The sequence below is a fragment of the Anolis carolinensis genome, chromosome 1, assembly GCF_035594765.1.
Source record: "Anolis carolinensis isolate JA03-04 chromosome 1, rAnoCar3.1.pri, whole genome shotgun sequence".
Taxonomy (NCBI): Eukaryota; Metazoa; Chordata; class Lepidosauria; order Squamata; family Dactyloidae; genus Anolis; species Anolis carolinensis.
This window is the reverse complement of record NC_085841.1, coordinates 92,792,623-92,864,711: the sequence shown is the minus strand read 5'-3', so window position 1 is coordinate 92,864,711 and position 72,089 is coordinate 92,792,623. Positions and strand designations below refer to the sequence as shown.

Genomic DNA, 72,089 nt, shown 5'->3' with positions numbered 1-72,089 from the left:
TATAATTTTATGTGGCAGGTTGAGATGTGAATACATTAAGAGGGTTCAGAGCAAATATGCAGACAAATACATTGCCCACCACAGCCAACCCTCATGGTAGCTTTGCATTTCCTGGAGACATTCTAGTTTTCAGTGTGAAATTTCTAAGCCAGGTGCCAACCAGGAAAAGGAAGTTCATCTTTTTCAGTGCTTCTGTTTTGTTTTGCTACAGACAGATGGAAGGGCAATAACATTTTTCAAAGGTCAACTCAAAAGTATTTGAAATTTTAGCTTAATAACCAGATGACATCTGCTGCCAACATCATAGTGATCAATAGCAAACATACCTGCTGTTCTCTATTACATGACACATTTCTGCAATACTCCCCAATTTCCGGTGGGGGGGGGGATGACTTGGTTATGGTTTCCTTTAAATATGGACCAAAACAATCCCGTTTTCCATAGATTAAAGTTCTCTAAAAGTTTTTAATTTATTTTATCTATATCCCTCTCTTTTTTCAGTCTGAGAATATGACTACACAGACAAAAAAATCATATTCACCTTGTAGCTGCCTTGATCCTGATACATGAAACTAATTTACTGCTCTGCAATTTCCAGAAAAATCTGGTCTGTTGCAGTGTTTTGCTATATGTGTACATTCCAGATCTAGGTCACTTCAGGGGAAAGGAGAAGGTATTGCTGGATGACAATCATCACTATTTTGTTCCCTCAGTCTCCTCCAGTTAGCAGTGCCAAGCCTTAACTCCCATTCCTACCATCCACAGCCACTTAAAGCGCAATTCAGATCCCCACCTCAATCTTTCTGTTTTGGGGAAGGGGACAACAATGCAGTGCTGATCTCAGTTTGGCAATATTAATTCAATACAGAGTATTATGCAGGTATTGCAGACAGAGTGAATATGAGGTAAATTAGAAGCTAATTAATCTGAATTGCAGTTGGATTATTTTGGTGGTATAGACATGCTCAATAACATCTTCCAAGTCAAAGGCAATTTGAGTGATCTTGTCTGTAAAGAGTGCGCATTCTTCACAGTGGGTATTCTGTTCTAGTAGGGCAGAGAGTAGTGGTTTGAGCATTGGACTATGACTCTGGAGAACAGGATTCCTTCCCTACTCAGTCATGAAAATCCAATGTGTGGCTTAAGTCATACACTCTTAGGTTCAGAAAAGCCCATGACAGGTTCATCTTAGGGTTTCCATAAGTCAGAAATGACTTGAAGGTATGCAATAACAATGTCACTTGAGACAGCTCAGCAACACTGTGCAAAGACAACCATAGCAGAGAAGCCACAACCTAGCCTTTCCATGGAGCCCATTTTCAGTCAGGCCCATTCCACATTTTTACACCACTGATACTTTTGTTGGGACTCGTTGCCATGTCCCTCTTTCTTTCTGGCCCAAAAACATGTAGGATATCTATCCAATCAGACACTAGGAGCAAGGAGATCATTCAACAGGTTTATTTGGCTGGGCAAAGCAACAAAAGAAAATTGCCACACCAAAACGAAGATGCAGCTTAACTTTATAGTCAAAACTTTGAGTATACTTTGAGCATGCACACACAAACTATTTCATTCACACTTCTCTTTCTCCTTTTTTCTCTTCTTGCACCTCCCAAATCAGTGTTGTCTTGGCAGTCATATTTCTTATTGTGCCTACATGTTACTCAGCAGCCCGATTTCCCCCTCCTCATTTTGCATTCTCCCTTGAACTTTTCCCTTGCCTGAGCTCTCTGCTTTCGGCTGCTAAATTTCCACATCCACTTATTCTCTCTCTTCAGCCCTCCTTCATCCCAGCTGGTATTTTTTCATTGCTACCTTAGCCCTAGTTCCCTTGAGTCCCAATCTTGTTTATTAAATGATTAGCAGTTTCCTACTGACTAGTGGATTTGCTTGGGTCCACCTCATGAAATGCTCGAGGGTAATCATGTCTGTTAAGCTAGGCAAGTCTTCATTCCAGGGATCCATTAGGCCATTTCAGAGATCTAAATGGGTTCCTGAGTCAACTGAACACAAATGACCTCCTCTATACACAATTGAAAATAAACCAGTTCAGTAAACAATATGTCTGGCAAGTCTACTACACACTACATACTGGAAATGATTTTGATGTTTCACTGCAGTCTAAACATTACATGCAAAGACCAATGTGTTTTCTTAAATATTCTGACCTCAGTAAAATGGGTATAATGGTTTTGACAAAATTCTCAGTTTATAGTTCTAGTTCTTTCTTCAGTATGTTTCCCATTTTTAACTCCAATACTTTAATATCCAAGGCACACATTGGGTTATTCTATGTCTCACTTTGCTAGGCCAACAAGTCATCACAAGAATACAAATGATGGCAAAGTGATATCATTTATATTTTGTAATATATACTTGAAACAGTATGTCAACATTCATTGAACACGTTGTAATTCCCAAGTTGTGGGGATTGGATTGTTTTTCATTAATGCCAGATAAAGGTGTTGTTTTCACATGTATATATACATATGGAAAGAATCCGCACACTTGGGCAGGTTTTCATGTGAGTAGCCATTTTTTTTTTATTTTGCAAATAATTTTAAATATAAGGTTAGAACCTAAAAGTGTTAAATATATCATGATCTGCATTTAAAGGTTGAAAACACTTTCCCAAGATGAGAAACATTTCTACAAGGTAGAACCAAACAGTATGGTGAAGGAAATATAATAACAGAAACTAGACACCCTAACTTGCATGAACAAATTGTGTTCCACTAGATACAACCCAATAGATATAATTCACTGAGAGAGCCATCTTTTTTCTACCCAGCTAAAAAGAAAAGGTTCCGCAACTTTTGCATGACTTGTGGCTAGGAAAAATTCTTGCTCTGAGCCTGTACCTCAGCAGAAATTTAAAAGACATAAAACCCCAAGCAGCAACATTTTAGTCTAAAGGAGGAAAACCAAGGAAGAATAAGTTGACTTAAAGTAATTTCCATAACATAGAGCCAATTCTGAATATTTGCGGGATGAGAACCATTGGTAGATAAAATGGGAATTAGCTGAGAAGAGTCAAAAAAATCTTTCCTGGCAAACAAGAACAAGTCAAGAGCAGGGCTATATGAAAGTTTTTGAAATTCCATTGCTAATTCCAGGTTTTTCAGTCCCAAGCAACACATTTCTGTGGAAAATCTATTGCTTGGAATACACATGAGCCAGGTTACTTTGAGATTGTGTTCTAATTTTAGCAAAATGATTTGTATGCATTTTGTTTTTGCTTACTGATGAAATGTATCATAAATGGCATACACATTTTTGCTCTGCCTATGCATATCTACCCAGAAGTCAGCTGTATTGAACTTAGTGGATGAATCCAAATTAGACAAAATTTACAGTATCTAAGCCTAATAATACACAAGTTGTCCCAGATTTAAGTTTGCAATTCCCATGACAAATGCAAATTACCATAGTATCATTGGAAACCATTATTATTTTATTTATTTATTTGCGGTATTTATATACTGCCCTTCTCAATTCCCAAGGGAACTCAATGCCATTGATTAAAAACAGTATAAAACATCAAAATTGACCCTCCCCTGATTAAACATTAAACATTATTAAACACATCACATAAAGTAACATCATATATCACACAAAGACATAGCCGTCCTCAGTAAACAGTCCTAGGTCATTGCACTTTCAATTTTCAATTTTCACATTGCACTTTCAATGTTCACTGTAATTTTAAATATTCCTATGATGGGCCGAACGCCTGGTTCCACAACCAGGTCTTTAGCTGTCTCCTAAAGGCCAGGAAGGGGGGGGCAACCACCAAGAAGGCCCTGTCCCTCATCCCAACCAGATGCACCTGTGAGGCCGAGAGCAGGACCTCCCCGGAAGATCTTGATCTATGAACTACATATTATTATCAGGGTCTTGCGGCACCAACAACACTTTTTCCTTGGCAAGATAAAAAGCAAGTATTAATGCTTGTTATAATGTATTATCGAAGGCTTTCACGGTCGGAATAATTCGGGTGTTGTGTGGTTTCTGGGCTGTATGGCTGCGTTCTAGCTAGAACATGGCCATATAGCCTGGAAACCACACAATACCCCAATACTTGTTATGATTCCTATAACTTCTATATGGCACATGTTTTGCACTCTGTGGCACTCTGATTCCCTCACCCGTTTTTGTTTCCCCTCCTATATTGATGATGTCTACCTCATTAGTTCATTCCCCAAGCTACATTGGGCCAAATTTCCTGTTTGCCATTTGCGGAAGACTGCTTCATGTCACAGAAGCTGTTACACATAAGCACCAACACTTCTTAATTCTTCCTACCATAACCTTCTCAAACTTCAAAGTGCAACATATATATTTTTAAAAAACAACAACACAATAACCAAGCATCTGGAAAGGAAATGTAGAAAATTGTGTTTTTTCTAAATAAAACAATTTTCATAAGACTAGAAGTTTAATGACACTAGTTAGGCACCATTCAGCTTTGTGTTTATTTGGTCAGGACATGATGACCATCCTTACAAATCACACACTGAGATTTCCCAATAACTTTGAGAGAACAAATACAAACTGAAAGAAAGTGTGAAAGATTGGCAAGAAAGAGAACTTTTCTAAGAAGTAATGTTACTATTTTAAAAGTTAGTGTAGCAGTTTAAACACTGAGAAGTGTGTATATGTATTTGTAGTTGCTTAGCAAGACATACGGCACACCTATACTGAATGACCCTTTAATTCAGGGGACAGGGCGAAGCAGCTCCATAGCAGCTGCAAGAAACACAGAGCTGACACAGCGTTGAATCTCAAGTCACAGGTTGATCTAAATTTTGCCTACGAATCAGGAGCAAACCATGACTTTAAAACCATTTAACCAGTTGGACTGGTTCCAAGACAGACCTGGCTACAACTATTTACATGGCCATTCCATAGTTCCATAGCTCGAGCAGCCCAGGAACACAAATGACTATCTCTCTCTTATTCTTGTCATAGCAGTGATCAGTGGGTCTGGGGTGGATCTACACATTCTCTTTATTGCAGGCCCAATCCAGAGTAGCAAATGCCAGATCGACCCGGGGATTATTCCGACCCCCCCCCCCCTCCACACACACACACATCTCCCCAGCCATTTTGGAGGCAGGATAGTGTTCTGACAATCCAATGGCACTGAATCTAGCTTGGTGCTGCAAGATGGCTAAACTTATTCTTCTCCCATTCTCGTTGTAAGATTGATCAGCATGGTTAGGGTCTACTGCTTGTTTCTTAGAGTGTTTTTGCTGGAGCAATAAGGTGATCAGAAAAGGGAAGGGAGAAGAAGATGCAAGTCTTCCTTTTCAGCCTCCCCCCCCCCTTCATGCATTACTCTGGCACCCCAACCAACATCATTCCAAGTGATCAACAATGGACACTAGCCATGTCATGCTCACTGGTCACCCCTATGAAAAGAATGGAAGGGGGGCGGTAAGGATCCCTCTTTTTGACTTCATGGCAGTTAGGGGGCTGGGCCAGAAGAATGCCATAAAATTGCACTGGAAGACCTAGAGGTGCCCACAAACATTTCCAGGAAAGTGCTTTTAGAGTGCTGGTGGGTAAGTATTTTGTGGATATTGAGTCTGTGGACAAGGAGTTTGTACTGTATCTCTAACACATTTCCCCTTCCATGAACAGCTTCAAATATGATAACCATTTCTTACCTAGGAGTTGGTCCAGCCCCATGATCATTCTCTGCATCCCAACCATCCCTATAAAGTGTCTTTATTTTAGTTCTTGTGGACGGACTCAAGAAACATATTCCAAGTGTGATTGTAAGGACACTGCAATCTTGGTTGTTTTATTTGGGACTCCTTTTATAATTATGCTTAACATGGAACTTGTATTTTCTGTTTACACAGCCAAGACATACTGGGCTGACTTCTTCCTCAAGCTACATAGTACATACCACAACTCCAAAACCTCTGTCTTGGTCTTTCTATGAATAACCCAGAAACATTAGATCAATCAAACAAGTTCGCCACAAGCACTAATTCTCTTTGTTGTTATACGTTTCCTTCACCAGCTATTTAAAACTTTGGAATGATGCTGGCACCACCTACAGGTTGAAGTTAACAGCATTCTGAGATTTTACAACATTTCTTCCACAAACATTTTTAACAGTATAAAAGGAAGGAAGGGGGAAGGAAAGGGGGGGGGTGTTTTGAATGCAATTCCCTGCTTCTTGGCAGGGGGTTGGACTGGATGGCCCATGAGGTCTCTTCCAACTCTATTATTCTATGATTCTAGGGAAACCGGGTAAGGAAAGAAGAGGGGAGAGAAGAGGGAAAGAAAGGAAATGAGAAAGAAGATAGGGAAAAGAAGAGAAGGAAAGGAGAAAGAAGAGAATGAAGGGGAAAAGGGGAGAAGAAAAGGGGAGGAAAAGAGGAATGAAAACTGAATGAAAACTTTATTTCTATCCTGCCCTATCTCCCTAGGAGGGACTCAATCTATTAGCCCTCATCCAGTCCATTACTGTTGATAAGCATTGGTTCAGGACCAGGACAACATCCTTGGCTTTTGATGGAAAGGAGTAATAAAGTTAGGTGTCATCTGTGTATATGTGACACCAAACTCCCAAACTGCAGATGATTTCACCCAGTGGCTTCATGTAGATATTGAATAGCCTGGGGGACAGAATAGAGCCCTGTGGGACTCCAGGGGGTCGAACAGGAATCCCCCAGCACCACCTTCTGGGTACGATCCTCCAAGAATGAACTGAGCCACAGCAACACAGTGCCACCTAGTCCCATCCCAGAAAGATGATACAGAAGGATACCATGGTAGATGGTATCGAATACCGCTGAGAGGTCCAGGAGAACTAACAGGGACACATTCCTTAACTACTTCTCTTTGTAGATCATCTACCTAGGTGACCAATGCTGCCTCTGTTCCATAGCCAGGCTTGAAAACAGATTGAAATGGATCTAGATAATCAGTTTCTTCCAAGAAACACTGGAACTGAGAGGCCGCCCCTCTCTCTAGAACCTTGCCCAGAAAGGGGAGATTTGAAACTGGCCGATAGTAATTCAGTTGAGTGGGATCCATTGCCAGCTTTTTAAATAGAGGTTTAACTATGGCCTCCTTTATGTTAAGGATTGTAGATGATGTTAAATAGAAGCTCTTACGTCCTCCTGTGAACCAACGTCACCCTGCAGGGCAATAATGTGTCACTCAACTTTGTAGAACAATTAACAAGAACTTTACTGACTTCAAAATGATCAAACAGAGCAATAATATTTACAATAGACTCTCCAATTGCTTACAGAGAATAGTAAGAATAAATAGTCTTTTTAAAGTCCATAAAATTGCCTCAGTGCCTTAGAAATAAGAGGACCTCTGAGAGCCGGCAGCCATCTTCTCTCTCGGCTGTTTCCAGTCATCATACACACACTTGCTCTCTGAAGTAAAAACCTGCTCAAAATGGTTCCCCAGTAGCATGGCAGAGAAATTGACCAATCAGATTCCTAGCTGATCGCAGGCTCAGCCAATCAGCTTGTTACACATACTTTTCCAGTTAACCCATCCATAATGGTGTCTTTACAAACCTCCACGTTTTAGACTGGCTGGCATTTTGCAGGGTAGACTGCTGCCTTATTTTCTTTTATATTAGTTTATCTTCTTTTACTTTCTTTTTTGCCTTGTGCCAAGGAGGTGTTACCAGTACCTTCACCTACTCCACCAGTCCCCCTCTAGCCAGTAAGGGCAAGGGTCTAGGATACAAGTAATCACTCTCATATCTCCCAAGATCTCGTCCATGTCATCAGGATGTATAGACTGAAAGGAATCCATCAAAACAGGACAAGTAAAAGCCTGAGTTACATCCATGGAGACTGCATCAATACTGGCGTCAGAGTGGATCTAAGTGATTTTATTTGCAATGAACCTGGCAAATTCTTCACAATGAGCTGCCAATTGGTCAGGGATCCCGGTCTGAGAAACAGGATGTAAAAGTCCTCTGATCACTCAGATCAGCTCTTTGGGATGGTTCTTTGCAGATGCACTGTGGGTGGCAGCAAAGGATTTATGTACTGCCTTCATTGCCACAGATAAGGCTTTTAAAGTCGCTTTAGCCTGGGCTCGGTCTGATTTGCTGTGAGTTTTCTGCCAAGGCTGCTCTAGCCTCCATCATTGCCTACAGCTCTCTGGAATACTAGGGAACTGGTTTGGCTCTGCTTTGTGAGAGGAGAATTTGGAAGTGATTGTGTCAACTGCTCTGGCTATCTCCCAATTGCAGAGATCAGACAGAGCTTCAACAGAATCACCTACCAAGATGGCAGAGAAATCCCCAGGAAGGGAGGCTCAATGGAATGGCAGACCGCCGCAGCCACAGCTCCAGAAGTCAGGCAGACAGCAGCAGGCGGTAGCTGGAAAGAACAGGCGGTAGCCAGAAAATAGACTGCCAGGTGGGTCACTGGGCGAATCAAGCCACTGCCACAAAACCGAAGACTTACCCAATGGGCGAAACGGTGGCCAAGCAGCAAATATCTTAGAGCTTGCCCAGCAACCATAAAAAGCTCCTTTTTTGGTGACACTCTTAGCTACCCATATGAACTATTCCAGCCTCTGAGCTTTGTCCACCTTAGTGCCCCTCAGCACCTCACAGTTGCCGTCACAGCCGCCGAAATAAATGAGATTTCTTTCTCCAGAAAATGAAGCCAATGCCCCCCCCCCCTTCCTTCTGCTGCCAGGCCAGCCACCCTCTTCTCTCTCTCCTTGAGAAAAAGGTGAGCATAAGGTAATGGCATTTTGGCTCTTCCCATAAATTCCGTAACCATGTCATTTTAAAGCAGAGAATAGGGAGAATACCATCACATGACAGATTTGGCCATTTTGCCCATTTCTATGCGGATAATTTTCAAAAAAAGTAACTTGCCAACCAGCTTAGAAAGTATCTGAAAAGATAACCGCTTAAAACATTTTAAAAACGCCCAAAATATCTCTACCTTACATTTGAAGCCTACATCATGTAATGAACACAGTAGGTTCCTATTCCTTAACTGGGTGGCTCAGTAGAATTTAATGCATGTGATGAACTGGTAAGACATTAATGTCTTTCCTCCTTAATAAGGATCTGTAACTTCTTCATTCTCCATCACTAGTATTCTGCTAGAGGTCGCTGTAGATTCATAAAAGTCTGTGATTGAGAAGAAAAGTTAACATTTTTTGAACTGTAGCTATAATAATTGTTATGCAGGCTTTCCCTGAGACCTATGTCAAGGAGTCCTCAAGGCTAGAAAGGTTAAGAAACACTGCTTTGGAGTCAGCTCTCTGAAGAGGGCACCATAACCTTTTGATCCTTGATTAGCCCTCCAGAAAGCACACTGCATCTCTTGCTCAGAGGAGATGGGATTATATGTGGGAGCAACGTGACACTCCTTCTGCTTTGACACTGAGTCAGACACCTCCTCCGAGTTGTTGCTGTCCATGCACAGAAACAACTTTTGCACAGCCAACCGAAGATTAAAATGTGGGGGAGAAATCTCATGCATTTTGTTCTCAGCTAATGCCCTCTTACCTTATAGCCCTTTCCACAAGCAAACCTCTCAGAGACCTTTTCTTTGCATCTGGGAAACTTGAAGCAAGAAAACAATTTCAGGGTTTCTACTCCCATCTGGTTCCATATTCTTCCAGCCTCTTCTGTTTGTCATCTACATTATGCTTAATTTAGAAATATCAGAGCAAATAAACCTACCCTTCATTTTACAGCTTCACTGAGTCATTATTGTGTTGTTTGTTTCTTTTATGATATTGTGTTGCTTTCTTGCCTATGTATATATTCCCAATTCTTCCTGATATTCTACTTGTTAATATTAGAAATGTGAAGAGCTATTGTGCACTCAAAACATATTCATACAGGCCTTGGTGGGTCTAATTTCAAAAATTATCTTCAAGTGATTAATTCTGACATGGAGCAAGAGCATGCTGTTCTTCTCCTGACAGTCCACTAGATGGAGAAGGTGACATGGAAGAAAATACAGTCTTGCTATTAGAGAGCTCTGGCTTCGCCCACAATTGACTCCAGCCAGGATTGTGCAGATGGCATAGCCCACCTTTGACTCCAATGCTTTCATAAATGGAAAAATCCCAAAATTTCTAGGATTGCAGAGAGTGAAATAGTGAATCATTTTCATTCCTAGAACTTAAATTTACTGTGTTTGCAATTTGTAACTTTGCCTGCTCTTTTTCCTAGATGTCTACTCTCTATTTTTTTTTACATTCAGTTGAAGTTTTAAGTTACAACAATACTAGAAATCTGGGAACTGGTAAAAAAATTAGGGAGTAGAATTTTTATTGAGGGTCATGACAAAAGTGAAAATGGGTTATGACCAAAGAGGTTGCGTGCAGCCAATTTACTATATTTCAGGGCTAAAATAGGTTTCTACTATCATCAGCACACAAAAGCAAAATAGATGTGTGATGACGTGCAAGTACATGATTTCAAGTCCGCTGTTGACATAATAAACTATGGCATGTTCTTGGTGATATGGGGATACCAAGTCACCTGGTCTGTCTCCTGAGAAATCTGTATAAAGACCAAGTAGCCACAGTAAGAACAGATCACGGAACAACAGACTGGTTCAAGATTGGGAAAGGAGTGCGGCAGGGCTGCATACTTTCACCCTCCCTATTTAACTTGTACGCAGAACACATCATGCGACATGCGGGGCTTGAGGAATCCAAGGCCTGAGTTAAAATTGCTGGAAGAAACATCAATAACCTTAGGTATGCAGATGATACCACTCTGATGGCCGAAAGCAAGGAGGAGCTGAGGAGCCTTATCACCAAAGTGAAAGAAGAAAGTGCAAAAGCTGGGTTGCAGTTAAACGTCAAGAAAACCAAGATCATGGCAACTACACCTATTGATAACTGGCAAATAGAGGGAGAAAACGTGGAGGCAATAACAGACTTTATATTTCTAGGTCCGAAGATCACCGCAGATGCAGACTGCAGCCAGGAAATCAGAAGACATTTACTTCTTGGGAGGAGAGCAATGGCCAACCTTGACAAAATAGTGAAGAGCAGAGACATCACACTGGCAACGAAGGTCCGCATAGTCAAAGCAATGGTATTCCCCATAGTAACCTATGGATGCGAGAGCTGGACCATAAGGAAGGCTGAGCGAAGGAAGATAGACACTTTTGAACTCTGGTGCTGGAGGAAAATCCTGGAGATCCAACCAGTCCGTCCTCCAGGAAATAATGCCCGGCTGCTCACTGGAGGGAAGGATATTAGAGGCAAAGCTGAAGTATTTTGGCCACATCATGAGGATACAGGAAAGCTTGGAAAAGATCAGGATGCTGGGGAAAATGGAAGGAAAAAGGAAGAGAGGCCGACCAAGGGCAAGATGGATGGACGGTATCCTTGAAGGAACTGGGGGTGGTGACGGCCGACAGGGAGGTCTGGCATGGACTGGTCCATGAGGTCACGAAGAGTCAGAGACGACTAAACGACTGAGCAGCAGCAGTTGACTTATGGCAACCCATTGAATTTCAAAGGTTTTTCTTTGGCAAAGGATACTCAAAAGGTGGTTTACTCAATTATTAGGACTTCACACAGAGAACCTACAACTTGAATGATCACATAGCATTAAGTATATTGATTTGGATTTGTAATTTTATGACTGTTTTAATATAATTGTTTTTTTCTGTCTTATGATGTTGTTTATTATGTTTACTGTTTAACTTTGTTGCATGGTGTTTTTTGACAACTGAATCAGGCATTCAGACAACATGGCCAGTCCAGCGAAGTTGATGAAGGAGGCTCATTGCTTCAATGCTGGTGATCCTTGCTTATTCCAAAATGTTGACATTTGTCCACCTGTCTTTCCAAGAGATCTGCAGCATGCTGATGAAATCGAGGATGTCGAGAATGACGTTTGCCGATGGTCCATGTTTTACAGGCATATAACAGAGTTGGGAGGACAATAGTTTTATATCAAGCATCTAGGTATCTCTACGACTATTCCGATTATCAAAACACTCTGCTTCATTAGGAAAATGCTGCACCTGCAGAGCTCAGGCAGTGTTGTTTTTCAGTGTCAATGTTGACTTCTATGGAGAGGTGGCTGCCAAGGTAGCAGAAATGGTCAACATTTTCTAATATTAAACCATTAAGCTGATTTTCAGTCATTGCAGAGGGATTGGATGGTGCCTGCTGATAGAGAGGTCTTGAGAAGAGGAGCAACTTGTAAAGGAGACCTGAGGCTTAAGTGAATAAGTGAAACTGAAGGGCAGATTCTGCACGCTCTCAGAGGTTCCCTTCACTTTTGCTCTCAAGGGGGCTGCACAGGGATGATGAGTCAAGTGAAGATAGCTTTATTTGCTAATCAGCAAATGGCGAACAGTGGCTTGAAGCATAAAGGACTGTTGAGCCACCAAAGATGTGGTCGCAATCTTTTATCATTTACAGTGGATCAAGCAACACAGTTTAGTTTGCCTCTTTCATTGGTGTATTCTTCACTTATTGTATTCTAATTGGCTCACTATTCTATACATGCAAACAGCTTAAGAAACTTTATTGGAACTTCATGTCTCAAGTGCTGGCCTTGACTAGCTTGAGCAGTGGCCAAACACTGGTCTTATCTTCTAGTTTCCCATACAAAGAATTCAGGAGGGGGCTGCTTTTCTAAAACTGCAGCATGTGTTATTTTTCTCTTCGGGACTACAACTCCTACTATCCATTTTCAGACTACAACCCCTACAAAATGAGGGGCCCCTATAATAATAAAAGCAACCAAAACCAGTTAGTCTTACAGCATGTGTATACGTGCCTTATGGTGACCTCATAAATTTCATAGGGTTTGCTGAGGTAGTAGTCAAGAAGAGTTGTTTTGCCAGTTCCTTCCTCTGCAAGAGTCTACAGCAGGAATCTCTCCATGGACTCACCAGGGCCGATCCTGCATAGTTTCCAAGATCAGACAGGATCTGGTTGGTGCCTTTAGGGATTTTAGGCCTGGGTATACTACTATACAAAATCCCAGAATACTTGTAAAGTATCTACACAAACACAAAATGGTCTATGTACAAAGAAAATATAATGTCCAAATAGCATATAGTATTATTAAAGTTCCCCGTACAAAACTCAATTCGGTAGTACCAGACAAAATGAAAAGGAGCAACAGATCTAACACAAAAGTTATCTGATATTGGTTCCAATGTATATAGGCTTCAGGAATACATAATCAATGAAAATATCTTCCAAATCAAGTAAACAGATGGTTGGTCATGTTGCTGTATACAGAATGAAGAAAATAATGATGGAGCACCGCTCTCAAGAAAGTCTTCGCAAGTAAAGTCCAAATAAAGTCCCAAGTCTAAAGTATTTGTGCACCCTGTTTCGGGGGAAAAAATCCCCTTCTTTAGGAGTTGATATAATCAGCAACAACGAACTTATATCTACCGGTAAAACAAAACATAGAGTAACAAGTATTTTACCAGCAGTATTAACAGAAGTAAAGGTAACCCATATAACTGTTATATACTTACATAGTGCCTAATTGCTTACAAGAAATGACTCTGCTTGTGGTGATTTCAACTGCGAGTGATTCTGAAGGTTCATTCAAAGGTTTATAAAGAGTACTTGGTAACTTAAAGGAAACAGCTGAAATTAAGTGATTCATTAAGTTCCTGAGGGGAAAAGATTTTAAACTTAAAGATAGATCCAGTACATTTCCCTTTGGGATAATAGTTTTTCCAAGTCCATATAAGGTTTTTGAGGAATGCATTCCAGCGCACAAAATTTAAATGAGGGAGATGAATGTTTGTATTGTGTGAAGTGTGAATATAGAAGAGACTCTGTGGATAAATTTTTGATTCTGGATTTATGTTCAGAGATTCTGATTCTCAAGGGTCTGGTTGTCTTTCCGATGTACCAGAGATCACAATCATATGTCAAGAGGGAGATTACATTGCTGCTATTACAAGTAGAAAAATATTTAGTGTGGTGCTCACTTTGTTCCTATGATTATATATCTCCTTAGTTTTTCCAAGATTGAGGACAACACTTACAGTGACAACAGGGGTAAAGGCCTCTCAGGGTGCTCTTCGATGTACTAATGGGAGTGATTAAATCTGTATGGATTAAAAATTCTCTAATATTTTTGGTACGCCCGTTTCCAAAAATAGATAATTTATCACAACCTGAAATATTTTGAAGATGCCAGTGATTCTGAAGAAGATGGCAGGATCTGGTTGGTAATTTAGGGATTTTAGGCCTGGGGAAATTGAATGCGCAAAATCCAGTGTATAAATTGTGTTACTTTACATTGTAGCACTGGGGAAAAAAGTGCAAAAAGAATTAACATAGAAGAATGCCCTCCAATGACTCACTTCAGAATCATTATGAATGATGAATGGTCATGAGTTTTCTTGTTTTGTTTTTTTTGTCCAAATTGTCCAGTTCCACCTGTGTCCAGTTTATAATGCCAGCAGTATATCTTATCACAGGTGTGGCCCAGGTGTTTATGGCCTTGATGGTGTTGCCTCCATTGAGCTTGCTTTTGAGAATTTTTCTGACCAGCTTTTACATCTTCATGTTTGATGTTGTCCAGTTGCAGTATACCCAAATATTTATAGGCCTCTGGTTGGTGACACTTTATCGTTTTCTGGTAGAATGGGCATATGAACTTATGGTACATTTTTAAAGTCCCTACAGATAACGTTTGACGTTTAGTTGTTGTTGGATTGATCTGTCTGCCCATTCTATAATAGCCCCATCCTTGATGTGTTACCATTATTATACTGCACTTTACTGTCCATTTCAACTGTGAATTTACCTTTCTCCATTTTGGAACATTCTGCACTTTGCCGGGATCTATGAACTAGTCTCCTGTTTTTAACATTGTATGCTTCATGCTGATTTTAATGATTGTTTTTACTGATGTTGATGTTTTTATTGAGATAATTGTGTTATTGCTTTGTTATTGATATTTGATTGTTGTATTGAGCAAGGCCCCATGTAAGCCACCCGAGTCCCTTCGGGGAGATGGGGCGGGGTATAAAAATAAAGTTGTTATTATTATTATTATTATTATTAAGGTAGAATTACAGAATCATAGAGCTGGAAGAGACCTCACAGGCCATCCAGTCCAAACCCCTGCCAAGAAGCAGGAAATCACATTCAAAGCACCCCCGACAGATGTTCATCCAGCCTCTGTTTAAAAGCCTCCAAAGAAGGAGCCTCTACCACACTCCTGGGCAGAGAGGTCCAGTGAGGAACAGCTGTCCCTCTCCCTTAGAAACTTCTTCCTAATGTTCAGGTGGAATCTCCTTTCCTGTAGTTTGAAGCCCTTGTTCCGTGTCCTAGTCTCCAGAGCAGCAGAAAACAAGCTTGCTCCCTCTCAGCCTTCTCTTCTGCAGGCCCAGCTCTTTAAGCCACTCCTCATAGGGCTTGTTCTCCAGACCTTGATCTTTTGAGTTGCCCTCCTCTGGACACATTCCAGCTTGCCAACATCTCCTTCAATTGCGGTGCCTAGAATTGAACACAGTGTGATTCCAAGTGTGGTCTGACCACGCCAGAAAAGACATAGATGGTTTATTAGACCAAATGCGAGATATGCATTTTATAGAAATCCATCCAAGGAGATTAAACTGGTCTTCGGCATGATACACGCGTACAGGGCTGCAGATTTATAGTACAATCTCATGCCTAGTGGGGTTTCACGGGACTTAAAAAACGCACGTGAAGCCGCAGGCCCCATGCGTCTCAACGAGGACGTCAAAGGAACACTCAACTTCCCCTCCGCCAGTTCCGCCCCGCGTTGTCATGGCGACTGCCACTTCTCCTTCACACGCCCAACACACACAACAGTCCACCTCCCCGCGTCTCCCATTCTTATTAGGATAACCTTTCTCTGATTGGTTAAGCCGGCAGACTATTTCGCATTCCACGTCGGTGGAAATTTCCGTCTCCCTTCGCCGCTGGCCAATGAACACCCCCGGAACCACCGCCAATGAAAGCGGGGAGGGCGCGCTGTTGTGGCACGTGAGGGGCCGAGCACGTGGGGCCGTTATGTAAAGGGCGGGGCAAGGAGGGAGAGCTCGCGGGCTCTGCGCGTGTCCCGCTCGCTGCGCAGGCGCGGGCTCGCGAAGGAGGCGGGGGCAGCGATAGCACCACTACCACCGCCAATACTACTACTACTACGGCCTCGGTTCGTGCCAGTCAGGCACCATGAAGCAGCAGCCGGTTGCCTCCTCGGCGGCAGCGGCCAATGCAGGCGGCAACACCGCGGTCCCGGCCTTCCTGAGTAAGCTGTGGGCCTTGGTGGGCGACGCGCCGAGCAACCAGCTCATCACCTGGAGCCAGGTAAGGCACTGTTTTGCCTCCCTTATCCCCCCCCCCCCCAGCCCATAATAGTTCTTCCCTTCGGTCGCACAAAAGGCCTTGGGGGGAAAAAAGAAAGGGGCGGGGCCTGGCCTTTGGGGAAGGGGGCGGGGACAGGCTTCCGTCACGTGTTTTTATTTTCTAACGGGGACTGGGTTTTGCGGCTTCTGTTGGCAAAGGACGCGTAGGCCTTTGCTACCCCCGACACCAGTGACCTGACCACTACTCCCCTTATGAGACCGCCTCTTTTTAGAGGATCAGGTGAGGGAGGGAAGAAGCCATCTGTAGAAAGTGAATGCGAGACACTCCGGACGTGACTGGCATGGCCCTGGGTACACTTGGTGCGGAAATGAAGGACACGTGTTTGACGTATCCCCCAACATGTTTTCTTGCGCTCGGCCTCATCCATTGCAGGGACAAGGCAGTGGCTGTTCGCGTGTAGGGAAAATGTCATTTGCGAACACTCCTAGGGCCCTTCCACACAGCCCTATATCCCAGAATATCAAGGCAGAAAACCCCACATTATCTGAGTGTGGACTCAGATAACCCAGTTCAAAGCAGATATTGTGGGATTTTCTCCCTTGATATTCTGGGATTAAGGGCTGTGTGGAAGAGCCCCCAGATAATGCTAGGTTTTCAGCCTTGATATTCTGGGATGGAATGGCACCCAGAATATCTCTCCGCCCTCGGGAAATGAGTGTTGGGTCTACACGCAAAGTTAAAAATAGTATTAAAAGCACGTGTCACTTTAGCCCTGAGTATTTGATGCAGAAGCTCAGGGCCTTTCCACACAACCATATATCCCAGAATATCAAGGAAGAAAAATCCTACAATATCTGCTTTGAACTGGATTATTGGAGTCCACACTGCCATATATTCCAGTTCAAAGCTGAAAATGTGGCATTTTATTCAGCTGGGTGGAAGAGGCCTGATTCTGAGAAAGTGTGACTTGTCCACAGTTATCAGGGGCAAAATGGGGATTCAACTCGTGGACTCCAAAATTCCTAGTCCACTATGGACCCTTCCACACAGCCCTATATCCCAGAACATCTGCTTTGAACTGGATTATCTGTGTCCACAGATAGTGTGGGATTTTCTGCCTTGATATTCTGGGATACAGGGCTGTGTGGAAGGGCCCTAAGTCTTCAGTGATTGGGCTCCAGTCAAAGTTGAGTGCTTGCTGACCCTCAACCCATTTCTCTAAATTATTGGAAGAATTAAAGAGCTTCATTTTGGTTAGATCATAACAGCAATGGATTTGATCTCAATTATATGTAAGCAGGCAATAGAAATATGGATGAAGAAAGGAGAAAATTCAGCTGTGTAGAAGGGGCCTCAGACCATCATCTTGGGAGGTTGCTGAACATGTCCCTTCTGAAGTTTCTGGTTCATGCATTAGCAGGGTTTCATCCATGCTCTTTTGAGCAAACCAGGTCTTCTTAAAGGCACACCTCTAGTATTCGATGAGGATGAAACTGCCAAAGAGATTTCTCATCGCATGAATGCAGAGTATGACTCATTTCATTAGATATTATGAGTCTAGTTAAAATACTATATAACATTTTGCATATAAAAATGATATATAGTGCTAAATATTCATATTTTACAGTTCTATTTGAGTATAGTTTACATGTTGGGTGGAGTATTAGATGGAACAAAATGTGGCTGGGGGGGAGAGAGATTATAGGTATATGAATATTCAGTTTATTATTTTTGCTCCAGAAATGCACATGAATGTCATTTCCCCAAGTCCCCAAAATATTAACATGAAAGCATTTATAACTGTACCCATGAATCAAAACCATTATGTCAAGAAAGTGGCATAGTGCTGCTTTGGTTGCAGGAATATAAAATATATCCACATGAGCAAAATATTTGTTGCAAAAAGTATTCCGAAATCATTACATTATATTCTTTGTCCTTGCTTCTAATATAATATCAAATACTGTGTCTGTTATAATGGCATCTTGTTTGTCTTATGTCTTGTTCATATTAGAAGAGAAAACTTGGATGGTACATTTTCACACATAGTCTTTGCATGACTAAGCTAAATAGTGTCCAGATATTAGAGCCATTCATTTCTTGTTCTAGTGACACACTCCCTACCATGCCAACAGTCACACTTTATTTTTAGTATATTATGATCTGTTGGATATATTCATTTTACTTGTGCCTGCCTAATACTTTGTTTTGAATGTGTTAAAATAGGTTCTTTATGTACTTGAAAATATTAGAAAATAGATTTATATAGTAGTTCTGTCTCCATCAAGTTGGTATAGGATTGCTACTAAATCACTGTGCTAGCACAGCACAAGATACACTGATGAAATGTATATCAGTGCTGCATACTTTTATCTGTAGTTGGATCCAGTAGATGGAAGGATGTCACTGGCACAGGAAACTGGGTAAGAGTTGAGAAAGTGTTAATCACCGAGTTGGATTAGCTTATGTCCCATGTGTTGATATTCATTGCTCTTTTATGTCAAGTTAATAGTATGTCTATAAAAGGTGTTGTTGTAAAAGAAAATGCTCCCAGTGACTGGTCCCCCCTGCCGCTTTGTTTATAGGTAATGTGAAGCCTTTTTGATAGGATTGTTACATGCCTTCAAGACATTTCCCATTTATGGTGATCCTGAAACAAACCTATCGCAGGATTTTCTTGGCAAGATTTGTTCAGAGGCGGTTTGTGCCTTCTCTCTCATCCTGAGAGAATGACTTCCTGAAGGTTTCTGTGGATGAACAAAGCCCAGAAATGGTCTTCAGAATCATAACCCAACAATCAAATGACTTAAGCTATATAAAACTAGTTTTATCGTGGTGTAGCAATGAGCTGCATTAGATTATAGACTTTTGGATTGTATTGGCTAAGACTGAGGAATGGACCAAGAACTCTGCAGTTCAGGTTTTGGATAGTGGCTCATCTTATAAAACTGTTGTCATATAGATCAATTTAACAATTCTTACATGTTGTACCATTACTATTGTCCAATTCAGTATCAGCCAGGATTCTACATCTTGCAGAACAGCCATGGTCTCCAAAAAATAGTGACTGTCAGATATCAAAGGAAAGTGTGGCCTTAGAGATGTGATTGGACTGTAATTAAATCAGACCTCACCATTGGCTCAATTGGTTGGATGTGATGGAAATTGGTGTCAGCTAATATCTGGAAACCAGCATTTCTCAACCCCTGCCTCAGTGTCTTCCTTTCACAATCCTGTAACAATGGAATCTCAAGTGGTAGGATGTAATACTCCTAAAGGTACAACATCACTTCTAGCTCTAGGACTCCAGGACTGTCAGCTGGGAAGTGCCTTCTTGTACTGTGGCTTTTAGTGTTCTGTGCCCTTGCCAAAGCCTGGTATTCTTCTTTTCTCTATTTCTCATTGTTTCCCAAGTGCAGATTTCCAGCCTATTACGTTATTTTTAGATTCCTCTGCTAGTATTCCTACCTTTCCCATGATATCACAGTTTTCCTTTCTCTGACTTGTCGGTTTAATGTCTCTTGGTCGTCCATTTCTTCAAAGTTTATTTTTTAATCTTTTCTTGCTGTTTCTCATTCTTTTAGCTATACTTAGCCCACTGTTCAGATATCTTACTCCCAAGGTTCTTCATGGAACTGCTTCAAAGATAAACTCCATAGAGCTTCACAGTAGAATGAAAACTGCTGACAAAGTGAAATAAAATGAATCTATCACAAAGACATAATTTTGTCAGTAGAGCCCATGTGGGATTTTAATTTCAAACAAACTAGCCACTTTTTCTTGCCTCACAGAAACTGATAACATTATTTTACTAGCTGAAATAGCTTCTTTAGCTCAGTGAATCTGTATTTCCTATATTAGACAAATTAGTAAAATGAAAGTACCACATACATTAGAGTCTCACTTATTCAATCTTCGCTCATCAAACGTTCTGTATTATCCAACACAGTCTGCCTTTTAGTAAATGTTTTTAATACATTGCAATGTTTTGGTGCTAAATTCGTAAATACAATGATTACTACATAACATTACCGTGTATTGAACTGCTTTTTCTGTCGATTTGTTGTAAAACATGATGTTTTGGTACTTAATTTGTAAAATCGTAACGTAATTTAATGTTTAACAGGATTTTCCTTAATCCCTTCTTATTATCTAACATTTTCACTTATCCAATGTTCTGTTGGCCCATATATGTTGGATAAGCGAGACTCTACTGTATATTGAAGTACAAGTTAGCTTTACATATATATATGCCAAGGGCAGGATTTGGGGTCAAAGATCATTCTGTGGAGAGATGGAAATGCCAAAGCCACCTCAGATGACCAGCCGCTCATGATCGTCACCCTTTTCCCATCCAAGCATTTAAAAAGTGTCACCCTGATGGAGGGAGTAGAGAGAGCCAGTGCTTTTATGGCACATACTAAATTCATACCTTTCACCATTATTTTCAGAGAAGAGAATGGTTCCTTTTTTTACAAAAAGAGCTAAAGTTTAGTACACTGGTGGATAAGTCAACTCACGTATAGGTCTTAGCAAGCAGGTATGATGAAATTCTAATTAGTAAGTGCTCTAGAGCACCAACCAACTATTGCAGGTGTATGTACCTTCAAGTTGTCTGTCAATCTACAATGATCCCATGAATTTCATAGGGTTATCTTAGTCAGGGAATACTGAGAGATGCTTTTGCTAGTTACTTCTTGCCTATCCAAAAAATATATTAGTAGGATCTGAATTTCATTAGTTAGACAACTATTGCTCATCTCAGTGAGACAGTCTTCTGTCAATGGTTGTAGCCAGCATTGACTATGAATATAGTCAGGCACACATTTCTACTTTTATTACAGCTTATTTCATATGACATGAAATAATGCTTACCCTTGATTTTGTCCCCAGATAACTGGCTGCCAACGGAAGGAATGAAAAAAAACCCTCTTCCCTCTAAGATAATTAAATTAGCAACCCAATGAATGTTGTATTTATGCTCAGTAGGGACTTAGTGCTGCATTTTGAAGTCTAATCTTTACTGTGATGAGTCATGGGCCATGTAGTCCCGTTTCTGGCACTGTTGTGCCAGATGAGGAGGAGAACTTGGGTTTTTCGCCGTTTCAGTCAGAATTGGAACTTTCCCAGCCAGATTTGGAAACCTTGCACCTGCAAGAGATTTGTCTTCCAGAAGTCTGTCAAACAAGCCCTGAGCCTAAATCTCCTACGTTTTCTCGCCATGATTTTTGTAAACAACAGAGAGGAGTCGATCAGGCGTCTCGCAGGAGTGCTAGGATAGCTGCTAAGCATTCAGCTGATTAAGCCTGCTTCCCATGGGAAACTTTAGGGAGTCATGCATCTGGACTCAGAAAATAGCTTTCGTTTCTGGTTCTCCAGAGAACTGCTCTTGGGCGGGAAAACGGGACCCTATTTAGGTGTTTTACCCACAAAGGGATCTTGCGGAGTCAATTCGTCAGCAACCGGAGTAGCGTGTGTGGACAGCTACTCCGCTTCCAAGCCTCCGTTCCTGTCGCCAAGCCTTCGTTCCCAGCTTTGTTTACTCCACGAATCCTGCCTTGCTTTCTAAGACTCAGCCTCGTCTTGTTTCCCGGATTTTGCCAAGAAATTACCACGGATCTTGTTCTTGTTCCTTGTTTCCTTGTTGCCTTGAATCAAGCCTCGTTTTCCCAAGAATCAAGTTACTTCCTAGCCTCGCTCAAGTTTCACGGACTAAAAGACCTTGTCATCTCCCCTCACTTTGCCTGGCAAAGTGAGTGTTTCGGTTATTGGATTACAACTTTGGACCTTAATATTTCATATTGGACATTGTTTCTTTGGACTAATTTTGACCTTTCCTGAAAGGTCTATTTCTGGACTATTTCATACACTTGCTTTTATTAACTTTATATATTCCTTCAATAAAGATATTAGTTAGATTCTGGCCTCTGTGTATGGTTATTGGTGCTCTGCAGCCTGGGTCGTGACATTACTGTATTCTATCTCTTTGATTTATTCTGTCTCAGGAGGATGGGAAGTAGAAAGACAAAAAGGTCTTAGGGTGGTATGCCCCATTTTATTGATTTCTCATCTAGTGGACCCAGAGTGGTATGCTTTTGCTGAATATGATTAGAGACATCAAGCTGAAGAAATAAAGTATATGTCTGATGGGCCTTTTAGTGATTGAAAATCATCTTGTTTCTTTAGGAACATAAAATTCATTACACAGTATATACATTGTTGAAGTATTTTGTTTGGTTTATAAAAATAGTTTTGTCAGAAAATACAAATAGAGTAAGATTTTGATTCAGTCAGTCAAAATGAGTTGATTTGTTGTTCAAGTAGTGAAGTAGAATTAATTTATGAAGACATTCAGGAGATGTAAATTTTAAATTGAACTAATAAGATTGTTTTTCTTATAGTTCGTTTTCTTTAATGAACACATTTTTACAAAGCAGGTATATAGGTTAAACTAAAACATTAGATACATGTAAAATTCTTACTTTAATTTTGAAAAATAGGCAATTTCATCCAAGCTAACTTGAGTGATAGAAAATACTGGAAAGATAGAGATTTTGAGAGAAAATGCTTTGATTTGAACCAAGCAAACATTACCATATATACTTGACTCAAAAACCCTCATTTGACATATACTTGGGTCAATGGGGTACTTCTGTCTGCCACATCACCACAACTGCATATGTTTTATGTACACAGCCTGCAGAATAAAAATTAATTTCCTGTCTCCATCAACGCCTGTTAATATATTCATAAAATCGAATTAGATGTTGTATAATTAGCATTCATTATAACCTGCTTCATACAACATAAGAAATGTCTGCTCATTCAGCAAGTCGTAAGATTGCTAAGGCTTTTGTTAGCGGCTAGAATTAGTCTGCTTGCTTTGCCATACTTATTGTCTGTATACTTGTCTAGTCTTTGTCTCAAACTCTTCAGCAAGAACCAGTGTGGCGTAGTGGTTTGAACACTGGATTGACCATTCTGCCAGTATATGTGTTTTTGTGTTTGTGTGTGTGTGTGTTAAATACGATTGGGGTGAGTGCTAGAAATATTTTTTTCCCTTTTCGCTGGGATTATATGCCCCTAACCCTCCAAATGTGAAACTGGCTCTAGTCTTAAATTCTTAAGATCCACAAAAATTAACAATAAAGTTTAGTTCGGATGCATCAAGTTTACTATATCAGTGTCCAGTATCTCTGATGCCAGTTTAATCTTGTCATTTCAGATTTGTTATATGAAGGACTGTTCATTAAGATCGTGAAACTACTGTTGGATCCAGTTTATTTGAAATATTATCTCCATTTATGAGCCCATTAGAGTGTTAAGATCATCTGGAGAGGTCTGTCTTTCTGTCCTACAACCTTCCCAGATTCATTTGGTGGGAACTAGAAGGAGGGCCAGGGTTCTCTCCCTAGAGAGGCTAGCATGGCCCTGTTCTAGACTCTGTTCCCCTGAGCAAATCAGGCACTTTTTATCCTGTCAGTCTTTTACAGGGGTGGACTTCTTATGCTGTATGGTGCTGTTTTAAAGGTTTGTATAAAAGCTCATGAGAGTTCACCGTAGAAGTACCATAACTGGGAAATGACTTGAAGACACACAACAGCAACACATAGTCTTTGAATGAATCTTTAATATCTAATGTTTTAACTTTAGAAATAATTGCTCTTTAAATCTTATATTTGTACAGTACTTTTATCAATGCTTTTGTATAGTTTTATTTTATATTGTCTTTATTATATTGTTAGCCATGTGAAGTCCCATAATTGGGAGAAAGGCAGAATGTAAATGAATAATAATTGTCAAGGACAGAACGCCACAAGATTCAAAGTAACAGAGTTTATTAGATTACAGAACTCAAAAATGCCCGTAAAACACAAGGGCCAGGCAGTTTTTGCCTTTAGGAGCAAAAAGGGGCAAAAGTAAATGTTCAAAAGATAAACCGGATTAAACCGGAGTTTAATCCGGGTAAAAACAAACTGCTTGCTTCAGCCTGGGTATAAACGAAACGAAAGCCAAGGAACAAAAGATACAAAGAATGCAACTAATTGGCAGCAGATTCCTCTCTGCTGCCAACACTGTGCTTAGAGTAACTTGCGTCGCTCCCCACACACACACAGCAGACAGGATCTCCAACACGAGTAAATCAGCCAAGGATTGTAGCAGTTGAGTAGACCAGTTCCGTTCCGTAGATCAAAGCCAGAAGCAGACGTTTGTAGTTTTTCCAAGTCCAAGAAGGGGGGAAGACAAGCCGTGGTCAGTTCAGTCCGAGTTCTCAAAGCAGGAGATGGCGTCCGTCAAGAAGACGACGGAAGGTCAAGCTAATAAGAGTAAGCACAGGTTTGCACAAACAAATGCCCACACAATCCCTCCCGCCGTCTGACCCTGGATTCCAATCAACTTACGTCACAGCACAGGAAAGCACACAAGTCTTCAGGGAAGCGTCCCACACACACACGGATCCCAAGCGTTTGCCCAGATTACCTTGCCCAACGCAATTTGCAATTGCTCTCAAGCCCCATTTTATGCCAGTTACAAATCTTCATCACTGTCAGCTGTCCTCCTTAACCCGGGCGTTTCCTCATCACTTTCCTCGTCAGAGCTGGAACACCTCTGACTACGCCCAACAGCATCTCCAGCTGTGGATCCCGTCCCATCCCTCCAGCTAAACCATGGGTCTAATCCTGAAGGTCCCCATTCATCTTCTGTCCCATCATGGCCAGTGGCACCCACTTCCTCCCTTACCCGAGTCCAATCCATCTCATCCTCCTCTGAGCTAACCAGCCCCTCCTCCATTCTCTCCGTAAACCCTTCGAAAGACTCCTCGTCAGATGGTGCTGCAAATATGTCTCGCAGTCTTTTTCTCTCTCGCTCCTCGAGAGTATCTGACTCTCGAGGAGTCTTACGCCCACGTCTGTCAGTAACAGAGCCATGAGGCTCAATCATAACAATAATAGTAGTAATAGTAGTAGCAATAATAATAATAATAATAATAATAATAATAATAATAATAATAATAGTAAATGTTCTTCACTTTCAGAATGGGCAGAGTTTCCTTGTGTTGGATGAACAAAGATTTTCCAAAGAGATTCTTCCAAAGTATTTCAAGCACAACAACATGGCAAGCTTTGTGAGACAGCTAAATATGTGTGAGTTTTATGGCGGTATATAAAATTGCTTCCAGTATTATAATCTTAAGTTTCAAATATAGAACTTTAAGTGTAAATTAGTCCGTAAATGGACTTCCGTCTTTATGTCAGCAAAACGTTTTTCTGTCACTTAGATTTGATAATCTGGGTGCAACCAGTGTTGTATGACATGCAGCTGCAGTTCTTTGGCTAAAATAGTATGTGAAAAAGCAAACAGTAAACATTTTGCATACTTTCAGTAACCACCAAAAAAGAAGATTTGATTCCAAAAATGGTTCTTAAGGAGAGAGTAATTTCCTTATTTGTAGGCCTACATGGATATATGGTTTGATCTTTAGCCATGTCTGTCACCTAAGCATAAAATTAGCTTTATAAGGGACTTTAGAATAAAAGCATGTGTTTAATTGTTTTGTGGAGTAAAACCCATGTTTTTGGCTAAAATTATTTAGAATACAGAAATTTTGATCTGTTATAGCAGTGTCAGCACTGCGTACAGAGTTGATTTTATTCAGCTTTATTCAGCTTGAGCCTCTTTCCAGATAAAAGAAATTTGTTACTTTGTTGTAAACTTTGGAAATTTTCACTTTACTATTTGTGGCTTGTAGCCTTCACTATCCCAGTAGTTTTTGCATATTTTATTCTATTTTTTCTTCTTTCAGATGGCTTTCGTAAGGTAGTCCATATTGACTCGGGCATTGTTAAACTGGAAAAAGATGGTCCTATTGAGTTCCAGCATCCCTACTTCAAGCAAGGACAGGAGGATTTACTGGAGCACATTAAAAGAAAGGCAAGTGAGAGGTTTTGTAAAACCTTATAAAATTTGTGTCTCATAGCATTACGGTTTCTGAAGATTATATCAGTTTGTAGCCTGGCTATTTATTAATAGTTTATAGGAAGTAATAACATTTCCATTTCAAAACATCCATTTCTGATGTTAATTTTTATAGGTTTCTTCTTCAAGGCCTGAAGAAAATAAAATTCGTCAGGAAGACCTGTCTAAAATCATAAGTAGTGCACAAAAGGTTCAAATTAAACAAGAGACGATTGAATCTAGGCTCTCTGCTTTGAAGAGGTAAATATTGTGAGAATGCAGTGTAATATGATTTACAGAAGCAGAGGAGAGCATTGTAATAGGGAAAGCTAGCAACTTAGTATCTGAAATCAGTAGTTTTCCAAGCCTAAACCTTCCTGCTTTGTCCTAAAATAGTCTCTTCACTGGTTATTAATACCTCTTTCAACTACATTGACAAGTGTTTTATTGTGTTAACTATTCTAACTCATTACACTGACTAAATGTTTTGAAACAGAGAAAATGAATCTCTTTGGAGGGAAGTAGCAGAACTGAGAGCAAAACATCTGCAGCAACAACAAGTTATTCGAAAGGTAATTATGTAACTATTTCAGTTCATTTATAATTTTTTGAAAACCCTTCAGCATATAGTGTAAAATTGAGGGTGGGAAGCAGTTAAGTTTTATTATACAGACAGTCCCCAAGTTACGAACAAGATAGGTTCTGTAGGTTTGTTCTTAAGTCGTATTAGTATGTAATACTAATACAGATACATTATTTAAAGTTAACTCCAGGAATATATCTTCTATATAAATAAAAATGTAATGTCCGTCAGTGAGGGACCTCATATCTCCCCAACTACTCTATAGATTGCAATGAAATTTGGGCACAACATAGCATTCGAACTGCTGTGTGTTTTTAGCCTACTCTCACAAACCTGACACACCTGAGAAAGCTAAAATCGGACCCCTAAGCAATGACCAATCAGTCTCCTCCCTTATCTACCATCCTAACAGATGGCTCCTCCCCTTAGCGATGGCCAAGCACTTCCCTCCTCACTTAGCAACTGTCGTAACAGACGGCTCCGCCCCTTAACAACAGCCAAGCAGTCTCTACCCTTTAGTAGCCAGTGTGGGCGGGACCGCAAGGGAAGGCTAGGCCTACCTCCTTGCCACTCACGAGGAGCTATGTGAGGCTGAGGCTCTGAGGCCTAGCCATGAAAAGGGTGTCAGGAGGGAATTCAGAAACTGCTAGCAGCAAGGATGTTACCCATGGGACACACGGGTGTTTTACCATCCTGTGGGAGGCTTCTCTTTCTATATCTGTAGAAGGTCCAGGGTGGGAGAAATAACTTTTCTGCTACAGGCAAGTGTGAATGTTCCAATTGGCCAACTTGATTAGCATTACATTGCCTTGCTACTTCAAACCTTGGCTACTTCCTGCCTAGGGATTCCTTTGCTAGGAGGTGTTAGTTGGCCCTGATTGTTTTATCTCTGGTATTCCAGTTTTCTGAGTGGTGTTCTTTATTTACTGCAAGAATTGTTGTAATTGGCTAACTTGATTAGCATTGAATAGCCTTGTCGCTTCTGGTGTGAGAGAACTGGCCGTTAGCAAGGACGTTGCCCAGGGGACACCCACATGTTTTACCATCCTGTGGGAGGCTTCTCTTTATATATTTGTGGAAGGTCTGGGGTGGGAGAAATAACTCATACAGTAGGGTTCCGGTTAACCGAGACTGTGTATTATTCGAGGCACCGGTGGGGGTGCCCCTCCCTCTCCTTCTCTTGAGTTTGAGAGAAGGAGAGGCAGAAGGAGGGGGAAGCGCCCCGCGATCGCTGCTTACTAGCAACACTTGTGGGGTGCTTCCCTAAACCAGATTGCTGGGAGGGATAATATGGCCTCCCTATTATCTGAGCAGTTTGGTTATCTGAGATTAGGCCCGCCGGATAACCGTACTTCCCTATAATACTAAATATTGTAAAAAGATATTCAGAGTTCCCTTTGTCACCAGTGCTGGAGAGCTTTAACTATAGAGAGATTATTTCTATCATTTTATTACTGGCCTCAGGGAGTATTTCTGAGTAAAGGAATTTGGGAGTTAGTCCCATTGAACTCAGTGGGACTTGTTTCTAAATGTGAAAAAAGAATGCTGGCAGGTGCAGATCTGTATTTTAAAAAAACATATTTGGGGTAGTTGGTGGAGCTGTTCTCCACTTTTTATTGTTCTGGTTTATACATGTCCTGTAAGTGATTCTGCTGCTCTTATTTTGACTATTGGTGATAGACTGCACATAGCTATTATAGGATCATTTAAAGTAGAATCCCATTTTTCCAGCTCAAGCTGTATTGAATAATTTATTGTAGATATGCTATTGTATGCTGACACTAAAAGTCTGTGTTTCTCCAGCTGTTCTTCACAATCCTCTCAATACTGATGCTACAGGGAGGTGGGGCCTTCCATCTAATCAGAAAACAAGGCAGGAAAGATGGAGTCTAGGCAGAGTCATAAAAACATTTTTGACAATAGCTCTTTTTTGTTAGCTGCAGAGTACCTTGTATTTAGGATTGTAGTCTGAGACAACATTTCTGTTTTCTTTTCCAGATTGTACAGTTCATTGTTACTCTTGTTCAAAATAACCAGCTTGTGAGTCTGAAACGCAAACGGTAAATATGCTGAGAATTTTAAAAATATCATACAGTTTGCTGTAGAAGGAATATATTATTTTTAACTTGTTTCAAACATTTACATTATGTTTATTTTTATTTTCTGATTTAGTCCATTGCTTCTGAATACTAATGGAACTGCAAAGTCCAACCTGTTACAGCAGATAGTCAAAGAACCAACAGAAAACAAACACCATGTGAGTTAATTCTGAAACATACTTTCATAGGATAGAGAAGGATGTGAATGCTGTTAAGGAGAGAGAGAAAAAAATACATTTAAAATGGGGACATGGAGAAACAAGTGTTATAATGGCATTTGTGGTGTAGAGGAGGAGACAGTGGTCTATATTTTCTTGTCATTCCTATTTAAAGAAGCTTTTTTATCAGTGGGGACTTATCAGTGTGTCATTCATCATTCAACAGTTGATTAAGACTGTTAGGGTTGTGACTCAGCAACAGGATGTCAGCCAATGAGTGCAATTCAAAACAGAAGCTTTTTCATAATTTTCAGTTAGTTTGTACATATACTACTGACAGAATGTTTCCCTCCTATATTCTGAAATGGAACTACAGAATCACTCCGTATTTTGTTACAGTGACGCATTGTTGTGTAACAGAAAAACATAACTCATATTTCACTCCCCCAACCATGCAACACCTTACAGCTACATGTAGCCCGTTTTTATTTGATATATAGTGGGGTTATATGCATGAATGTCTTTGTGAGTGTTCATTTGAAAATGAGATTTCCCCTCTAATTGTTATCTGTTTGCAATGTCATTATATCTAATGTTTCTAACTCCAACTTTAACCAATTTTAACTTGAGCTTATTAAATTCAGTATCTTGAAATTTTGATATTTTTTTTCTAAGAGAAGACTAGCTGTTTTTCAAAAACCTTGATAAAATTATTCCTTTTACAGCTTATAAATGGTCAGGTACAGCACAATAGGACTGATGGTTTAAAGCAGAGAGAACAGATGTCTGATGATATTATTATTTATGATATCACTGATGATGATATTGGTGATGAAGAAAAGGCTCCAGATACTCCAGAAACCAGTGAAGACACTGCTTCAGATTCCAAGTAAGGTCCTTCTTTAAGTTAGGCACTAAATGTGCTTGCTTACTACATCCATGCCTCTTCTGTGTCGCATTGTCTGTTCATGACCAGACATTCTTCAAAAGTTTATTTCAAAGATATATAAATTATTTGCTAGTGTATTACATAATTTGAAATGAAAATTGACTCAAATCTTCTATCAGCTTTAAAAATAGCTCATTGAAAATATCTGTTCTTAATATCAGCAATCAGAAAGCATCAAAGAATAATCAGAAAGACTAGGATGTGGAACAGCAGCTTTAAATCACAGGAAAGGAGATTTCACCTGAGCATTAGGAAGAACTTCCTCACTGTGAGAGCTGTTCAGCAGTGAAACTCTCTGCCCCGGAGTGTGGTGGAGGCTCCTTCTTTGGAGGCTTTTAAGCAGAGATTGGATGGCCATCTGTTAGGGGTGCTTTGAATGCAATTGTCCTGCTTCTTGGCAGGGGGTTGACCTGGATGAGGTCTCTTCCAACTCTATGATTCTATGAGTCTTAATGTAAACAATTTCTGAATGTTGTCTTCACCAGCGTTTCAGAAGAAAGGTTATCATTACTTAATCTTTACTTGTAACCTTACATTTGTATTGCAGCTACAGTCCTGACATTGTAATAGTAGAAGATGACTGTGAGGATGACTATGTACCTGTTATTCAAGAAAATACAAATGCTGAACCAGTCTCCATTCCATCTCCTGAGAGTGTCGGTCCTTCCACAGATGACACAAGCCCATTAATGTCCAGTGCAGTTCAGTTAAACAGCCAGTCAGTCTTAACAGCAGAAGACCCAGTCTCAATGATGGACTCTATACTCAATGAGAATGGAGTGATTTCACAGAATATCAACCTTCTTGGAAAGTTAGTCAATTTCTTGAACCCATATTTAAACATTTTGTACTTTTTCCCTTAATATTTTGGTTTTCACTGGCATGAGTGTTTTAAATTACACTTGATCTCTGATAATACTGGTTTCTGAAATGGGTATGATGAATGAGATTGAGATCTGACTTCAGTATTCACCTGAGCTATGAATTTTAGTAGCAGTTCTGAAGGTCTTCAGCAATATCAGTTCTGTGGATATTATACCAGGCATTTATCATTTTCAGAAGTTTAGAGTTATGTTGTGCCTGTTACCCATTTAATTTTAAACAGTTTTATTGAATGTCCTTGGCTTTACATGGTGCCTTTTATACCATTCCGTGAGGAGCTTTGAATGGTAAGAGCTGAAGAGAACTCTTGTCTTTTAAAACACATTTTATTAAGAATAGTATAATAGCATTATCCCCTCCCTATCCTTCCCAATGCAGAAAACATTCCATGATTCAAATAATTTTTTCAAATAATCAGACAATTACTATAAAAAAACAACATCCAGATGCCTTTCAGAATATTGAGTTTCAGTAGTGGGCCATGTCTGGAATTTACATGTGTCATATTATTATAAACCTGCAATCTCAAAAATGTCTTCAGTTATTTCACCTAGTTATGGTGGAATTTTTGTGTCAGCTTTCTTAACAATAGAAAGGATAAACTTGATAAATTCTTCAAAGTCATTGCAATCTCCATTTTTATATGGGAAATTTTTATTTCCTTTATCCTAAATGGATAAAATCCGTATTTTGAAAGCATGTTTTGATAAGCTGTTTTGTTAATCCAATAAAGAACTAAAATGCAATTATTTTAGGGAAGCCCATACATCCTTCAATGTACAAACATTATTACAGCAACAAATTATTATTGCTTCTGTGTGATTTTAAGGGGTACAGATATACCAATGATCTCCTTTGCCATGACAGACAACAGCTTTATGGGAAAGATCACAAAATCTTATCCATCTTTATTTTTCAGTGATCTGTACTCTGAGCTTAGCTTTCCATGCCTTTATTGAATCCATATGTATCCCTATGATTGTTTTATTAATCTTAGAGGCCAGTTCCTTAATTCTGTAAAATGTATCAAGGGAATATTTCTTAAAGGTTGTAAGGATGGAACTATATCCATATATAATCTGGAGGCAAACATGAATTTGTTCAATCAGGTAGTGGTATAGTCTTCCACTTTTTCTGGTAGTTGTCCTTCTGATACTCCTCTGCCATTTGTGGACGGTTGTCTGAGGCTATAGAAATCCTTCAAAAAAATGTAAGCTTTGAAGTAATAATTTGGTTATCAGGATAAAGAAGTCTTGTGTTCATTTTTTTTATCATGCCCCTGAAATAATTGTTTTTTTCTGTTGTGATTTGAAAAGTTTAAAATGGCATGCAAAGTTCTATACCTTTTTTTATTCACTTGTACACTGAATTCTTTCAAAAACAGACTTCATGGATTATTTTTATATTACTTTAGGGTGGAACTCCTGGATTACCTTGAGAGCATTGATTGCAGTTTAGAGGATTTCCAGGCTATGCTCTCAGGACGGCAGTTCAGCATCGATCCAGAACTTCTGGTTGATGTAAGTATTCACAGTAAATATTTTTTTGGCTTCTGTTTTCTATTTCATTAAAATTTTGTGGAAGAAGACTATATGCTTTCATTTTTTTTCCATGAGAAATGGCTCTTCATTATATAAGACTTTACCACTTCAATCCAACAGTTCTTTGCGATTTGTGTGACACACATAAATGGATTATCTTTGCCTACATAGTGTATTATTTGGAATTATCTAGAACTTTAACATATGTTTTTGGCAGTGACCTTGCCCATCCCTTGCTTCTTGCCTATACTTTCCTTTTTGTTTGCAGAACTATTCTGACCTTCATTTTTTTTGGCCATTCATGACAGTTCTCTTGGCTTGATTTTTGAATTGTGTTTTGGTTTTCTTATTCCTCTTGTTTTCAGCTTTTTTAAAGTTTGTATTTCCTTACATTGCAATTTGAATGATTACTTCAGCTTGGTTTTACCTGCATTGTTCCTTAGCTACAGAAAAACTCTCTCCCTTTGGCAACCTATTATGGCTTCTTTTAAATCCTTTTAAAAGTGCACTACTTGTGAGGCTGAGATCCTTGCGAGAGAGAGACGTTCCTGGTGCCCCTATTTCTAGGTAAAGGACACATTCATTGCAAAGCTTTCTCCCCTCAAGAACAGAAGAATCAATCTCAAGGCACTTTTGTATGAGCAGACCTGGTAGGTCTCTTCTAAGCCACCTTCATTGGCTTCTGCATCTGCCTCAATCTTCCTGGATCCCAAGAACACAACTGGATTGTTCGTTCCTTTGGAGGGCAATAAAACTTCACAGAAGATGGGATCCCTCATGGATTCAATAAAAGTAAAATCTAAATATTGTGCAACTGCTAAACATCCTTCTATTCTGAAAACTTGTCATGGTGCTGGCATGCAGTCTGAGATGCTTTGACACCAGACTGTTTTCTTAAATAGTAGGACTCCACTCTACAGCACAGAAGTGAAAAAAGCTGCCCAAAAAATTGAGGCATGTGAAGAGTTCTCAACTAGAATCATAGTTTTCTTATCAGCCTATCTCGGAACAGACTTGTCAATCCATGAGATTCATATTGGATCCAGACAAAAAGGGTCTAGTCCCTGTAGAAGTAGATTATGTTCATTCTTCCCTAATGGTTAGATTAAGACCTCTCCTACAAGAGCCATCTGGATGTGTTCAGGTTGGTCCTCCATCATAGGAGGATCTTATTGATTTGTCTGCTTTACCAGCATCAAAGGTCACTTGTTCCAGTATTCCCTCTTCAAGAGATGCCATCTCCAATCCAAATTTTGGGAAAGAAATCATTTCCTGTTCCCATTCTGTCTTATTGTCCATGTTATCGTTCACCCCCTCCACCTCGTCATTTACCTCATAATTCATGTTGCTGTCGCTAGTCCCTTTTATCTGGCACTTCTGCTTCGTCCTGTACGCCTTGGAAGAAGTTATGACCAAGGGTCTGTCCATTGCCAGCATGGTCAGTTTCTTGAGGGCCACAGCACCAAGAAATATCATTACAAGCCATTGACTTCCCCCTAGTTTCCAGTTATAGTATTATCTGTCTTTTGGCTGCAAAGATACTGACTGGCATAACAGAGCAAGGGTCTCATCCCTGTATCCTGATTCCACAGCTCCTGACATTTCTGAAATTGGCTTGTAGATTGTGGTGCTTTCCATCAAAGGATCAATCGTTTATATTGGATTTTGTAGTCTGTTTCTGAATGGTTATTGCACCATTAAAAATGATATTCTGTTGTAATTGGAGCACTGCAGTCAGGCTCCATCAGAAAAATCATACCGCCTCTTTTTGGTCTCATTGGGACAATGTGGTTCTCAGGCTAGCTTTCTCTTTCCTGCTCAAGGTAGTTTTGGCTTTCTACATCATTCAGGACATGGGCCCTAGCCTTCTGTATGGATAAGATGCTGTAATTCTCAAAGGCTCCTTTTCTGCTATTCTAAGAGAAATTGACTTCTTCTCTCACCACAATATTTTTCACAATGGGTGGTTTTAGTCAACTGGCCAGAAAGGACCCCCCCCCCCAAGACTGTGTCCATAGACACTCACACTCCAGAAGGGTATGGCTGCAGCAGTAGCTATCTTTCTTAATAGTGTGTCCCTGAAAGAGATCTGCAAAGTATCAACATGGTTACAGTCCATGATCATTTTTCACTTGAGAGTAGATTTATGGTCCAGGACTGGTGCCATTTCCTGCTTAGCATCACACTCCCTTTGACTAAGGTTAGTAGCTTGCTAGTCTCCCACTTGTGTGTCAGAGACCACAGAGAGCAAGAACAGGTTGCACACCTGTAGTTGTAGTTCTTTGGGTGGTCATCTGTGAACTCACACAATTCCCTCTCCTCTCATTATCGTGTTCTGCTTCTTCTTAGATACTTGGCTCCTGCTGCTTTTGCATCCATGCAACAAGGTTTAGGCAGGAAGTGAGAGGATGAGATGCCTAAGAGTGGGTAGTGTTACTGCCGAAAATCTTATGTAATAGCTCTTGAAGGTACTCAGTGATGCACTCCACAGGTGCAAATAACAGATTTGTGAGAGTTCACAGAAGACCATTCAAAACAGGTATAACATAACTTGTCTTTTCACTCTGCTGATAGAAGTAGCCTCCACAGCAGAATTGGGAGGTATACAATTCTCTCCCTCCTCCCAAATTGCTCCTAAAATCTGCTCTGAAAATTAAAGAGACTCAAAAATATTTACAGTGCCCTGGTGACTCCAGCAAGGAGAAGAGAAAGCCCTTCTGCATTAGCAAAAATATGTTAGTATGATATTGGATTTAATCCTAAAGTTCAGAAATACCCAACAAAATAGAAATGTGTTCTTGAATGTTACTGTAGAGAATTTTTATTATAGGTATAAAATACTAATTTACAATTTAAAAATCATTGACTCCATATTGTGAACCCAGAATTTTAAATCGATGTATATTTTTTTCTCATTCAGCTTTTTTCAAGTTCTGTGCAGATGAGTCCTACTGGTCATATCAATAGTGCAAAAGTAAGTTTTAACTTAGCATAGCAATGGCAAACGTTATGGCCAATTATTCAGTTAACACATAGGGTGTTGCTATATTAAGTTTTTGTCTTTATCTTCGCAAAAATGAAATGTTCACTTTTATGATGTTGCACTTTTACTGTTTGCATTTCTCTGCAACATAGAAATGTGATGCATATGCAAGCCCATCTTGTCTGAAATTTATTAAAGACTAGCACCAATGTTTTAACATCAAAAAGTATACTGTTGAAAAATAAGAAAACACTCAAGGTGAGAGCTGGCTAACATGGAATCATTTAATAATAATGCTTCACATGCATCATTTTACATGTTTAAATGCAAAATTGCATCATTTAATAATGTTTCACATGAAGTTAAGTATATGCTGCTAGTAGGACAAAAATAATGGTTTACTGGGAGTTGTGAGTATAGAGGTATTATGATCTAGAATTCAAGTATTTCTCAATCCTGTCTGCTAGTTCATTTTCCCCTATGAACCTGCACGACCTCTTCACTCGTCGGGGGAGGCCCTCCACTCGCTCCCACCACCTTCACAATCTCGGCTGGTGGGGACGAGAGAGAGGGCCTTTTCCATCGTGGCCCCCCGGCTCTGGAACTCGCTCCCCGGGGAGATTAGGCAGGCCCCTACCCTCCTCTCCTTTCGGATGAGCCTGAAGACTTGGCTCTTCCGGGAGGCTTTTGGTGACTGATCTCTGTATCATTGACCGGCTGTCCATTTCAGTGAACGCCTTCCCCAGTATTATAATGGCACTTTATAGCCATTACAGCTGAGTAACCTCCTTCCCTTGATGATATGATTTATTTGCACTCTTAGCACTTTGGCCTAGATTCTTTGAACCTTATTCATGATTTTAACATTTTATCTTGTATGTGGTTTTATGACTTGTTTTTATGGTTTGATTATTGGTTTTATTGGTTTCTTGTCTTGTTTTTATTGTTCTATTCGGGCTTGGCCCCATGTAAGCCTCCCCGAGTCCCTTCGGGGAGATGGGGCGGGGTATAAGAATAAAATTATTATTATTATAGTGTTCAGAAAGTGGCAGTTTTCCTTTATAAATATCACTGTGTCTTCTAGACATATAGTTCATATTGTTTTAAAAGTCAGTTCACAATATTTTAATATTACCGATTTAATATGAAGTCAAATTTGTATAAATCATGCAATCTCGTCATAGGTAGAAACAAAGGGAATTGAAACTGTGAAGACTAATGGTGCTCAACGGACAACACAAGATGTGCCTAATTCTAAGCTCAAAGCAGGTTAGTACATGAATATAAGCAAATCATAGAATCAGAGTTGGAAGAGAGCCATGCAGGAACACACCACTCCCGTGAGATGCTTATCCAGCTGCTGCTTAAAAATCTCTGAGACAGCATATCACTGTCAAACTGCAAAACTATTAAATGCTAATCAATGTGATTAATAATTACAATGTTCACACTTGCCACCAACAGACAAGAGTTTTTTCTCCCACCCTGGACCTTCCACAGATATATAAACCTCCCTTGCCTAGTTTGCAATAAACCTTACAACCTCTGAGGATGCCTGCCATAGATGTGGGCGAAACGTCAGGAGAGAATGCTTCTGGAACATGGCCATACAGCTCAGATAACTCACAGCAGCTGCTTTTCCTAATGTTTAGGTGCAATCTCTTTTCCTACAATTATAATTTATTGCTCTGTTTCCTGGTCTCTAGAGCAGCACAAAACAAACTTGTCTCTCAGCCACCTTTTCTTCAATCTAGACATGCCCCAAGTCCCTTGAAAACTCCCTATAAGGCTTGGTTTTCAGACCTTTGATCATTTTAATCACCTTTCTCTGAACACCATATTGTAAATATCCTTCTTAAATTGTCGTTCCTAGAACTAGACACAGATGAAGAAGTCTGATCAAAGCAGAATACAGTGGAGCTATGACTTCCCTTGGTTTAGACACTATACCCTTGTGGATACAGCCTAGTGGCTTTTTTTTTTTCCTACCACATTATACTGTTGACTCATATTCAGCTTGTGGTCTACTAAGACTCCAAGATTCCTTTTACATGGACTGTTTTCAAACTAAATGCCACCCATCCTATATCTATGCATTTCATTTGTATTGCCAAAGTGTAGTACTGTACATTTCTCCCTGTTGAGATTAAGTTTTGGTCCAACTATCCAATCTGTTGTTTTGGATTCTGATTCTGCCTTCTGGGAGCTATCCCGATTTGATGTCATCTGTAAATTTGATAAGATCGTGAGTAGTGCTGGGGCCAGGACAAAACCCTGAGTCACCCCACTGGTCACTTTCTAAGATGAGGAGTCATTGGTGGGTTCAGCCAGTCAACCAATTCCTAATCCACCTAACAGTAGCATTTTCCAGCCCACATTTTACTAGTGTTGCAAAAATGCTAGCTTGAGCATAATTCAGCCTACTTAAAAAAGTATTTTTCATGAGACCTGAACATTATAATATGAATAAACATACTATTGTATTTCATGTCTCTTGAGTAACAAGTTGTATATTGTAAAGCATATTTTCAAAATCATTTTTGTTCAGTCTTATTTCTGTAGGAATAGGCAATTTTGCTGTTGTTACATGCTTATGTTTTATTTTGTGCCTTGTGTAAGCCAGTCATTTTAGGGAGATGGTGGTGGGATACAAGAACAAAATAATAATTATAACATCATTATTTATGCCTTTGCAAGAAAGATGGGTGATCTCTTTTGGTTTTCTTCTTCCATAGATAAACAGCTCATTCAGTACACTGCTTTCCCTCTCCTTGCACTCCTTGATGGCAGTCCAGGCTCAGCAGTGGAAAGTACAAATGTTGCAACCGAACCGGTATCATCCTTAGATAAACCATTGGAAGTAGATGAACTGCTGGAAAGCAGTCTTGATCCTCAGCCAACCCAAAGCAAGCTTGTTCGCCTGGAACCATTGACAGAAGCAGAAGCCAGTGAAGCTACATTATTTTATTTGTGTGAACTTGCCCCAGTGCCCATGGACACAGATATGCCATTGCTAAATAACTAATGATAGTTAAAACAAACTATTTATTTAGGGTGTTGTTTTGGATTTATCTTTTGTAAATTGCATTTTGTGAGAACAACTACTGTGGAACCTAAAACAGTTTGATCACTTTCCTCACAAAGTCTGAGGTTTCTGCATTTACCCAGACCATCAATGTTGTATCCACACTATTTCATTACATTCTAGTGCTGTCATGTTTGGAATTATATGTATTCAGAATATAGCAGGTAATCAAATGCTCTGTATTAACCATTAACGGTTTTTCTTGTTCACTTTTGGTCCTGATGTATGACTGATGAAAGTAATTCTGGATGGAGGTCATAGCACTCCAAAGTTTTATTCTTCTGTACTTTGTTTTCTATTTTTACAACTTTGTTTAAATAAAACTGTTAAGGGACCAGAACAGGATTTGTAGTGTGTTATTTACCTGCTATTGAATTTATAATAGCTTTAAAGTTCAGCTGTTACATTTCATTATGGATATAAAAAAATCAAAACTAGATTATCACTGTAAGATTTAATAGCATCAGAGTTGGTGGGTGTCTTGTGGACTATAGAGTCCAACCCCTGCTGAATGCGAGATCTCAAGCTAAAGCATCCTCAGCTGGAGATCCTGCACTGAGCAGGGAATTGGACTTGATGGCTCATGAGGCACCTTCCAACTCCATTCTGTTCTTATTTTGTTCGTTAAAGAAAAACAAATCTCATGTTTTTGTTCCCCAACTCCTGAGGCCAATATTTGCTGGAGGATTCAACATTTGTCCACGCTGAGGACATTTGGCTAAAAAGTAGGCACAAATATTTCAAAAGGGGAAGAAGAAAAGTATTGGGCATCAATTCTTAATAGTTCTTATAGTGACCATCTGGAATAGTCAAAGAACCAAATAGAGCTGTACCTTCTACAGAAATGGTTATACAACCCTGCTGCATGATTTCCATTTTCTGTTCCCTAGCAATGGAAGCCTGGTAGCTCACAGGTGCAATTTCAAATGTTGTGCCATGCAATAATGAGATTGAGTAGGTCCCATGCAACAACTCTACTCTGGCAAATAACTTCAAAAGGTGCAATTTTCATTGCTTTGGGATGGGAATATACAAGCCTTCAGAAGTTGTTATGCTCAACTTGCAGCATTTTACAGATCAACTATTTAAGCACAGTTGTGGAGTGCACCCCAACCTGCCAACTCATGGGAAAATAACCAACATCTATACAATGCTAATCAGCCTACATTAATGTAAAATAAATTGCAGTAGATTGCCAAGACAGGCAATAAAATAAATTGGTTCATGGGTCAGACAATGTAGAGCCAGAAAAAGCAATGAACCGGCACACAATAATATATTTAGTCCCCATGTGACCAAGAAGGGAGTGGCCCCTGCCTGCATTGAGGTCCCTCTAAACTGAACTGCAAAAGAAACAATATTTGGTAGAAAATGTAGGTCTGTGTCTTCAGCACTGTATTTTTTCTTCTGTATTATTTTTAACATTATTGCCTGATGAAGCCAGTGGAACTTTGAAAGTGTGTGATGCTTTATGGACAACAGTAATACAATTCAAATTATAAAGTATATAAATAAAACAGCTAAACAAACATCCAGATAGGGAAGTTTTTAAAAGGACTGAATCAGATATTTCCCAGTTGCCATCTCTCTCCAGTCTTTTAGTGCCAGTACAGAAAAATTAAACCTCAAATGTTATTGTAAGATCTTGAATCAACAGATTATTAGTCTGATGCATTTTTCCCTGTCATGTTTTGCAATGATTATCTATAAAGCTACAATTGTATGCCCTTGTTCTTTCTCTTACCTCTTGCCAGCTCAAGATGCTCACTAAAAAGTGCTGCATATGTTTAACCAATCTAGTAAAAGAAAAATATGCTATACTATTACTGTGTTCAACAGGATTGGGCAAAAGGTACACAGGCAATCCCTCACCACTGGCTATGCTAATGCTTCCTTGGACTGCTGGGACTTGCAGTGCAAGATTATCTGGATATCCATGGAAATGATTAACATACCAGTTCAATTGAAATGCTCTCACTATGTATAAATCTTAATGACTGAATAGTTATGATCCCTGTAAGGGAAATTTCACCGTGTTTAGACCTTTACTGTGCTCAGACTGAACGCTCTATTGGAATGGATGAGTGACTTTATTTTGTGTAGCATGTCAGAAGATGGACTTATCTCTGGAAACTCTTGAGCCCTCTCCTCTCTGCATCTTGCATCTAATGTCCATGTCCGGCAGCAACAAAGAATCCATTTTTAGGGATGGAGCTAAAGTACTCCTGCCATAAACAGAATTCCTCCCATTTGCAGAAGAGAGTGGATTCATCAGAGGTTCCTGCTAATGCAAATTGTGATTGCTCCACACCACAATGTAGATTTAGTGGGTTGCAGAAGTAAGGAATGCCTAAAAGCCATTTCAGTTCACCAGAAACAATGTAAGCAGAATGTCATGACATCTGTGGTTTGTTTTTCTATACTGTGTGCATTTTGTCATCCAGCTGGGAAACAATGATGTATAATAAAAGAAACAACTGTACTACATCACTGCTATTTTTGTAGTTGAACAAAATGTGTCAGAAATTGGTTGAGGTGTGAATTTGTATTGCTTAAATAGCTTTTGACAACTTACTTTGAAAATGAGAATTACAGTGAAAATATAGGTATGCGCCAGTTTCCTTTGGTGCTGTTCATTATTTCCAAATGGTTACATTCTTTTACATTTAACTGTTTTGCATTATTAATGAACTAAATGTCAGAATTGCTTCTATTCTCCAGTACAGACCAATGGCAGAATCTACGATCCTGTTTTCTTATCTACAGATTGGCAGAGGGATGTAAGTACTACATGTAAAGAGTTTCCAATACACTGAATGCATATTGACTATTTAGCACATCTGTTGTATTGGATCAAATGTCACAATATCTACTAAGACCCTGGTCGAAATTTCCAGCAAAGTGCATCTTTGAACCTATATTACATTAAACTTTCTAGTACAGCCTACACATCAAGATGAAAGAGCCATGTAGTGTGAATGTTTATTGACAGCATACAGCATACATGATCTTATGTGACTAAATATTAAAATTCCACATTTCATTCATAGTGATCCTAGCATTTCAGCATATACAATGATTTTGAACAGATGTGGAAAATATTAATAATCATCATAAAATGCACACCAGGGTAAAGAATGCTGAAATGAAAACAATTGTTTCATCCCACTTTGACAATCCTCAGTTGGAGCAAGCTATAATTATATTTCCAGTTAAAGCAAAATACACTAAACAATAAAACAGACCTAGAAGTTTCCAGGTATACAGACAAAGGATTTTTTGAGTAAAATCCTTTACCAGCAATGGACAGAAAAAGGATTAGCAGCAGTACTAGATTACGCTGAAAATAAAATGGCCTCGGACAAAGGTATTGGTTACAACCTTGTAATGGTCAGCTATAGAATACAGTTGCTCAACTAAAAATACTTGGCAATGTACCCAGAATGGTTTAAGTGAAAAGAAAGGCATGGCTATCTTTGACTTTCAAACAAAGCTAAGCATTCCCCACTCAAATAGTATATCTGAGCCACAAGGGTGTATGAAAGCATAATTAGCTGCTCTTCTGCCTAAAACCACTGGCTTCTCAAGCCAACTTTGTATTTCAAGTTCTTGCAATTATTACTAATGCTAAATACTTTCAGCAGTGATTAAGTTAAAAAATAAAACTGATAGTATCAAAGGAATACAAAAACAAAGCATCTAAGAACATGCACTATTAAATTGCACTAATTCTACACTGCACGTAAAAGTAAAACCAGGCAAAATGACAACTAATATTCATGGTGCATATCCATGCAAGATTTTCACAATTCCAAATGTAACCTTAAAAAGAAATGTTCCCTTTCTTTTTAGTAAAGACCCTAAGTTTACACATGTCTACGAGAACAGAAATTAGATCCTTCAACAGGCAGAGTGCATCCAACCAATTCTCTTTGCACACACATGTGCACACAGCCACAGATACATTTCCCCATCTAAAATAAATAAAACAAGAGCAGGCTGCCACTAGAATTCAGCAACTCAAACCACAACTAGAATAACACCTTGATGGCGAAGGGATACCTTCTATGGCCCAAAAGGAAAAGTAGGAAGAAGAAAAGCCACTGTCAGCAGTTGGCTTTGTTGCCTATAGCCTGTTGTTTCTGAATGCCTGAACTGAGAGTCAGGCTCTGTGAGGGGGCAAGTGTGATGAGGAATTTGCTTGTGCTGTAAATTAAAGTCCCCTCCCCCCAGCTCAGCCACAAGAGGCTGCTGTTTTCTCGGACGCACTGACAACTCCATCAGTCAACTGAAATATTATTTCATTGTCTTATTTTAAAAACACAGTTTCATGGCCATAAGCACTGAAGTACATATACATTATTCCTCTCTATTAGCTCTGCTCCTTCCTCCATTACTGTCTTCTCTGAAACTTGTTCAACAAAAATAAAGGCTCATGAGCTTATTGATAAATCTGAGACTTCTTTGCTTCTGCACTGCTTATTTAGCCAAGTTCCCAGCTCTCATAGGTCAGTTTATTTTAACTGAGTTATCTAGTATTCAATTCATATTCAGCATCAGACGCTTCCAAACAATCATCCACATCTACTTCAGCTATGGTAATGCAATAACCTCAGAAGCTCCTTTCTTCCATAGCTTCAATTCCCTCTCGTTTCTATGGCACACATCATGAATGCAAAAGTAATGTATTTTTAATATTCCATCTTAGAACGAAGCTAGTATTATACCAACAATGTAAAAATTATTACTGAAATTAACTTCTGCAATCAAGTTCAATGGCTGACAGAGACACCCCTATCTTACTTCGAACACTGTACCTCCACCCCCATCAGATTATAACATCTAATACTTGCCCTATTTACAGTCATTAAAATACTTTTGAAAACACATGCCAAGATGTAAAAGTGTCCCAGTAGGACGTAGCAAGGCTGGGACAGGCATCTGTGGGGATTTTGTATTCAAGTATAACATTTCACACCAACAGAACTTTTTCAGAAAGGCCAGCACTCACCAGATTGGGTTGGGGAAAGAAAAACATCACTTTACCACTTCTAGCATCACACTTTCTCCAGAAAGGGTGGAGGCAACATGCAACAGATTTTACTGTGTTCCCTACTTGAGGCACACAGAATATTGGCAATCAACTGAGCTCTAGCCAACTGAAGGAAGATAATTTGTTGTGATTATGAACTTTCCTTTCCATTTCCTTGCCAAAAGGGACAGGAACACCAAACACATGGCAGGTGGCTCTGTAGATACCACCAAAAAGGCGAGAAAACCTTTAATTTTCAACTGCTTCCCTGAAAGATTACTGACTTAAGTGAGGGAAGTCCTTTGTGTGAATAGTTTAATGAAAAGAAACATCTCATTGTGACTCAGCCTTAGTATACAATAGCAGACACCAAAATGGGTAGGAACTGCCAGCATCTGTGTCAAAACACAGAAAGGAATCCATCAGGTGGAAAGCAGCAGCAGCAGCAAGGGATACTTTTTAAATGTGCCAAAATGATCTATAGATGAAAATAAACAAGCACTATGCTTAAAACATTGGATGATATCCAATGCTGTTATTCTGCTACAGTAAAGCTTCTATCACTTATAGAAAGTAGAAACACCATTTTCAGCCTTGCAAAAGTGTCAAATACAATATTGATCTATCATAGAAGTCCTTCCATCATACACCTTCACAAGTTGATTAATCTAGGTGTCATTTGTCCAGGTAGTTTACTATCATTGGCACCACCACTAGTGCAACATTAAATCACCAGCAGAACAGCACCACCTCACCTATGTTTTCTACTAGCATGTTGCATGTAACTCACAAAAGCATTACTACCACATATATTTTGGCCCTGTATCTAGCACACGTCATCAAGCTCACCTAGAAGAAAATCACCAAAATGGCAATATGGTATGATTTAAAAGCAAACATGCAGAATTAAGACAGAATAATGCACACAGATACTACACACATATATGTACAGTTACATCCTAGTGCGGAATACTGTTAGCTTCAATAAGCAACAAAAATGCAAAACTTATAGATGAGATGCCTAGCTTAGTCAAATTCACGGTTTGTAAGAACAAGTGGCGCAACCAGAGTCCACACGTAGAGAACAATCCCAATCCAGCTAGAAGAGATCTTCACCCAGACGGATGGCCATGTACTTGTCATTGCTGCAGAAGTAGGGTCAGGGCTATGAAAGAGGAGGGAAGGAGGCAATATGAGTTTACTGCGTCATTTACGGAACCTTTCTCCAAAAATAATTACTTTTCTCCTCTTAAAAAAGGAAAAGGCTTACAGGAATTGTCTTCGCCCAATTTTCAGAAAACCCTTTCAGTTTATACTTCCATAGCATAGTCTATACCAACGGTCCTCAAACTATGGCTGGATCCGGCCCACCAAGGTTATTTTTCCAGTCCGTTGCTACTACCACCACACATGCACTCATAGACTGTTTGGGGGGGGGGGGGGGGGGCAGAATACAGTTGCATGTATATGTGCATTTTGGAAAAAGAGGTAGAGGAAAGTTAGTCACTGCCTGTGAGTTGGAGAGCTGGCTGGTCTAGCCCCTGCACCCTATGCCTTCAGAGGAAAACTTCCTGCTCCAGTGCTTGGGGTGTGATGTGCAAGAACAGAAAGGGGGGGGGGGAGGCTTTGAAGAAACAGAAGGGCTGGGGGGATCAAGCTAGGAGAAGGGACCTGAGAGGAGGTAGCTTCCTTCCTCCATGCATGTAAACAGACTGCGGCGGGGGAGGGGGGGACTATAATTACGTGCTTGCAGTGACCGCACACATGCAACTACAGTCTCTCCCTGCCCAAACAGCCTGAAGGGCCATGAACTGGCCCTCCACTTAAAAAGTTTGAGGAGCCCTGGTCTATGCAACTGAATCCTTATCCTTAAAAAATTGGTGAGGAGAGGGACAAGGCCCCATTTCTTTTTAGGGGTCCAAACCTTCAGTCCTTGATATGCTTCTCCACCCCTTACCCAACCTTTGTTGAGATCAGAACTGTCGGAACCAATCTACAAATCTCATACCTATACCAGTTGGTGAGAGTCATCATGATGTAAAGTGAAGCAAGGAAAAGCATAAAATGGAAGAATGAGTAACTGTAAGTAACTCCATCTCTCTCATTGTCAACAGCACGATTGTAATCATCCCCATCATCAAGAGAGCCTTCACTCCTCGGAAGTCCATCTTCTATCAGGGTTGACTCATCACTGGTCAGGGTCAATTTATTTACTTGACTGTTATTGGATGTTCGGATGCTGCCATTAAAAAAGGAAACAGTGTCACTGGATGTTCAATTTGGATATTTTCCAAACATCGATAAATGTAAAAGCATTTCTAGAAGTTCTATTCACCTCGAGTAGAGAACACAGAGTAAAAACAGGATGAGCCCTACAATTCCTTGAGCATCCCACCAGTGGACGAAACCGGTCTTACTTGGAGTGCTTGTGGAATTATAGCCAATTATGTTGAGCAAGCTTGGATTGCATTCTCGGTCTAGATTGGCAAAGACAGAAGAAAGTGGAAGTCAGAATGCCTCAATTTACTCAAAACATGTTTCTTATGAAAGGCAAATCTCAGCTTGGGAAGTTACATCCTACAAAGAGGAAAAATATGAAATAATGGACACACAATATTAAATAACCATCAACATTTGGAGTGGGGGGTGGGTTGGAAACTTGGAAGAGTCATTAGTGGGGTTGGGAGATACTGTGAGATGCAATCAGACACAACTAGTTTCCTGTAGTAACACATAACACAGGAGTGGGTAAAGTCCAGATGGCTCTCATGTCTTTTTTTTCTTTTTGCACCAACACACACACCATACTTCAAGGACTTTACTATGTACAGCTTCTATCTATCTATCTATTCTCTATTATTATTCTTGTTTTCCAGCATTTTTAATGTACTGCTCTTTTGTAAATAAACTTCTCATAAGTTTGCATGTCCTTATTTTTGCCCTTATTTTCACGGCAGATCTAGCACTGCTCAGGCTGCTCAGTTCATTGCTAGTGATTATTGGTTTCTGATTTAGAACTCTGGGAAGAGAAGGTAAAGGATTTTGCTTCTTGTTGGTTTCAATTAGGTATGGGCAAATTTCGTCCCTCCAATTGTTTTGGACTTCAACTCCCACAATTCCTAACAGCCAGCAAGCTGGCTGAGATTTCTGAGAGTTGAAGTCCAAAACACCTGAAGGGCCAAAGTTTGTTCATGCCTGCTTTAGATCCTAAGTATATCTATGATTTTTCTGTCCCAAACAAGTCAAAGCTCTGTTGATTTTACATCCAGTGATATAACGTGAATATTCTTCACAAGGGGGCATCTGAAAGGTAAGAATATGCCAACAGGCCAGGCTTATTTCAGCAGATCTCTCCCCTATACTGAAAATTAGCTCAGATGATTTGGCTTAGAAATCTAAACCTTTCAAACATATGAATTCCTCTTACCTGGTTCATTGGTCATTGCTGCCCAAGTTAGATACATTGTGTAAACTGTAATCACAGATGACTGCAACAAGCCAGATCTTGGCTGTGATTCCTACACACAGAAAGCAAGCAAAACAGTATTGCAGTAATTTGACAAAATAGTCAAAGTGTTCATCAGGTTTTCAACATTTTACTAAATGTAACCTCATACCTGGATCTTAGGCAAAATTGATATTATAGATGCTCCAATACACAGCAGCATATTGACACTGATGAATGCCTTGTTATTAGAACAGCCTTCTGGATGAGTATAATAAACATAAAAGAGGACCACTGCCACCAGAGACAAAAGATAGTTCAGAGCTGTGGCAGACAGCAAAGCTGTAAACAAGAGGAAAATTTGTTTTTATTGGTACATTTGAACAAGTTATACTACAGTGCACCATTAACCAAATATTAGGGCTGAGTAGAATCCAATCTATAAACTGCTGCAAGATAATTCAATTACTGCTGCCCCAGAAGAACAGGCAAAACTGTGATGTTTCTCCACAGTTAACATGTACTCATCACAGTAAATAGTCAGGCAACCCTACAATGAGTACCCAGTTTGTAGACTGAGTGCCTCTAATATTAGAGCAGGATGGAGAATATTTGGTGGGGAATTGAGATGCAGACATTGGGGGAAATGGAAAAAATCAGGGACATTATTTTTCTTTCTTGTTCTAAAGTTGTTTTTTTTTTCCTGGAAATGAAAATCAAAAAGCTTTGGTAGTGGAATATTTTTTGATAGAATGGTGAATAAAATGTTTAAAACAATGTATTTATGTCATCAAACTCAATATTATTTCTAAAGTCGAAACAGCAAGAACACAATTATGTACAGCAATGTATACTATCCGGTCATTGCAGTTCCTGGGTTTGGTATTCTTTCTACAGTACTTTTCATGAAAATGAATATTTTTCATCTTCTTGAAATTAGGGAATACTAAAGGAGACCAAGTTATTTTTTTGTCTTACTAATGTTAGTGGTTTTCCTGGGATGAGGGTGTTTGTTTTTTTCTTTTCGGGGGAAGGGAGGGGGTGGTTCTTCTCTGCTCCCAAAGAAGTGATCAAAGAAGAATTCCATATGTAACTATTGTCTGAATAAACCTGACTTCTTATATACCAGATATGATATTTTTATTCCAAACATTTTTATTCCAAACAAATGATTGTATTTTTATGTATACAATACAACGTATGTTCCTGAACTAACAAATAATAACAACAACAATAACAACAACAAATTACTAGTCCGCCCTATCTCTCCGAAGGGACTCATGGCAGATTCCAACAAACAGCATACATTCAATGCCTTCATAAAACAGATAGATATTGGCATAAAATCCCAATAAGACCCCACATATCAAAACAGAGTTAAAAACCTAACATCAAATTAAACCTAACATCAGTGAATTGAACATAACATTGATAAATTAAACCAGTACAGTCAGACAGAATCAGACAAGAATTGTATAGTGACATAAAATCTAAATAAATGTTCTTAGTAATTTACAAAAGCCAACTGAAGTTCAACACAGTTGTTCAAAACAGTTTAAAGTAATTGTTATGTTATGTTGTTTATACCTTTGTTATATTGTTTTAAATTACTGTTTTAATTACTATTGTATGTAATGCTATGTTGTCGTTTTTGGGCTAGTCCCTGTGTAAGCCGTCCCGAGTCTCTTCGGGGTGATGGAAGCGGGATACAAAAATAAAGTTATTATTATATTCAACAAAAGGCAGTTCAATCTTCAAAGGAGTGTATTATCACATTTTTATCAACTTTTCCAAAAAAAAAAAAAATCACCCCCCCCCCCCCCAATGGCTTCAGGATTTCTAAACCTTTACATCTCTAATGGGGAACCTGCATCTTACAATATGCAGCAGATCTTATACAAGTTCTTTCATCTGTGTACTTCAAGTTTAGGAAACTAGGAGAGGGTTTTTGCAGACTGGGTGGTTAAGAAAGCCTAATATGACATATGTGGTCCATGGTTCAGAAGCTCTCCGACTAGTCAAAGGCAACCTGAATTCATAATATCTGAGGATTAGCACTGGGAGAGCTCTGGAAATAAGAGCCTTATATTATCTTTCATAATGTGGGGAAGGAGATGTAAGGGTATGCAAGAGGGCAGATTATTCACTCTTGCAAACAACTTAGATACAAACAGTAGAAATAGTGTTTGAGATTTATCTTAAATGTGAGTATCATTAATCTCAAGTTTATTCATTTTTTAAAATAAAAATTTAATTGCCTACCTGCATACCAGCATCTTGAGTTGCCTTCCTCCATTTTTTCCACCCAAGATTCATTCCAGGAATGGGCAAAGTCAATAAGTAAAACCAGCTGGATAAGAATGAAGCAGAAACCACCTGCCATGCCTACATAAAACCAAACTGAGAAGAAAAATAAACAAGAACGTATTAACTTTGCATAGAAATGTCACGACCCAGGCTGCAGAGCACCAATAACCTTACACAGAGGCCAGAATCTATCTAATATCTTTATTGAAGGAATATATAAAGTTAATAAAAACAAGTGTAGAAAATAGTCCAGAAATAGACCTTTCAGGAAAGGTCAGAAATAGTCCAAAAAAGCAATGTCCAATAAGAAATATTAAGGTCCAAAGTTGTAATCCAATAACCGAAACACTCACTTTGCCAAGCAGAGTGAGGGGAGATGACAAGGTCCTTTAGTCCATAAAACTTGAGCGTGGCTAGGAAATAACTTGATACTTGAAACAAGGCTTGAACGTGGAACAAGGTAACTAAGAACAAGAACAAGGTCCGTGGAATAACTTGGTAAAATCCGTGAAACAAGGCAAGGATTGATCCTGGGAAACAAGGCAAGGTCCGTAGATAAACAAAGGCTGGGAAGCAAGGCGAAGGCTGGATAGCAAGGCTAGGCTTGAGCAGGAGCGAGGCTTGAATCGGAGCGCGCTGTCCAGACACAACTCGCTCCGTAGGCTGACGAATTGACTCCGCGAAGTTACTACGCGGGCAAAACACCTATATAGAGTCTAACTTTCTCACCGAAGCAGTTCTCTGGGAATCAGAAACGAAAGCTAAACTCTGAGACCAGATGTTAAACTCCTTAAAGATTCTCACGAGAAACAGTCTTAATTGGCAACATTCTTAGCTGCTATCCTCGCACTCCTGCGCGAAGCTGATTCCAAACTTCTCTGTTGTTTACAAAACTCCCGGCGCAAGAACACGGGAGAAGTAGGCTCTGGGGTTGTTTGACATACTTCTGGGAGACAACTTTCTTGCAGGTGCAAGGTTCCCAGATCGGCCTGGGAAAGATCTGGCTGAGAGGAATCCAGTTCAGACTGGGAAGGTAAAAAACCCAAGTTTTCATCTTCATCAGGGATTACAATGTCCTGAGCAGGGCTACAAGGCCCATGGGTCATCACACTATCCCCCTCCTCAAGGCCCCTCCCAAACTGGGGCCCTCTCCCCGAGGCGCGAGGTCGCGGCTTGGCGGGATAGGCCTGATGAAAGCGGCGGGTTAGATCAGGAGCATGGACTGTGGAGGCGTCTTCCCAAGAGCGTTCCTCAGGGCCAAAACCCACCCAGTCAATGAGATATTGTAGGCGGCGGCGATGAAAGCGAGAATCCAAAATGTCCTCCACCTCGAACTCCTCCTCCCCATTCATCAAAACAGGAGGGGGGGCCGGTTGGTCTGTATCAGGGCGCACACCATCCGCCGGAAGGAGCAGGGAACGGTGAAACACTGGGTGAATGCGCATTGAACGCGGAAGTTGGAGTTTGAAAGTCACGGGGTTTAATTGCGCCACCACTGGATAGGGGCCAATGAAACGGGCATCTAACTTCCGGCAAGGGCGGTGGGAGGGCAGAAAGCGGGTGGACAGGAAAACCCGATCTCCTACCTTGATTTCGGGGCCCGGCTGGCGATGTTTGTCAGCGTGGCGTTTATAGTCCTCCTTGGCTTGGTCCAGTTGCTGGAGCAAAAGTTGTTGCACCGCTGTGAGTTCCTGCAGCCAATCCTCTGCTGCGGGAACTTCTGAAGTTTCAATGACAGGGGGGAAGAAACGTGGATGGAAGCCGTAGTTTGCAAAGAACGGCGTTTCTTTTGTAGAAGCTTGAACTCCATTGTTGTAGGCAAACTCAGACAGTGGTAACAGAGAAGCCCAATTGTCCTGTTGATAGTTTACATAACAGCGAAGATACTGCTCCAAAGTGGCATTGGTGCGCTCCGTTTGCCCATCTGTTTGGGGATGATGAGCTGAAGATAAGCGAGAGTCTATGCCCAATAGTTTTTGTAGTGCCTTCCAAAAACGAGAGGTGAATTGAGATCCACGGTCTGTGACTAAACTCTTGGGCAATCCATGTAGTCTGAAAACATGTTGAAGGAATAGATCTGCAGTCTCTTTGGCCGTGGGAAGACCTTCACAGGGAATGAAATGGGCTAACTTGGTGAAAAGGTCCACCACCACTAGGACCGTGGTGAATCCACAGGAAGGTGGTAGGTCAGTGATGAAATCCGCAGAAATTATTTCCCATGGCCGAGATGGGGTAGGAAGGGGATGCAGAAGCCCTGAGGGCTTCTCCCTTCTTATCTTGGAGCGCTGGCATACTGGGCAGGTGTTGACATATTTTTCCACATCTTTGCGGATCTTGGGCCACCAAAAATCCCTTAGGATCAGATGCATGGTTTTAAATAGTCCGAAATGCCCTGCTGGTTTGCAGTCATGACACAGACGAAGCGCTTTCTCCCTGCCCGGTCCGGGTGGGATATAAACATGATTTCTATAGCATAGCAGTCCATCTTTAAGCGAAAAGGGAAAATGCAGACCTTGGCGAAGTTGGTCCTGCGCCCAGGCATCTGCTTGCTGACTAGCCCTGATTTCTTGAGCACAGATGGGTCCTGGAGTAGGGGAAGTTGAACCAATGGGAATGGATTTGGTGTTCCCCACCGTGAGCGTGGCAAAGTTCTCGGGTTGTAGCAGTTGGGATTCAAAGGTCTCCTTGCGTCCTGCAGCGTATTCCGGTTTACGTGACAGGGCGTCTGCTTGCTTGGTTTGGGCTGGGGTCACATAATGGATCTGGAAGTTGAAACGTTCAAAGAATAAAGCCCAACGTTGCTGCCTCTGATTTAGTTTGCGGGCAGTTCTTAGATGTTCTAGATTACGATGATCAGTGTGGACTTCGATGGGAAATTTGGCCCCTTCTAGCCAATGTCTCCAAGTTTCAAAGGCTGCCTTTATGGCCAGTAGTTCTTTTTCCCAAATGGTGTAATTTCTCTCTGGTGTGGTTAGTTGACGAGAGTAAAAGGCACAGGGATGGAGGTGATCTCCCACCGGTTGTAAGAGTACAGCCCCAATTGCCACATCAGAGGCGTCCGCTTGCACAACAAAAGGGGTTCCAGGATTTGGGTGCTGTAGAATTGGCTGGGAGGTGAATAGTTTCTTTAGTTGCTGGAACCCTTTCTCTGCTTGATCAGTCCAGCGGAAAGGCTGCTTTCCACGGATGCAGCTAGTGATGGGGTCGGACCAGCGGGCAAAATCTGGAATGAACTTGCGGTAATAGTTCGCGAACCCCAAGAAACGCTGCACCTCTTTCTTGTTAGTTGGCGCCCGCCATTCCAAGACTGCTGAAACCTTGGCTGGATCCATGGAAAGCCCTAGAGGCGAGATGCGGTAACCAAGGAAATCTACCTCTTGTAGATCAAAGGCGCATTTTTCCAGCTTGGCATAAAGTCCATGATCCCGCAATCGTTGTAACACCATTTTGACGTGGTTCTCATGTTCTGATTGTGATCTAGAAAACACCAAAAAATCGTCCAGGTAGATTATCAAGAACCTGTCTAGATAGTCCTGAAAAATGTCATTGACAAAATGCTGGAACGTTGCGGGAGCTCCGCATAAACCGAAATTCATAACTCGGGACTCGAATAATCCGAATTTGGTCTGGAAGGCGGTCTTCCACTCGTCCCCTTCCCTGATGCGAACTAAGTTGTAAGCCCCCCGAAGATCCAGCTTGGTGTAAACCTTGGCTCCTCGAAGCCGATCCAGTAGATCCGAGATTAGGGGCAGGGGATAGCTGTTCCGCTTGGTGATATTGTTCAATGCTCTGTAGTCCACCACCAAGTGTAGTTCCCCTGACTTCTTCTTCACAAACATCACTGGGGAGGCGGCTGGGGATTGAGAGGGTCTGATGAATCCCTTGCGAAGGTTTGTCTCTAGGAATTCCCTGAGAGCTTCTTGCTCTGGTTCAGTCAGGGAGTAGAGATGCCCTCGCGGAATCGGGGCCCCCTCCACCAAGTCAATGGCACAGTCATAAGGTCTATGTGGGGGTAATTTTTCGGCTTCTTTCTCATTGAATACATCCCAATACTCGGAGTACTTCTTTGGCAAGGTGATGATGGGCTCGGTGTCTGTGGCATGGCATACCTTGGCTACGAGGCAATGGTTTTGGCAGTACGGTGAAGCAAACTGCAGTTCTCTGTTGGACCAGGAGATGTTAGGGTCGTGGAGAGTCAGCCATGGAATTCCCAAAATCACAGGAAAATGGGGAACCTCGGTAACAAAGAAGGAAATCTCTTCCATATGTTCCCTTATCCACATCCTGGTGGGTTCCGACCACTGACTTACGGGGCCCGTCTTGAGGGGACGACCGTCTATGGCTTGCACCACACGGGCATTCTTGAAATCATGATATTGTAATCCCAGAGAGTCGGCATACTCTCTATCGATGAAATTGTTGGTAGCTCCAGAGTCTATCATGGCGTGGATCATGACGGGTCCCCTTTTTGCTGACCATAATGTGACCACGAGAAGGAACAGGACCCCGGTTGGCGGCTCTTGGATGGATTTTTTGACCGGGTTGGCGAGCCTCTCTACACCCGGTCGTTGGCTTCCCCCGCCGGCTGTGTGCCTGTCGGCTCAGAGGCCTTCGTCTCCGTGGAGGACGCCGCCGCAAGACGGGCGGCAGGCTTCCCTTTGGCTGGGCACTCTCTGGCGAAGTGGCCCCCGTTCCCGCAATACCAGCAGAGGTTTAAGCGTTGACGACGGGCCTTCTCGGCGGCATCTAGTCTGGGACGCACATTGCCCAACTGCATCGGCACCTCCTCGCCTCCTCTGGGGTATGGGGTTGGCGGTGGGGGTCTCCACACTGGTCGTGGCTGAACGCTGGCGGGAGCGGGGGGTTTTGCCCCGGCTCTACTGCCCTGGCCTCGAACCCACTGTTTCCTGTTGGCAATCATGACTTCAGCCCGTAAACATTGATCAATGAGTGCCTCGAGGGTCTGGGGAGGGTCCACCTTGGAGATTTCTTCCAGCATTTCAATGTTGAGACCCTCCCGGAATTGTCCTCTGAGGGCTACATCGTTCCAGCCGGTGTTGTGGGCCAGCACTCGGAACTCGGCTATATACTGAGACATAGGTCTGTCTCCTTGGAAAAGGCGACGGAGTTTGTGACCGGCTGCCTCCAAATTGTCCTCGATTCCCCAAGTCTCCTTGAGGTGGTCCAAGAAGTGTTGCGCTGATCTTAGGTGTGGAGAGGCTTGGTCGTACAGTGCCGTCGCCCAATTGGCCGCTGGCCCGTCTAGAAGACTGTAAATCCACGCCACTTTGATGTCTTCTTGGGGAAACTCGGCATCTCGGGCCTCTAGATAAGCTTGACATTGGCGACGGAAAACATGAACCTTAGAAGCTTCTCCAGTAAACTTGGTGGGCAACGCCATGGCCGGGAGGCGGACTCCGCGCTCCCGCAAGCCCTTTATTTCTCCATCCTGGGCGTTGAGTCTGTCGCGGATGCGATCCACCTCTTCCTTGTCGATGGTGTAGGTAATCGGCTGGCCGCTCGGCCCAGGTACGACTCCGGTGGACATTCTGGCCGAGGTTAATTGGTGCTTAGGGTGGCGGAGTCAAACTGTCACGACCCAGGCTGCAGAGCACCAATAACCATACACAGAGGCCAGAATCTATCTAATATCTTTATTGAAGGAATATATAAAGTTAATAAAAACAAGTGTAGAAAATAGTCCAGAAATAGACCTTTCAGGAAAGGTCAGAAATAGTCCAAAAAAGCAATGTCCAATAAGAAATATTAAGGTCCAAAGTTGTAATCCAATAACCGAAACACTCACTTTGCCAAGCAAAGTGAGGGGAGATGACAAGGTCCTTTAGTCCATAAAACTTGAGCGTGGCTAGGAAATAACTTGATACTTGAAACAAGGCTTGAACGTGGAACAAGGTAACTAAGAACAAGAACAAGGTCCGTGGAATAACTTGGTAAAATCCGTGAAACAAGGCAAGGATTGATCCTGGGAAACAAGGCAAGGTCCGTAGATAAACAAAGGCTGGGAAGCAAGGCGAAGGCTGGATAGCAAGGCTAGGCTTGAGCAGGAGCGAGGCTTGAATCGGAGCGCGCTGTCCAGACACAACTCGCTCCGTAGGCTGACGAATTGACTCCGCGAAGTTACTACGCGGGCAAAACACCTATATAGAGTCTAACTTTCTCACCGAAGCAGTTCTCTGGGAATCAGAAACGAAAGCTAAACTCTGAGACCAGATGTTAAACTCCTTAAAGATTCTCACGAGAAACAGTCTTAATTGGCAACATTCTTAGCTGCTATCCTCGCACTCCTGCGCGAAGCTGATTCCAAACTTCTCTGTTGTTTACAAAACTCCCGGCGCAAGAACACGGGAGAAGTAGGCTCTGGGGTTGTTTGACATACTTCTGGGAGACAACTTTCTTGCAGGTGCAAGGTTCCCAGATCGGCCTGGGAAAGATCTGGCTGAGAGGAATCCAGTTCAGACTGGGAAGGTAAAAAACCCAAGTTTTCATCTTCATCAGGGATTACAATGTCCTGAGCAGGACTACAAGGCCCATGGGTCATCACAAGAAAATTGTTTTCATGGGCTGAGGTCTTTATTTATGATTAAGAGCCCAACTATACTTTTTGTTTTAAAATATTTAACTGGAAGAAACAGGCAAACTGTAGTACACATATTTAAAAGAAACCATGAAAAAGTACACAGAAAAAAACGGGGGGGGGGGAGGCAAAAAAAAAATACAAGGATAACCATTGGCAAATGCGGTTCCATAGTGCTAAATTAAGAGAGAGAAATTAAGGGGTTCAGCCAAAGGTCTATTTACTTCTTTCACTATGAAAACTCACAACTCTTGTAGACTTTGTTTTAAATAAACAACTTATGATGCAATTTTACCTGTTGTAAAGGGTCCTTCAGGAATAAAAAATGCTCCAACTGTAATAGCAACTGCTGCAGCAAATTTAAAGAACCAGAATCTGGAAAGGAAATCACCAAGTTAGGGATATAAATAATATTGTTAAATGTGTATTTGAAAACAATACTGTAAAGTACACAATCATTTTTATTACTATTACGTTATAGTATTTAAACATTACAATTGATACAGCTTGAGCAGGAAATGGTAAAACCCAACATTCCTGAGAACATTCAGATGATATTGGTAGGTGCAGATCATACCTGTCTTTTCATATTGCATTCCTATACAAATATCTCGGTTCTAGTGATAACCTCTAAAAATGAAGAGATGTTGGACTTTATCTCAGCTATGGATTCCACAGAATGACAGCCTTGGGTATTAACTTCAGTTGCATTTTCCCACTGCTAAAACGGGAATTTACTATAGAAGCATTGCTGAATGGTTGGAACAATTATATAGCCTCCTAGAGAGAAGGTGGTCAATAATTTGATTGTATGTTTACCTATATATATAGCCTTCCAAGGCAAATAAGTCACCCCACAGGGAATTAAAATTTTCAAATCACATTATTACTCAACAAATTGGAGAACAACAAAAGATTTCAAAACAAGGTATGAAGCAAACTAATATACGTAAAAGACTGAAGGTAACATGAGAGAGAGAGAGAAAGTGCACAATAGCAGAGTGAAACTGCAAACCTCATCAGTTTAGTCTGTCCTGGCTAGTTAGTGAAAGACAGCATTCTGATCCATAAAAATTCACACACAGTTTCAGATTAAAATACCTACTAGGCCAAAATTTCATATCCATATCATGAGGTACTCACAATTTGGAAACATCTGTTGGACAACAATTTTCAGAATCCTCTCTTACTAGCATTGTACCAAACAGGTGAGATTCTGTTTTGTGCACTGAAGTGTTACTCCTAGCTATAGAAAAACAGATGGTCCTAATATGATTAACATCTTATTTACAACTTAAGTATATCACTGTGAATAAATACATTTTGTATGTTCTGAAACTCCTATCATGTTTGCTAAATAATTTCTAAGGGACTCTGTTTTAAGACAATGAAAAATATGTTTATCTCAGATCCACTGGTATTGTCATAGCTCTCAAAAAGTTTGCCTATCAGCTGGTATTGTAAACTGCTTTCTAGTTCTGATGAACCAAAACCATGAATATCTTCCAGAAGCCGTTTCAAATAATTTAATTCAGGATTTAGTAGTCACTGTTGTTAAACTAACATACTAAGACCGTGTATATTCTGCAATATCTTTATACAGTTGAAATCTCTTTACTATTCACATTAACAGTGGTTCTGAATATTCTCTAACATCCCCGTGTCAAGATTTCCTTTTCACCACAGCTACTCATAAATGTAAGAGTGTACAGCAACACATTATAAAATTGATTATTTTCTTCTTACCCATTGTGTACTGCTGCTCTTGGATCACTGCTACTCTTCACCTTGATCATCAATAAGGAGAACAAGAGAAAAAACATGGCCAAGCCAAAGCAGACCCGATACACAGCTTTGTACCCCACTAGAACATCACAGTGCACAGAATGATCACAAAACCCAGGAATCTGTAACAAATAGCACAAAACATATTAACATGAATCAATGAAGAACCTAACCCTTCATATGATACTGGTTACAACAGTATCATATGACCACTGCAACGCACTCTATGTGGGGCTGCCTTTGAAGACTGCTCGGAAGCTTCAATTAGTCCAACGGGAGGCTGCCAGGGTAATAACAGGAGCAGCGTTCAGGGAGCGTACTACTCCTCTGTTATGCCAGCTCCACTGGCTGGCAATTAGCTACCGAGCACAATTCAAGGTGCTGGCTTTAGCCTATAAAGCTCTAAACGGTTCCGGCCCAGCTTATCTGTCCGAACGTGTCTCCCGCTACGACCCACCTTGAAGCTTAAGATCATCAGGTGAGGCCCTGCTCGTGGTCCCATCAGCCTCACAGGTGTGGCTGGCGGGGACGAGCAACAGGGCTTTTTCAGTAGTGGCTCCCCGCCTATGGAACGCCCTCCCCAGTGAAGTCAGGCAGGCTCCCTCACTCCTATCCTTCCTTAGGAAGGTTAAAACTAGGTTGTGGGGCCAGGCTTTCGAATAACAACTAGTAGCGCTAATTATTATTATGTACGCCAGCATTTAATCGACAGACCCAGTCTTTTGAACTTGAACACGCCCATCTGTATTTTAGAATGTGTTTATGAATGTTGATGTAAGCTAATAATTTTAATCTGATTTATAATGTACTGTACAGTTTTTATACGTGTGTTATTGTAAGCCACCCTGAGTCCCTTGTTGGGTGAGAAGGGCGGGATATAAATGTTGTAATAAATAAATTTCATTGTCTATTCACCACTTGGTATTTGTGCAGATGAGAATCCTCCTGCTTTCTATTAGAGAATATTGGATCAGCATATGAAATATATTTTTCCAAAGTCACATATACACATAATAAGTTCATATTGTCTGTCCCAGATGTGAAGAAACGCTTCCAGTAGACAACATTACTGGAGGTTTTCCCAGTGACTATGCTAATTATTAAAACACTACAATTAAAGAGTCACAATGAAAAAAAGGTTGAAAATTAGTTTGCAACCTATATTCACAGTGCCAGTAAATAAAATATCTCCCAAATGTTGTTTTTGTGGCTCCAAGGGATACCCCACTCAAACCCCAAAGTCCCCCTTGAATGCCATTCCCTAATATTTCCCTCACATCCATCTTGATGTGGGGATCAATTTTTCCATGTTTGGTTCTACCCAGGCTAGTTCAGGTCTGTGGCACCTTTTGCAAAAGCAAATGTGACTTCCACTTCACTTTCAGATTTGAGAAGGGTTTTTTCCTAGCCTAAAACAGCCCCAACAGTGGGAAGCAGAAAAGATAAAATTGCCAGAGTGTTCCCTATAAGGACAAATGTGAGGGATGGAACAACCTTTAGGTGCTTGTTGTGAGCTGTCACTCACTCCTGACATATAGATAAAAGGTATTCCAGAAATTTCCTAAACTAAAATGACAGATATCAAGTTTTACAGCAAGCGATTCTCTGGAACACATAAGGAAGTGGAGCACACTAAGTAAATTCCAGGCAACAGCATTTATGTCAACAAAATCAATCTTGTTGCCTCAGAAGTAAACTAACCTTCATCAGCTGTTCTTCCATTCCTGGTATCAGCATCACACATGCCACAGCGACTCCAAGAAGCAAAAAGAGTGCATATATCAGTCTTGTTATAGTGGAGTTATTTCCACTGGGGCAGCATCGGCACAGTAAACATGGGGCACTGCCACATAAACATGGAATCTGTTTATGAAAAAAGAGTGGGAAAAGAACAAGAAAAAAAACATTAGGAATCAGGACTGGTTTCTGCAATATTTCAGAATTTCATCTCATACCAAAGGTATTTTCAGTAGCAAATCTTATGCTATTTCATCCATTTTGGCCATTATTTTGAGGTACAAAGTTTCTGCATGAAAACATAGACAAATCTGAACAGTGCTCCTGAGTCATTATTCTAACAAACAAAACCCAAGGAACAAATCCTGATACAGCAGAAACAATGTCACATTTCCATTACTCAAGTGACTCTGTCCTTAAATAGAGTAAAAAAAAACCCAATATTTTTAAAAGCTACTCATCATCTCCCTCCCTTTTTGAAAGCAGTAGCCTGCATGATGCACAGTGTCATAGTCAAATAAAAACGAATACACCAGCATTTCCAACTTTCAGTTTTGCGCAGATATATTCTACTGTGAAAGATACAGACTTAATTAACCAGGTGGCATTTAAACCTTACAAACATACTTAGTTGATGGTAAACCCAAGCTGATAATCAACTGTAATCCTAAAGAAAACAAATGTACATGAACTTTATTTATTTATTTATTTACAACATTTATACCCCGCCCTTCTCACCCGAGGGGACTCAGGGTGGCTTACAGAAATTGGCAAAATTTAATGCCCAAAAGTGCAATCATAAAAGCAAAAAATACATATTAATAACATTATTAAAATACATTATAAAAACCTTAAAAACATATATATAATTAATTCCATTCCATTCGTCCGAGATCCTCATGCTTCATCCTTAAATCAAGCCATGTCAACTTTATCATTTGCTCATCAAAAGCTTGGGCACATAACCATGTTTTCACGGCCCTTCTGAAACCCATCAGGGTAGGAGCCTGTCGGATATCTCCAGGGAGGGTGTTCCACAGCTGGGGAACCACCGCTGAGAAGTCCCTGTCCCTCGTTCCCACCAGCCACGCCTGTGAGGCAGGTGGGACCGAGAGCAGGGCCTCCCTTCCCTTCCCTAACTCCATTACTCAAAATGGTTAAGAATGTATACATGGACATTTGGAAAGTACACTTTGGTATTCTTCAGTCCCATGGTAAACTCCTACCTGACCAGCTTTTCAGATTTCAGCACAAGATTCAGTCAATTCATTATTATGCAGTTAAAGACCCAAAGAATACTGCAACATTAAAGCCAGGAAAAACTTTAAAAATATTCTATTGGGTTCTACTTTTCCTGGTATGACAGCATTACTTTCCTATCCCACATCTACTACTACAGAGATGTACCCCAGAGAACAAAATTCCTTTCAGATCTATTTCAGTACAGTCAACAAGTGTGCCAATTTTGTACGTATGATACTTCCCAAAGTCCAGATGCATTATGTATTGTTCTGCTTCTCTCTCATATCATAGACAACATTCTTTTAATGTGGGGCTTGTCAGAACCACAATGAATTCATCCTTCATATTCATTCCTGCACCTATCATACACTTTTTTATGGTGAGCTCCTATCTACATATCAATAATGTCATGGGACTAAAATTCAGAAGGATTATTTCTTGAGATACCTTCAAACTCTGGTAGCTCTTACGCTACAAAGACTTTCTAAATGTGATAGAAATTCCTTTAGTTACAGAGCTTAGTTGACTGCTATCAAGAGATGGTTGACAATAATTAAGAAATGACTAGCCACAGCTCAATGAAGAGTGAATCATTTTAAATATGTTCATACCTTCCTTTAACATCCAAGTTTTTCCCTGACTAAGGGTGCAGTTTGAAACTATTTTAACTGCCATGACTCAAGGCTATAGAACAGGCATGGGCAAACTTGGGCCCTCCAGGGGTTTTAGACTTCAATACCCACAATTCGTAATAGCCAGTAGGTTGTTAAGAATTATGAGAGCTCGAGTCCAAAACCCCTGGAGGGCCTAAGTTTGCCCCTGCCTACTATAGAACATGAATGGACAAACTTTGATCGCCCAGGTGTTTTGGACTTCAACTCCCAAAAACCCCAGTCATCTTATTGGCTGTTAGGAACTGTGGGAGTTGAAATCCAAAACACCTGGAGGACCGAAGTTTGCCCATGCCTGCTGTAGAATCATAGGAGTTGTAGTTAGAATATAGAGTTGGAAAAGACCTCATGGGCCATCCAGTCCAACCCCCTGCCAAGAAGCAGGAAATCACATTCAAAGCACCCGACAGCCTCTATAAGAGAAAGGCTCTTTTCAAGCAAGGGGAATCTTTGCATTGATATCCCACCACTGCCACCAATAAATATATAAGAAGCACTTCACAATTCAAAAGAGAGGCTTCTCAAACAGGCAGGGGGAAAACTTTTTATCCCACCGCTGCCACCATTAAATGTAAGTTGCACAACACAATCAGGCAGGGTAAATCTCTGTTTCAAGATCCCAGTCACTGCCAGCAATAAACACATGAGCACGTGCATGAGGCAAAGAGACTTTGAAGGGAGAGCGATGGTAGAAACCTCACAGACTCTGTAATAGTGCAGTTTACAACTTGAAGACACTATTTTTTTTATTAAAACAAAGATATTTATGAATTCTTTGGAACATATGTGTATCTTCTTACAAAGGTTCTGTTCTTCAATTCCACTTGGTAATACACAATCTTTTTTTATCAATATAGATCTCTCCTCAGCCTTTTTGACTGGGCCCTTACTCTTCACTATAGTCAAACTGACTGAAATCTAGTCTCAACAGACTGCCTCTCTAATCTGATCATGCCCACCATATTCCTGGTTTACTGGTTGTTGAGGTTGGTTTTGATACCCTTTTATGATGTTTTTATATTCTGCTGTTTTTAATTGTTTTTGTTAATAATAACAATAATAATAACTTTATTTCTGCCCCACCACCATCTCCCCACAGGGACTTGGGGCGGCTTACATGGGGCGAAGCCCAACCAACATAATTAAGCAGAGAAACAACAACATAAATACAATTCACAGTATAAAAGATAAATACAATAATACAATATAAAACAGGAATATTATAACAGTTAATAATATCAGTCAACCACCAGGCACAATTCTGTCGACTACATAGGTGGAGAGACTGAGCAGCTGAGTTAAGATTCTTTATGTTATATCATTTGTTATTATGTTTTTAATTTGTCCTGGTAAATTTTGTTGTATTAAAAACAGCAGAATATAAAAACATCGTAAAAGTGTATCAAAACCAGCCTCAACAACCAGTAAACCAGGAATATGGTGGGCATGATCAGATTAGAGAAGGAAGGGCAAGGACTTGTGCAAAATGTAAACTATAGGGTCAGGGCTGGGGGTAAAGTGATAAACAAACCTTAACAGTAAATTAGGGCTGGGCATTCATGATCAGGAGCTTATATACAAGGCCTCCTCTTTCCAGGAATTTCTGGCCTCTTTGCCAAGATGTACTAAGGGGTTGCTGGGGATGGAAAGTCAAGTATTTCAAAATGCTACAATCCCCCTTCATGTACCATTGAAACCTTTCCAAGCTGAGAAATAAAGTGTACAAGATACTTATTACTGGGTTGTTGTGTGTTTTCCAGGCTGTATGGCCATGTTCCAGAAGCATTCTCTCCTGACATTTCGCACACATGTATGGCAGGCATCCTCAGAGGTTGTGAGGCATATTGGAAACAACTAAGCGAGGAAGGTTTATATATCTGTGGAAGGTCCAGGGTGGGAGAAGGAACTGCTGTCTTTTGAGAGGCCAGTGAGAATGTTTTAATTAATCACCTTGATTAGCATTAATGGACTTGCCAGATTCGTGTCCTGGCTTCTTCATGCCTGGGGCTATCTTTTGTTCAGAGGTGTTAGCTGCCCCTGATTTATTCATGTGTGGAATTCCTGTATTTTCAGAGTGTTGTTCCTTATTTACTGTTCTGATTTTAGAGTTTTTTTTAATACTGGTAGCCAGATTTTGTTCATTTTTATGGTTTCTTCCTTTCTGTTGAAATTCTCCACATGCTTGTGGATTTCAATTGCTTATTACTATTCTATTTAATTATTATACCTAATATTTCCACATATACTGCTGATCCCCAGGCTTTTAAAATTAAACTAGACAGCTATTTTGCTTTCTTAGAACAAGGGGAAGGGATTGTAGGCGTTGCCAGGAAAAGGCTGCCTTAGAAAAAAAGACGTTGGGGGGGGGGGGGGGGGGAGAAAAGCCTTGGAGTCCCTCACTGCGCATGCGCCTGGGGAAAAGCCTCTGATTCTGGTACTGTAGTCATGGCCCTTCGACGCAGCCGCTTCCCCGCCTCTCCCGTAATGATTTCCCAAAGAAAGAAAGGCGAAAAAGAAAGGTTCGGCACATTACCCAGCTCGCCATGGAGCAGAGACCCAGCACGGCCCCCATCTTGCTCTTGGCCGACCGAGGAGCGGACCTTTAAAGACGGAAATGGCGACCCAAAGCTTGTTTACTCTCCGGCCCTTCTAACTCGCTGCTGACGGACTGAGCTTTGACAGCGCGTTGCGTCACTTCCGGTAAGCGGATAGACCGCTGCCCATCCCCCCGGGTTCGGCAAAGAGATATGAGATTTAGAGTCACACAAAGCTCGTGACTCAGGTAAACAGCTCATTGCAGGTAAACTGCATAATATGAGTCCACAGTGACCATATAATGCTATTTCAAACAGCATTAAAGGACTTAGAAATACCGTGATTTCTCTTTTCCTTTGTTTGATTCTTTGTGGTTTCAGTCCAATCACATGAGGATGGGGGAAATGGATAAAAAAATAAACCCGGAAGTCTCACATTTGAACAGTAACTTATTCTTTATATTATCTCTATGGCTCGTGATGAAGGAGGTCTTGTTTAGGGAGGCGAGTGGGTGGGCGTGGCTTCCACAGCAGGTGGGAGGGGGGAATTCTGCACTCTTTTCAGAGGGAAGGGCAAGAGGAAGCATCTGGGCAGAAGCTCTTGTTTCCATATGTTGAACCCAAGAGGGAGATGGATCAAAACAGGCATAGGCAAACTTCAGCTCTCCAGGTGTTTTAAACGTCAACTCTCACAATTCCTAACAGCCTCAAGCCCTTTCCTTTTCACCCTCAGCCGCTTACTTTGGCCACATAATGAGAAGACAGGAAAGCTTGGAGAAGAGAATGATGCTGGGGAAAATGGAAGGAAAAAGGAAGAGGGGCCGACCAAGGGCAAGGTGGATGGATGGTATCCTTGAAGTGACTGGCTTGACCATGAAGGAGCTGGGGGTGGCGACGGCTGACAGGGAGCTCTGGCGCGAGCTGGTCCACGAGGTCACAAAGAGTGGGCAGCGACTCAATGAATAAACAACAAAAAAAGAACTCAAAGTACAAACTATCTACAGACCCACTAAGAAAATCCACTAAATGCTACGTTCAGCAAAGGACAAGGGATCCACTAACCTCTGCAGGAATCTACCTTATACCAAGTCTACATCGGGACCAGCAAACACAGCATTGCCCAAACATGAAAGGAACATGAAAAGCACTGCAAACTAACTCAACCAGAGAAGTCAGCCATAGCAGAGCCACTTGATGAACCAACCTGGACACAGCGCATTATTTGAGAACACAGAAATGCTGGACCAATCTAACAGCCACCATGTCAGGCTACACAGAGAAGCCATTGAAATCCACAAGCATGTGGACAATTCAACAAAAAGGAGGAAACCATGAAAATGGATAAAATCTGACTGCCAGTATTTAAAAAAACTAAAAAGTTAGGACAGTAAATAAAGAACAACACTATGAAAACGGGAATTCCAGACAGTAAACAATCAAGGCCAGTTAACACCTCCCAACAAAGGATTCCCCTAGGCAGGAAGCAACCAGGCTTTGAAATTGCAAGGCTATTCAATGCTAATCAAGCTGGCCAATTGCAACATTCACACTTGCCTCAGGCAGACAGGAGTTCTTTCTCCCACCCTGGACATTCCACAGATATATAAACCCCACCTTCCTAGTTTCCAACATGTCACAACCTCTGAGGATGCCTACCACAGATGTGAGTGAAACGTCAGGAGAGAATGCTTCTGGAACATGGCCATACAGCCTGGAAAACTCACAGCAACCCAATATTCCCCTTGTCTGTAGGCTTAGGCAGAAGCAAGCTGCAGCAGCTTCTTTTATGTCTGCTTGGTTATCCTCAGCAACTTTTGCCAGCTTGATCTCACTCTGATGTTGCTTGGCCACTTGCATCCTGCTCTTGGAGTGCATCTATACTTTCGAATTAATGCAGTTTGACACCACTTTTAACAGCTTTGACTCAGTGCTGTGGAAGCCTGGGAGTTGTAGTTTGGTATGGACCAACACTTTTGGGCAAAGAGGGCAGAAGATCTTGTAAAATTACAGCTCCTGTGATTTCACAGCATTGAATGATGACAGTCAAAGTGGTGTCAAAATGCATTTGTTCTACAGTGTTAGAGTCACCCATTATCTGTGAAACGTTAGGAGGCAACATACCCATTATGCTAACACAATTTTTGTTTCTAGGTTATACATTATTTGTTTGTTTATTAAGTTCTTTGTACCCCACCTTTCTTTGCAAGTGGACCCAGGGCAACATACAACATGTAAACACACAATCCAAATGTTAGAACATAGATACAAAGGATAAAAACATGTTAAAAGCATATTTCAATGAAATGAATTACCTAATTGGTTCTATCATAAAAACATGGGAAAAGTTTATTAAACTGCAAAAACAAAGTTTATTTCTGCAGCATATTTTGCTCTAGTTCAGTGATTCTCAACCTATGGGTCCCCAGGTGTTTTGACCTACAACTCCCAGATATCCCAGCCAGTTTACCAGCTGTTAGGATTTCTGGGAATTGAAGGCCAAAACATCTGGGGATCCACAGGTTGAGAACCACTGCTCTAGTTTTTCTATGAATATCTCACAGAGTCTCAACCAATTCAACATAATCCTGATCAGCTTCGATGTGGTGTCCCTTTTTACCAAAGTCCCAGTAGCTGACACCCTCACACTAATCAAACAAAACTTCCCAGAAGACATCACAGCCCTGTTTCACCATTGCCTCACCACTAGCTACTTTCAGTGGGACACTGGATTCTATGAACAGAAGGATGGAGTGGCCATGGGGAGCCCTCTCAGCCCAGTAGTAGCAAATTTCTATATGGAAAAACAGGCCCTAGAAACAACACCAAAAAAGCCAACTGTTTGGTTCAGATACGTAGATGACACCTTCACAATTTGGAGCCATGGAGAGGAAGAACTCAGCAAGTTCCTGGACCATCTTAACAGCATCCATCCAAACATCCAATTCACCATGGAAAAAGAAAAGGAAGGAAAACTGCCATTTCTAGATGTTATGGTCATCCGCAAACCCAATCAACAATTGGGCCACACAGTTTACAGAAAACCTACACACAGAGATAGATACCTTCATAAAAACTCCAACCATCACCCAAGTCAAAAAAGGAGCACAATCAAAGCCCTGACAGACCATGCACAGAATCTGTGAACCTCACCTCCTCCAAGGTGAACTCAACCACCTAAACTGGGCTCTACAGGCCAATGGATACACCACCACAGACATCAGAAGAGCTGCAAGGCCAAGAACAAGCCATGAGAGTCAAGACAAAGATCCACCCAGAGGAAAGGTGTTCTTACCATACATCAAGGGAACCACTGACCGCATAGGCAAACTGATGAAGAAGCACAACCTACAAACTATCTACAGACCCACAAAGAAAATCCAACAAATGCTACGGTCAGCGAAGGACAAGAGGGATCCTCTCTCTTCTGCAGGAGTCTACCGGATACCATGCAGCTGTGGACAAGTCTACATAGGGACCACCAAACGCAGCGCCCAAACAAGAGTCAAAGAACATGAAAGGCACTGCAGACTAATTCAACCAGAGAAATCAGCCATAGCAGAGCATTTGATGAACCAGCCTGGACACAGGATATTATTTGAGAACACAAAAATGCTGGACGATTCCAACAACTATCATGTCAGACTACACAGAGAAGCCATTGAAATCCACAAGCATGTGGACAACTTCAACAGAAAGGAAGAAACCATGAAAATGAACAAAATCTGGCTACAAGTATTACAAAACTCCAAAATCAAAACAGTAGATGGAAACCAACACAATAAGGACTTGACTGAACAAAGGATGCCCCCAGGCAAGAGACAAAACATTTCCAATGCTAATTAGGGTGATTAACTGAAACATTAATGCTGACTCCCAGTGACAAAGGACTCTTGCCACACCCTGGACTCTACACAGATATATATTCTTTCCTTTCCTTACTTAGTTTATCCATACCTCACAACCTCTGAGGATGCCTGCCATAGATGTGGGCGAAACGTCAGGAAAGAATACTTCTGGAACATGGCCACACAGCCCGAAAGACATACAACAACCCTGTGATCCCAGCCATGAAAGCCTTCGACAACACAATTCAACATAGTTTGTGGCAGCCACAGAAACAATGTTTCTGGAGCATAAAAACTACTTTCAAAGTAAGTATCGCAAAATTAAACTTTCAAACTAGGAACATATTTTTTTCATATTTTGTTATCTGTGAAGTGTTAGAAGGCACGCTGGAGAAAAAGTACTTTCCCACCTCTTAAGGTGTAATTCTGGCCTTACTCCTCAAGGTCACTCTAAGCCAGTGTAATGATCAAGTTGCCAGTCCAAAACATTTTCTTTATTCTGTTCAGAAAGATGTTCATGAAAAAGAGTGAAATATATAAACAAATCTCTGTTCAGTCAGCAGGGACGGCCCTAGATAATTTTCAAGTGTAAGCTAACAGAATTTTGGCGCCCCCCCCCCAAACCTTGGGAGCTCAAGAGGAAAAGAGGGAGAGGGAGGAGGAAGTGCCCCGGAAGCAGCCCGCCTCTCCCTCTCCTCTCGAGTGAAGGGAGCTCAAGAGGAGAAGAGGGAAAGGAGGAGGAAGCGCCCCGCGATCACTGCTGCACTGATCGCGGGGTGCTTCACTGGGCCGAGCCCTTGCCCCTTGGGAAGCACCCTGCGGACACTGCTAGGCAGCAGCGCTCGTGGGGTGCTTCGCTGGGCCAAGCCCTTGCCCCTTGGGAAGCACCCCACGTGGAGTGCTTCCCAAGGGGCGAGGGCTCACCGAGGGATGTCTCCCCGGACCTCCCTCGGCCAGGCCCTTGCTGGAGGAAAGAGTTTCCTCCAGCAAGGGCCTGGCTGAGGGAGATCCGGAAGGCGCCTCGCAGTTCTCGGAGGGACAAGCCCTTGCTCCAGCTGGAGCAAGGGCTTGTCCCTCCAAGAAACAAGGAGGTGCCGCAGGTTTTCCTCACCTGGAGGGCGTGCCCCCTCCCAGCGGGGAGGGAAAAAAAGAGGAAAAAAAGACAAAAATGAAGCTGCTCATTAGCCTTAGGGCACCTGGAGGAGCCTCAACTGTGCCCCCCAGAGGATGACGCCTTCAGCAACCCGTTGAACCACCCCTGTCAGTCAGCCCTGTGTATCCACAGATTCTATTTCTATGGATTAAACCATACTCAGCTTGACAATGTTATTTTGTTGAAGTTCCAAAAAGCAAACTTTGATTTTGCAATTTTAGATATGGGACACCATTTCATTATACTATTGTATATAATGGGACTCAGTCCTCCACAGATACTGGACAACTATCAGTTGGTTTCCAGTTTTCCATTTTTTTGTAAAGTAATGCAGCTTTTTTTTTTTTTAAGTTGTGTCAGAAGTGACTTGAGTCACTTCTGGTGTGAGAGAACTGGCTGACTACAGCAGTGGTTCTCAACATGTTGGGTCCCCAACTGTTTTGGCCTACAACTCCCAGAAATCCCAGCTGTTAGGATTTCTGGGAGTTGAAGGCCAAAACATCCGGGGACCCACAGGTTGAGAACCACTGGTCTACAGAGACATTGCCCAGGGGATGCCGGGATGTGTTTCCATCCTACTGGGAGGCTTCTCTCATGTCATCACAAGCTAGAGCTGACAGATGGGAGCTCATGCCATCTTGCGGATTCAAACCGCCAACCTTCAGGTCAGCAGTTCAGCCAACACAAGGGTTTAACCACCGGGGCTGTACTAAAGCTTGTTGAGACAGATTAGAATTTAGATCCATTTCAAACTGGTTTCAGGCCTGGCCATGGAAGAGAAAGTGCTTTGGTCTTGCTATTGGGCAACCTTCACAGGGAACTGGATATGAGGAATGTGTCATGTCATTGCTTCTTCTGTTAGGCCTCCCAGCAGTTTTCAGTGACATCAGTCATAGCTTCATTCTGGATCTCACAGATGAAATCAGACTTGGATGCACTTTCTGCCATATCTCTTTTCCTTGCTGGAGGGTTGAAGCCAAAAGGTGGTGCTAGAGGACTCCAGTTTAACCCATAGATGTTGGACTGTAGGGTCCCTTGGGGTTCAGTTTTGTTTGCCGTTTTATTTAACATATATATTTAAACAGTAGTAGAGCCAGTCCAGAGTTCTGGAGCCCAATGGCATTACTATGGAGATGGCAACCAGATTTTTTTGCTGCTTTCTGCTTCAGTCCAAGAAAACTATTTCAGCTCTATACAGGTACTTGCCATCAGTAACAGTCTGGATGAAGACAAACTGAAATTTAATCCAGACAAGACTGAGATAGCCCCGGTCAGTTAAAAGACAGATTAGAAGATGTTATATTCCCTTCTAAACACACAGGTTTGCAGCTTAGATGAGCATGGAAGATCAATTTTTTGCAGGGGAGAGGAATATGTTTGGATTGTTATGGCTCAGGCACTAACTCGGCTCAGTCCTAGAAATGGCTATAGTTGCATATGCCTTAGTTCCATCTCATTTGGACTACTATATAATACTGTATAATGCATTCTATGTGGGACTGCCTTCAAAGAGGTTTTTGAAATTTTGACTGATCCTAAGAACTGTACCTAGATTGTAACTGGGATTGGCTCCCATAGAATCATAAAATCATAGAGTTGAAAAGACCACAAGGGCCATCCATGTCCAACCTCCCTGCCATGCAGAAAACACAATCAAAATACCCCAGATAGATGGCCATCCAGCCTCAGCTTAAAAACCTCCAGAAAAGGAGACTCCACCATGCTATATTCCATTGTAGCATATTCCATTGCTGAATAGTTCTTACCGGTTGCAACAGATCCACTGAATTCAGAGCGTCAAGCCCCTTCCACACAGCTGTATAACACCCACATTGAAATGGATTATATGGCAGTGTGGACTCAGACAACCCATTGTGGATTATCTGCTTTGGGATTCTGGGTTATATGGCTGTGTGGAAGGGCTCTCAGTGGTAACTTAAAAAGCTCTAGGCATCAGGTCCAGGTTATCAGAAAAATTATATTTCCCAATATGATCATGCTCATGTTTTGAAGTCTTCAGGGAAACCTTTTTCTCTGAGCCACTACTTTCAGGGTTACATTTGGGAGGAACAGGGGAAGAAGGACTTATTGGTGGCTGCCTCCAGACTCTGGAACTCCTTTCCTAGGGCCCTTTCTGACAGTCATAATGCAGAATATCAAGGCAGATAATTCACAATATCTACTTTGAACTGGATTATCTGAGTCCACACTCCAGTTTAATCCAGTTCAATGTGGATGCAATACAGCTGTGTGAAAGGGGCCCCAGAGAGTGGGCCTTCTTTTCTTTTCTTTTGTAGGCAGGTGAAGACAATTTTGTTTCAGCAGGCCTTTTAGGGGGAGAGTTCCTTACAGAACTGGTAGTACTATTGACTTGTTGTTTCTTTTAATGGTCATTCTCTTACCTGCTTTTAATTCTATTGTTAGTTTGATTATTTTATTTATTTCTTCAAATGAATACTCTGACTATCTTTCAGGATGGATTTTTTAAACTCTGTCAATTTTAACCTTTGTGTGCTACTTTAAGTCCCTTGTATAAAACTAAAAAAGTAGTTAATAAATAAATACCAAGAACATCATAGCCACATGACACCATTCCAGCCATACACGTTTACGTAAAAAGAAGCTCTACTGAAATCAACAGGGCTTGCATCTGACAGCATATGCATAGGACTGGCCTGTCAGAAAACAAATTTTTCTGCTAAAATATAGTTGAAATCATAGTTGACTGAAATTATTCAAATGCTATATGTGAGATGCTATCATGAAAGTATATATTTTGCAAAGATTTCCAAAGTTTCATTCCACTGTTCAGTCTCTGCAAGATTTAGGTTATAATCCTTTACACGCTTAACCTGAAGTAAGTCCCACTGAGTTCAAGAGGATTTGCTATTGAGTAAATGTGTATAGATTTGTGCTGTTTTGCTGTCACACTGTAGCTCCTTACCTGCAAGGAGGTGCATTTGAATTCTGTGGAATTATATGAATGTATTTGGTATGGGAGGGGAGGGATACTCATATGACACATACTTTGTGTAAAGGAATATATTGAGGCATCAAGCCTCAATATTTCTCAAGAGACTCGACAGCTGAAAAAACTGTCTGAATCTGAAACAACATTAAAGACCAGTATCTTCTGGCAGACCTAACCATATGATTTTTAAATTATGAATTTTTAAATTAAGAACTATA

General features: G+C 41.0%; 2 protein-coding genes and 1 long non-coding RNA gene across 4 annotated transcripts; 1 reads left to right on the top strand and 2 right to left on the bottom strand.

Annotated features, from left to right (window-relative positions):
- Nucleotides 1-13,029: 13,029 nt before the first annotated feature.
- LOC134298607 (uncharacterized) lies at nt 13,030-15,941 on the bottom strand. Its single transcript, XR_010005705.1, has 2 exons — nt 15,860-15,941; nt 13,030-15,483 (listed from the first exon to the last, which is right to left on the bottom strand). It is a non-coding gene; the product is annotated as an uncharacterized LOC134298607 (long non-coding RNA).
- Nucleotides 15,942-16,044: 103 nt separating this feature from the next.
- hsf2 (heat shock transcription factor 2) lies at nt 16,045-38,894 on the top strand. Of its 2 annotated transcripts, XM_016997543.2 has the most exons (14): nt 16,180-16,317; nt 23,543-23,656; nt 25,355-25,463; nt 26,123-26,250; nt 26,411-26,535; nt 26,771-26,846; nt 28,856-28,917; nt 29,030-29,114; nt 29,840-30,003; nt 30,611-30,874; nt 32,360-32,465; nt 35,407-35,460; nt 36,654-36,738; nt 38,205-38,894. In XM_016997543.2, the coding sequence occupies exons 3-14, from the start codon at nt 25,433-25,435 to the stop codon at nt 38,492-38,494; spliced, it is 1,470 nt and encodes a 489-aa protein (XP_016853032.2). In that variant the 5' UTR covers nt 16,180-16,317; nt 23,543-23,656; nt 25,355-25,432; the 3' UTR covers nt 38,495-38,894. The 2 variants fall into 2 exon arrangements, with proteins under 2 accessions (XP_008118339.2, XP_016853032.2); XM_008120132.3 differs by lacking the exon at nt 23,543-23,656 and having other exon boundaries at nt 16,045-16,317.
- A 2,628-nt stretch (nt 38,895-41,522) lies between these two features.
- serinc1 (serine incorporator 1) lies at nt 41,523-64,062 on the bottom strand. Its single transcript, XM_008120126.3, has 10 exons — nt 63,902-64,062; nt 59,420-59,581; nt 57,680-57,840; nt 56,229-56,308; nt 49,294-49,431; nt 47,204-47,373; nt 47,014-47,104; nt 45,922-46,063; nt 45,595-45,825; nt 41,523-44,751 (listed from the first exon to the last, which is right to left on the bottom strand). Exons 1-10 carry the CDS (start codon nt 63,938-63,940, stop codon nt 44,613-44,615), a joined length of 1,353 nt encoding a protein of 450 aa, XP_008118333.1. The 5' UTR covers nt 63,941-64,062; the 3' UTR covers nt 41,523-44,612.
- Between the last annotated feature and the right edge of the window lie 8,027 nt (nt 64,063-72,089).

Bases quoted from the DNA above. Each gene is read 5' to 3' on its own strand.
- serinc1 (XM_008120126.3), bottom strand. From the start codon at position 63,940: ATGGGGGCCGTGCTGGGTCTCTGCTCCATGGCGAGCTGG. The intron at 57,841-59,419 runs GTTAGTTTACTT...TATTTGTTACAG, and splicing joins TGGAAGAACAGCTGATGAAG to ATTCCTGGGTTTTGTGATCA. The intron at 47,105-47,203 runs GTATGAGGTTAC...TTCTGTGTGTAG, and splicing joins CAATTTTGCCTAAGATCCAG to GAATCACAGCCAAGATCTGG.
- hsf2 (XM_008120132.3), top strand. From the start codon at position 16,183: ATGAAGCAGCAGCCGGTTGCCTCCTCGGCGGCAGCGGCCAATGCAGGC. The intron at 25,464-26,122 runs GTGAGTTTTATG...TTCTTCTTTCAG, and splicing joins TGTGAGACAGCTAAATATGT to ATGGCTTTCGTAAGGTAGTC. The intron at 26,536-26,770 runs GTAAATATTGTG...GTTTTGAAACAG, and splicing joins AGGCTCTCTGCTTTGAAGAG to AGAAAATGAATCTCTTTGGA.